This window comes from Agelaius tricolor, unplaced genomic scaffold, assembly GCF_023055355.1.
Source record: "Agelaius tricolor isolate 1412-34295 unplaced genomic scaffold, bAgeTri1.0.p SCAF_4, whole genome shotgun sequence".
NCBI classification, from domain to species: domain Eukaryota; kingdom Metazoa; phylum Chordata; class Aves; order Passeriformes; family Icteridae; genus Agelaius; species Agelaius tricolor.
This window is the reverse complement of record NW_027269264.1, coordinates 26,892,380-26,964,468: the sequence shown is the minus strand read 5'-3', so window position 1 is coordinate 26,964,468 and position 72,089 is coordinate 26,892,380. Positions and strand designations below refer to the sequence as shown.

Sequence of the window (72,089 nt, the reverse complement as noted above, 5' to 3'; positions counted from 1 at the left end):
GAAAAGAACTGCATTTTCCAAAACACAGATTATTCTGCACTGTCACCTTCTCACAGTTGTTATGAGTAACACCCTGAAACAGAAAGCAGTTTAATGTTTCTGATGCAGAAATGACCCCATGGACTCTGCTAGAAGGCATGAGCAAAAAAAAAAAAAAAAAAAAAAGGAAAAAAAAAGCTACTGCACTTTTTCCTTCTCAGAACAAGTACAGGTTTCTTGGCAACATCTGTATGTATGTATGTCTGTGTGAAATAAATTTAGTTTTGGATGTGAAAAGACGTGGTCCTTGACAGATCGTGGTTACAGAAACACTGAGAATTGATGGTGATTTACAAGGAATACAGCACTTTTACCTATACTGTTTGCTTGTCTTAATGTTTCAATGTGACAAAATGGCTTCATCTAAGCATGGGACAATTTACCAGTTCTCTGAAATTCTTAGCGTAGAGTTAGACATAAGCATCACTTTTCTAATTAATACAGAAAAAAACAATCCTTGCTTAGGTGTAAGAGAACAACCAGCTTTTCCTGTAAATACTTGTTCTGAGTCTCTATATGCACGTGTGCACACACACACACACACACACACACACACACACACACACGTATCTATACATATATATATTAGAGAGAGATCATAATTCAGATGTACAAACAGTTGAGATATAATTTATTGAATGGATAATTACTCATCATCAATTTCCTTCCTGCTTAGACCATGTCGAATATCTGTGCATAAAACCAATAAATAACTCTATAAAAATTGAGTCTGCAGCTTTCCAGTGCTGCAATTCAGCAGTTTGCCTCATCAGACTAAACTTTTTCATCAGAGTCTTTCAGCCACTTTTGGTCAAGTGTTCTGAAGGCCTTTGACTAAGCCACTTAAATAACCCATGTCCCTTTAGTTGCTGATTACATGAGATGGGGGAAAGGCATGTTTGTTGATCTTGGATACTTGTATCTTACCTGAGCAAAAGGCAGGGTTCTGCAGTTTTCTTGGTGCATTTCATTGGTCTTGATTGGCAGGACAACCTCTTCAGATGCTGAGTTTTTCTTTAACATGAAATGGTCCCAAAATTTCTTGGCATCTTTTCTGTAGGGAACTTCAGATTCTCTCTTGCTGGAATAATGGGATGGAGAGAGGTTTTCCACAGGAGAGGTCTCTCTGGATGCAACCCAGGTTCTTGGGTTTTGATCTGCATGGAGTCCTGCACTGGGAAGTATGAATCTGGACATTTTTTTCTCCTCTTTCTTCTCACTTCCAGATGCTGTCTGTGGAATTGATACAAAAAAGCTTGGTACTTTCAGGGTCTCTTCAACTCCTTCTGGGTTCTCACTTATCCGCTCAGGAGAACTTTGGCTTTCAAACAGATTTTTGTTCAGGTAGAGAAAGTGCTGAAATGGCCCTCTGCTTTTCCTTTGCTGTGAATTTCTCTGTAGCTCTGTGGCTCCAAGACATGAGAGCACTAACATCTGAAGCAGAAGCAGTGACATGATCCTGGAAAGGGCAACCCTCTAGACCTGCTGCTTTTGCAGTGAATGTAGTATGCTAGCTTTATACAAGAGATTATGGCAGAGGAGAGGAGGGCTCAGGGGTGACCCTGGTGGGGCTAATTGCATTCATTTACTGTAGATTACAATTATGATAGGGAAGTTTGTGTTAATGAAACTCTGCTTTCAATCTGAGTTATGTGTATTAGAAGCTCCTATCTGAAATCTAGTAACCCAGGATGTTGTGGAGTACAGGAGTCAACAGGGGGAAATGTTTGGATAAGGTGTCTAGTTTAGGCTGAGGAATTAAGTAAACATTTGAGGTTGTGTATTAGAATGCTCAGTGTGGTCTCCATTGTTTATTTTGACTTTCTATTCCATACAGCCAGAGACTGTCAAAACAGGGAGTGTTATTTCATTACAATAGGAAAAGGCAAGCTGATTAAAGTTTGCTGAAACAGTAAGCTCAATCTGGAGACTGTGTTTTCAAAAGTTAAGTCTAACTTTGGACTTTCAGGTTTAGGATATGACCCAAGGTCTGCACAACTAACAGACTGCTGCTTAGACAGTCAGAGGAATCTGTCAGGAAGCACTAGTCCTCACTTCATCTTCCTCACAGCAGGTTTGCAGCTGCTGGAGTACAGACATGCCACTAGCACAGAGCAGAAGGTCTCAAGGTGAAGAAACTCTGCTTCCTGGGTTTTCAAAGGTTCTCTTACATCCTGTTCAGGCACCAAAGCCACTCCAGACATCCTGTCAAGTGATAATGATAAATGAATATTTAAATAAAATGCATAAAAAATAGATATTTATGATTCTAGCTATCAAAGTCTCAAAAGAAATACCTAAAGACTACTAGACTTTAAAACAGAGCCATCTTTTGCATAATTACCATGTTATGCAACATGTAAGAAAAAATAATGTGCTAGAACAGCATATAGAGAAAAGCTTTGGGAGAAGGAAAACTTATTTTCAATGAACAGTGCAAACAGTGATCCCAATATTAAAATACAAAAAAGAAATTCGGCTTCAGATAATTTGCCATTTAGGTGTGCTAATCTTCACACACTCCTGTTTCTATGAAACTCCATCAGTAGACTCTAAAGTTTGTATTATTCTTGAAAAATTGTGTGTACTAGATGTATGATGTTACTTTACTTTAATTTCCAGGGAATTAATTTCTTGCCTAGAACTGCACTTCGATTCCATGCATCATATTTGTGTTCACCAACAATTTGAACTGAAGCAGTTGACTTTTGTAGCTAAAATACCTTTTATCTGATGTGTACTGCTAACAGTCACACAAAACTATTCAGTAATGCCTTTCAAACATGAAAATTTTGAAGCAAGATACATATTTGCAGGTCATCTAAGGACATCTCTGATGATGCACAGATAAAAATTAAGTAAATTGTAGAACTGGAATGATTTGGCTACCCAGACTACCTAAACTAAACTGGCCTGGGTGCAGTGTAACTGTTAACAAAGAATGTATAAAAATCTTAGTATTGACATATATGCAGAGATGTTTTGCTACTAATGTTACATTATAGTGCAATGGCAATGAAAAAAGCCTCTTCAAGATCAGAATCCACTCCTGGTACATACCATTCTGTCCTGTAACGTACAGCAAGAAGAGAAGCCTTTGGGACCTTCAGATGTAAATTTACAGAAGGCTAGGGAAGAAGACCGAAGCAAAGTGGTGTCAGCAAGTCACTCTGCAAGCTGCTCTGCAACCCAAAGGCTGATAAAAGAGCTCTCTTCACTACTAGGTCAAGCCAGTTCTAGTTCCTGGGATCGGGATGGTGTTACCTAAGATCTGATGAGACCAAAAAGCAGCATGCCAGCTCTGGTTCTGCTACGAAAGTCTAACACTGTTCCTTCATGCCTATAATAATATCTATGGCTGCTTTCCGCAAAGCAAAAGTGGTAAGATATGGTACCTCTGGGCATGGTTTTCAATATCTAAATACTACCATAATCTGTTTTGAAGTCAGCTGCCTATATAACTGTGTAGAGGTAGCAGGTCTCTCCTTAGCCTCTCTGCTTAGGCTCTCAGGAAGGCATCCCAGCTCAGACAGCAAGCTCAGATAGTCGTTCTGAAGTTAAAAATAGCAAGCATTTGCAAGTCTCTTTGTGGTGACATTGACTGCATCGACCAATAATTGACTACTGCCATTGGACTGGGTACATAGTCATTATGTTCCAAATAGACCTAATCTCAGCTTTCTACAAAAAAAAATGCTGTTTCTTTTCTAAAAACTTGTTTTCCTGCCTGATTACCCTTTCATATAAGCATAACATGTTTTCACTGTTTTCTAGTTATTAAATCTTACAGCTATATGCAGCAGTGTCTTTCAAGCAGGCTTTAGTTTACCTTCATAGTAGCAATTTATTCAGGACATTCTGTTTTCACTAGAAATAGTCACTGTGAATGTTTGCCCATCCTTTTAAAATTGCCAGGTCTATAGATAATGAGTGCTATGCAAATGCAAAATGGTATTATTCGTTTGTTTCAAAGCTGGAGTTTATTCAGTCATTAATGGACATTATCTGCGCTGCTAGTTGATGCCTAAAAATAATTTTTGGGCAGTGCTTGAATTACTTGCCTTCTGTTGAGCTAAATAGTCTCATCATACCATGATTGATGATAAAATCATTAAAATGGATTTTATGTATACAGTCCAATTCAATATCTTGTAATTTTCAAAACACATCTGATGTAGACAAACTTGTATCCAGATATATCTTTCACAGACCCCATATGAAGACCTCAGAACTAATGAATTATCACTATGCAGTTTATTCTCCAATAATTGTGCTTATCAAAGAAGGCCATCTGTGGTCTTTGTTTTTCTGAGTTTCAGGGAAGCAGATCACATACAGGCTGCATGGGAAATTTTTAATTATGAAAGCAAGAGTCCCTTAACAAGGTATGAGATGAAAGAACAGGCAATAGGTTTGTTTAGTTTTGTACTTCCAGCCTTAGTTACTCTACATCATGAACTCCTCTATGTTTCAAGTCCTCTGTTGCACTGTTTCTTTCTCCACTCATTTATGTTTTCCTGTTAACATTTCTCTGTTTCTTTTCTGTGTTCTGGCAAGAGAACTAAGAACAGCATTAAGTTTTCGTATGCCAGCTAAAATGAAGGTGCTCACACTTTAGAACATTTTTTTATGGCTTCAGTGGGGCTAGTCCTTTCACATGTATTGGACCATGTTCTCCTGGCTGTAGGTACATACAGAGGACACAATGGGTGGTTCTGTCTCTGAATGGTACTGGCACATATGTACTGCCAAACTGACAGTATATCCAATTCCAGACCCAGCCTGATGAGTTTTCCTGGGTCTGTAATTGATTGCAGCAGATTGCTAAGGCATGGGACATTGAGAAGACACTGGGAAAAACCTGTGGGACAGAGCAAAAGGAGTTTGGGCAAAGGCACAAATTAGTGTCAGGAAGATGCATCTTCCTAGATTGTTGTGAATAATTTGAGAGAGACAGGTTATTCACTGAAGAATTTGACACCACCACCAAAATTTTTGTAATATAGTCCAAGGAAGATGCCCACAAGATTTTTTTTAGTTAATACAAAAATAGATACAAACTTATCTTAAAATTTCTTCTATATGCATAAAAGGATATCCTTTTACTCACTCTGATTATATGCAATTCTTCAGATACCAGATTCTTAATCACAGAATCACCCTTTCAGTCATTAGGGTTGAAAGGAACGTCTAAAGATCATCCAGCCCAAGCCTCCTGCCAAAGCAGAGTCACCTAGAGCAGGTGACAAAAGAATGCATCCAGGTGGATTTGGAGTGTCACCAGAGAGGGAGACTCTGCAGCCTCCCCAGGCAGCTGTTCCAGTGCTCTGCCACCCTCAGTGCAAAGTTCTGCCTCATGTTGAGGTAGAATGTCTTGTGCTTTAGTTTATGGTCAGTGTACTTAAACCAGTTGCTGGGCACCACTGAAAAGAGTCTGGCACCATCCTCCTCACACCCACCTTGGTCTATTTCTACGTATTGGTGAGATCTCCTCTCAGTCTTCTCCAGACAAAACAGTCAGAGCTCCCAGAGTCTCTCCTCATGAGAGAGAAGCTCCAGACCCCTGATCATCCTTGTGGCTCTCCACTGGACCCTCTCCAGTAGCTCCTTGTCTCCCTTGTGCTGAGGAGCCCAGAACTGGACACAGCACTCCAGGACTGGCCTCACCAGGGCTGAGTAGAGGGGGAGGATCACCTCCCTGACCTGCTGGCCACACTCTTGCCAGTGCACCCCAGGATGACATTGGCCCTCCTGGCCACTGGTGGCTCATGGACAGCTTGTGATGCACCAGGAGTCCCAGGTCCTTTTCCACAGAGCTGCTCTGTAGGAAGTCAACCCCAGCCTGTGCTGGCACTTGGGGCTGTTCCTCCCCAGGTGCAGGACCTGGCACTTGCCCTTGTTGAGGCTCACCAGGTTTCTCTCTGCCCAACCCTCCAGCTGATCAAGGTCCCATTGAATGGCAGCAGAGCTTTCAGGTGGATCAGCCACTGTCCCCAGTTTGGAGTCACCAGCAAACCTGCTGAGGGTGCATTTGATCCCATCCTCCAGGTCATTGACAAGTAAGTTGAATAAGTTTGGTCCCAATATTGATCCCTTGGGAATATCCCTATCTGCAGGCCTCTTGCTGGACTGTGCTGCACTGATCATGACCCTCTGAGCTCTGCCTTTAACCAGTTCCTGATCCACCTCACTGTCCATTCCTCTAACCCTCAATTTCCTAAGCTTACCTATGAGGATTTTATGGAAGACAGTGTCAAAAGCCTTGCTGAAGCTCAGGTAGAAAACATCCACTGCTCTCCCCTCATCAGCCATCCTGCCATGCCATCACAGAAGGCCATCACATTGCTCAAACATGATTTGCCTTTGGTGAGTCCATCTTGACTACTCCTGATGACCTTCTCTTCTTTTATGTGCTTGGTCACGGCTTCCAGAGTGATCTGTGCCAACACCTTTCCAGGGATGGAGGTGGGGCTGACTGGCCAGTAGCTTCTCAGGTCCTCTTTGTTGCCCTTTCTGAAGATGGAAGTGACACTGCCTTTTCTCCAATCATCAGGCATCACTCCTCCATTACTTTTCAAAGAAGATGCAGAGTGGGCTTAGCAACAACATCTGCCAGTTCCCTCAGCACCTGTGTGTGCAACCCATCAGGCCCATGGACTTGTGGTTTTGTCTGCCTAGCCGATCTCTAAACAAACTTTCAGTGGCCAAGGGCAAGTCTTCTTTTCTCCAGCCTTCCTCTCTTGCCTCCAGGGTCTGGGACTCCTGAAGGATGGCCTCAGCAGTGAAGTCTGAGGCAAAAAAGGAATTCAATTACTCTGCCTTCTCTATATCTTCTATCACCAGGATGCCCACAATATTCCTATAGGTCTCCCATACAGCCTCTCCCTTTTTCCATGTTCCATAAATTTCTTGTTTGAGATTTGCTAGAAGCTCTCTGCTCATCCCTGTATGTCACTTGCCACCATTGTTTGATTTCTTGCTCATGGGGATACATTTGTCTTGATCTGGGAGGAATGCTGAATACTGACCAGCTCTCCTAGACTCTCTTGTACCTCTAAATCATGGGATTCCTCCTACTAGATCCTGTTGTTTGGGACTACTTCTGATTTAAAACAAGACATTACCTCAATGCAAAAAAAAAAAAAAGCCTTGGAAACAAGAGCTACTTTGTTCGTATCATTTAAGTGTACTGATACTGAGAAAAGTATTTAAGTAACACAGAGTTGTCCATACTACAGTCAGCGTAGCTTCTTAAAGGGTAACAAGGGAGGAGAACTTCCTCTGAAGAAGACTGAGGTTTCTGAGGGACAAGGACTTTTTCACATCCTTATTTAAATCAAGAATCATATTAAAATAATTTTTATAGACTGGCAGTCTTGCTTGAATTCATTCTTCTTCTTGTATATCTGCTTGCAGACCTACCTTTTCTTAGATATATTTCTCAAAATAAACAGCATTTTTCTTTTCTGTGGGGTTAACTTATGGTACAAATGTCCTTATAGCATTCACTCAATAATAGGCCCAAACAGAAGAAAAAACTGATCAGAAGCTGATCAGAGTAAACTGTAGGTATATTATGCTTAACTATAAGGGCATTTATGTTATAGATTTATATTTTTATATATAAAATATAATATATATCATATATAAAATATAATTTATTTATGCCTATATATTATATATATAAAATATAAATAAATACTAAAAATAAATTATAAAATATTATATAATGTATAAATATCTATAATTATGTATTTTTATTATTTCTATTCATAACTAAAGTGATTATCTCTAGAAAATAAGTTTTTGTGCAATTTTGAAATTAAGAAATTCATATTCAATAAAGTATATTGTTGAGTTTTTATTAACACACATTACAGAGTTAAACATGACAATATATATAGTGTTTTGAACAGAAGAATTACCATAGCACCAATCTTGTGAAGTAAATAATGCAGAATCACCAGCAGTCACTGAATCTTATGCATAATTCTCTCAAAGTTATTTTGATAATTTGAATGAAAAAAGGCTTGAAGACATTAAATAAAGTATCCATATGTAGGAAGAAGATCTGGAAAACTTTTCTGATATTTTTCATACTAAATACTTCATATATATAAAGTTAGTAAAAACTCAAGTGTTTTAGAATACTTTGGTTCAGAACAAGTGCTCCTGTGACCTGTTGCCTATCCATTTTTTCCACAATCATTGGCTTTGAGTTAACTACCTCCCTGTCAAATTTGTTTGAAATATTGACATATTTAAAAGATATTTGACAGGGAGTGAAAGTGGTTAAAAGTGACAAGCACACACAGTGCTCACACAGCCCATCCCTGTGTAGAAATCTAATGTAACTGCTAGATTCTTTTCACTTAGCATCTTGGTTCTGTTGCTCTTGGGTATGTATTTATGGATAGCTCTGGTGAAATAAATCCTTTGTTTATCCAGAAAGTGTGGCATCCATATGTGAACACCAGAATTTACATGCTCCTTTTTCTTATTTTCAGCCTTTTGAAATACTCCTCATATCACTCCTCATAGTGTTGATCCCCTAAATACTGATTTTTCCTGGAGTTTACTCAGCATCTAATTAAAAAATGCTGAAGATTAGAAAATCCCCAAAGCTCCTCAGAACTGTAGGCCCATCCATTTCTGAACTTCTTAGAAGCCATAATTTCCTGTGTCAACAGAAAAAAAATATTTGTGCTTTCTCTGATTTGAGTATGTTTTGTTCTTTGAACTCTAGTATCTAACAATGAAAATAAAAGATGTAAAGATCTGTGAAGAAATACCTATTTAAGGACAGGAAAAATAAAATTTATTAGTTAAATATTTGGAACACTTAATTGTATTGGAAAAAAAATCAGCAGCCTTTCAGGGCAGAAATATACTTGGTCTGCAATATAAGAATTTTAGTTTCATTAGTGTATTGCTTTAGATAAAACTAAGACAGTAAACTCATGCAGTTCGCACAACTAAAAATCTGTTGTGTAGTAAAATCTTCATGTGCAGAAATCACTATAAAGTAGTTCAAATGAAGTACAGAAAAGGGAAAATTTCCCATATTCTCACAAAAGCAAACCTGAGGTCACTGTTGTGTCAGATGGCATGAGTCGTTTATTAGTTACTGATCAAGTAACAAGCACCTTTGTCAAAATCCCCACTCTGTTGATATCATTAATTTATTAAATAATTGGGAGAGGTATTTGAATAATCTCAATAGGTTTTATCAAATTAGCACCAATAAATTCTACATCTTTTATTAAAAAAAGGCCCTAAAGAAATAAAAGTTTATGTCTCAGTCAATTTTCCCTGGAATTCCAGAATGCACCACTAAAAGATACTGAGTGCTTTTTTAGATGCTTTGTTTTTTTCTGTAATGAAAAATTTCAGGAATAAAATCAGGTCTAAACCCAGATATTCAGGAGTACTTGGCTTGGAGACAAGTAGCATATCTATGTTGACCTAGAAAACTCCTTAAACAAAAGAGTTTCTGTCTAGCAAAAGTGTCTAAAAACTTCTCATAATTATTACCTAAAAAAAAATTTAAAAGAGAGAAATCCTGGAAATATTTTTGTCTACATCTGTTAATAGCAAGAGAAAAGGCGAGGAGGTTCTGTTCCCAGCATGTTTTTTTCTCTGATTCTGCAATGCACCTGTATTTATTGGCAGCAGTCCTTTCAGGGAGGCTCTTTCCTATATACAAAGACTGTTCAGCTGCTCACGGTGTTGATATAACTTGTCACAGGCAAGGAGGAAGGATGAGTAACCCATGCATGACAAAGGCAAAGAGGAGGAAGATATAACCCCTGAAACAGTGTCCTTTAGCTCAGAGAGCAGAGGTGATTCTACTCTGTCTGTCCCTTGCAGGACTGAGAAATTGCTATGAGTAACCTGAGAAAGAGGTTTTGCAGCTCTGTTGCAAAACTGATCCAGAGGCTGGCTGAACAGATGAGCAAGGGGAGATCAACTGCCAGCAGCAGGCAGGCAGATGGGAAGGATGAGGGTTCAGAGGTGCAGGGCAAATTCACCCTACTCACTTCCTAACCAACTGCCACACACTGGCTCCTATTGAGAGGAGCTTTAATTTTTTTTTTTTAGGAAGCCTATGCTTGGATCCTCATTTCATTTTTGTTTGGTTTTTTTGTTGTTTCTGTTTGTTTGTTTGTTTTTGTTTGTTTGTTTTTGTTGTTTTGTTTTGTTTTGTTTGGGGTTTTTTTATCTGTTTGGATGGCTTTTTGGGGTTTTTGGTTGGTTGGTTGGTGGTTGGTTGGTTGGTTGGTTGGTTGGTTGGTTGGTTGGTTGGTTGGTTTGGGGGGGTTTTTTTTGTAATTTTAAGGCTGGCAGTAAAAATTTCCAAAAGCAAGCTTTTGTCAGGTCAAATATAAATCTACTATATTGTTACAAAATGGTTATAGTGCAACTGTATTTTTCTAAAATAATAAGTTCTGGCCAGCTGTTTTTTTCCTATTAATTGCTGAGTGTTAAGCCATTCTTAGAAATAAATCTGGATTTTTAAAAATTATTTTTAAAAGCCTCAAAATCCCTAATAAGGACTTAGATTAATACTTTTCAAAAGCCATAGCTGCTTTACTACAAAATATGTCTCATGATTACATTGGTTTATACACACATATAAATCCTATTGATATTCATGTATCAGTGAATATCCCCAGATAATATCCTAGGATTAAGTTTATATTTTTTTAATAAATCATCATTTGCTGTAAGATTTGATTTAGAGATGTCCCATTATTTAATTACATTAAAAATTACAACACCATCCTGCAGTACCAGGAAAAAAAAAAAAAAGAAAATTTTTGCATAGGAATGTGAAACAGATGCAACTCTGTATGGGCAGATCCATTAGGTTCTGAAGCTGGCTTTGGGAGGTAGAAGAAATACAAGGCTTTGTTCCTGTTAGTACTCTGTCACCAGGCAATGTCCAGCCATTGGTACTTTTGTAAGATGTACTTGGGTATCCACCAAACAAACAGTACAGTACTTAAATGGCATCACTCACATCATCACCCAAAAGATCTGGTTTTAGGCAACTGTCTACCTTTATTTCCAGGCCCAGCAGCATTCCTCTTTGTGTGACTGCAGAGAAAAACTGCAGTTCACAACTCTTCCTTTAAGAGCCAAGTGAATCAATTGATTTAAAGAGATTTCTTTAAATCTTTCTTTAAAGAGAAAGTACATTTGCACAGAAGTGCGATGAAAGCCTTGAGACGCAGCTCTTTGGTATAAAAATACTCATAAGTGAGTGACAGATCAAAGTCTTTGGGGAGATTTCAAAACCTTAACCTGGGCTTAGTTTTTGCATCTGATCTCTATACCTTTGTTAGTTGCCAGTGCATCTGCACCTCTGGCAGCATATAAAATAAGCCTTGCTGATGATTAGAATGGTTTTCTAACACAGCTAACATACTGAAATAGCATGAATGTCCATATTCTTTCAGAGACATCCTCCATCCATTACAACTTTCTTGAACATATATAGCTGTTTGGTTTGACCTTCTTGCAGTCAGTTGCTTGCCATTTTCCTCGCTTCTGCACAAATACACAATTTCTTCCTCTCACTGAAAAGTGGTAGGAGCCTCTTCTCCAGTTTATGTAGGTTACAGGCTCTCCTCCATTCCACTCCCAGTGTCCAGGATTGACTTGGTCATTCAAACCTGTGTGAAATGAGTAAGATCAAATCAGTGGTGTTTATTGTCACTGGAGCCAGATGCCAAGAGAGTTATGCTGTTCTGTAAGTTGTTCTTCATTAAAAAATGCATACAGTTGCATGCTGAGAGAAAAGAAAACATCTGATAGAAAACAAGCAAAACACAATTTAGGATTTAATTAGTTCACTTGAATCACAGTTAGTGCCATATGAATAAAGGAAAATACACGTCTCTGCAATAGCGTATATCTAAAATGTTTTTTTCTCCTTTCATCTATTGCGTGTCTGTGACCTCATAGGCTTCTCTTTCGATATTTGAAATAGCAAGGAGTCTGGGCAGCATCAGATGCCTTCAGATTTCTTCTGAATATAAAATACTGCAGATCTTTATGGACGTGATTTACACTGTTTAAATTAACAGTTGTAAAACTAGTTTGTGTTAATTAGTACAATAGAAAATATATCTTTTCCCCTGGCCTCTGAGTTACTAAGACCAATAGGCATGGCATAATTTCAGACATGACTTGTCTTCTTATGAGAGACCATAATTGGCATGACAATCTTTATCTACAATCTTTATCTATCTTTTCTACTCTTTATCTTTGTCAAATAAGTTTATTTATTTCAAGTTAGCAGAATTATGATACCATTAAACATGATCCAAAAATAACTATTTTTCTAAGTTAATTTAGTATACCTAGTAGGTCCATCTCAGCAAATTACTAAGAGCTGATTATCACAGTTCAGAATCAGAGAGAAAGAACAGCACTGAGGACAGTGTAGCAGAAACAAGGTTAGAAAAAAGCAGTAGCACTTGTATATGAGCTAAGGCAGTAATTCACAGAAAGGAGGTACAAAGACCCATCCAAATTCTTTCTATTTATCATTAAATATTAAGTGCCTAATAAGAAGTAGCTAAATCTGAAATGATATGATGAAATATTCTTCAGCTTATCATCTAATTAATTCATAAGATTTCTAACACAAGACAACACCATTAAATTAGGAGTAAAACAAATAATTGTCTAAGTTAAAACAAAATAAAAGAAAAAGCTAAATTAGGGATAAATAAAGTAACAGTTGAAAGAAAGATAAGATAAACAAAATTGTAGGAGCTGGAACTATTTTCTTCAGCTTGTGTCAAAATAGGAAAGGTTTCAAGGCAAAAACAGTCCAGCAATAGACATCATGATAAACACATCTTTTTGATAAAGACTTATAAAAGTAGCCAGGTAAATTATGGGTTTTTGGTTTATGCCTTGCACTGAAATAATAAAGCAGCAGAAATATGAGAACAATACAGTGTTTGAAAACTAGGCTTGAACTGCTACAGCAGTTTCTTCTTTTCAACATGCACAGGAACTGCAATCTGCAGGGGGAACTTGCAGCCAATATACTTGCCTATCCAAAAGGGCATCTTCCCACTGAAGTCCCACAGCCACTGCATGTGTTGTTCATTAGCTACACTTGTTAGACTCCCCAGGTACCTAAGCTCAACGAGAGAGGGCAGAGTAATTAGCATTCCACAGAGTGACAGACAGCTCCCATCAACTTATCAACAATGGGTGTTGATTGTACTATAAAGCATACAAATAATGAGTCACAGGAACACCACAACTTACTGGCATGAAGGAATAATTACATGAAGATGAAGTCTTAAAATTGTGGATTACCTGGGAGGAACCAAAGTCCTAATCTGGTTTCTCTAACAGAAAAATTAAATCAGTTTGGCAACTGAAGGAAATGTATACCGGAAATATGTGCCTCATACTCACAAACTGTGTTTTAAATTATTGGCACAATTATTGATACCTTATTTTCCATAAAATTATAAACTTCCTACACTGAAATCCAAGCCACTGAATGATACAACTTCTTCTATCTGGTAGTAGAGCAGGAGATATCTTTTTAAAATCATATTTTGACAATAATGAAGCTTTGAATAACACATTTACGTGGTAATGTGGTTCTGAGAAGTAATGATAGAATCCCAAAATCATAGAATGTCCTGAGTAGGGAAAGACTGAAAAGACCATCAAAATCTAGCTATTGGCCCTGCACATGACAGCCCCAAGAACCACAAAATGTGCCTGAGAGCATTGTCCTAACACTTCTTGAACGCTGTCAGGTTGGTGCTGTGACCACTTCCTTGGGGAGACTGTTCCAATGCCTGACCACCCTCTGAGTGAATACCCTTCTCACTATATCTAATCTAAATCTCCCCTGTCAAAATTACACACACCTCCTCTAAAATCAACATTCGGGTTATTGCATCATCCCCCCCCCTTCCATTTCCTTCCTCTGCCTCTATCCGCACCCTTTATTTTTTGCATTTTCATCCTTTTCAAACAGAACATCTTCAACAAGCTGAAATATTCTGTTTCTCCATCCTCCTGTGAACCTACACTCAGTAAATGCAGGTATCCCATGGGTTCCCCCAGTTGTTCATCACAAGAAATTTGGTATCTGGAAAGCAGCACATTCTTCAGAGGATTATCTGCAGTGGCTATGCATTTAGTTCAAATTGGAGAGAAATTTTGGTTTGTATTAAGCAGACTAATTTCTGAATTAAGTCAATGCATAAGCTCTGTTCTGCATTTGTACTTATAGTTTGCCAGCTCCAAAGGAGGATTTGCAAACTTTAGCCACTGAGTGGCCTTGCCACTGAGAAGTCTTCCAACCAGTACCAAACACACAAGCACCAGCAGGCTATTCTTAAGCCATTTAGAGATCAGGCTAAATCTTTGGTCAGTAAGAGACAAATGTCATTCTTCTCATTTGCTGGGAACTGTCAGCCATCAGTGGCTCCACTTTCTTATTTATCCATCTTTGTGTATGCCTTGGTATATCACCTTTTTACATGTCACACCTGGTGTTGCCATCCCTCTGATGCTGAACATCTGGTGCTGATGTTTATTTTGTCCCATATTTCTGACTGCTGCTCAGTCTAAAAGTGATGCCAACCCCTTCAGCCTCCCAGAATATCCTGGGTGACAGTCGATAGGGCCAGAGCAAACAATGCTGTTCATAAAAACATTTTAAGAGAGGGAAAAAAACTTTTCTAACATCAGAATAAGTAAATGGTATTGTAAGGATTTTACTAATTTCATTACTTTTGCCAGATAACAGAGACAGAAGATCACTATTGCTCCAGATGAAGTGATAACTCTCTTCTTTAGGAGCTGGGGAAGCAACCAGGCCTGAAGAATGGCATGGCAGACTTGAGCTCACTATGGAGACCATGAGCAGATGTTAGAGTGAAAGCCCACCATTAAGCATGCTGCCTAGTTAAAGATCCATGCCTGGAGCTCCATTCCCGTTATTGCCCTGTATGCCTTCTAAGAGTACTGATCCCATGGATTTCATATGATGCCACACAAAGGGAGCAGGAAAAATTTACATGAGAAGAATTCAAAGTAGTAGTCCACAATATTCTGCACAGTGCATACCACAGAAAATCTGGACCATTCCTTAATCTGGGCTCACAGGGCCAGGATATGAAATAAATTCATTGTGTTTCTGAGGGGGGATGCTCCTGCTGCAAAGTCCTCCTCCATTATCCCTGCAGGCCAACCAAAGCAGGAGGGGATGGAGCTGCCCTCTGCTCCATGCTGCACAGTAGATCTGCCAAGGCCAGCAGGTCAGCTGGGTGTTAGCCCTTGCCTGTGCAATCACAGCTGCCCTGGGGCAGGCACTGTGCAGTAACAACAGGCCCATCAGGAGCACTCTGAGTTCCTGGGCCACCAGAGAACAGCCTGTAAAGGTTCACACTGACACCTGTGTACACTCTCCTCAACTAAAGGTGTGGCAGAACAGCCTCAGAACTGTCTGGTAGCTGTCAGGATTGTGCACCCTCTGTGGTAGAGGCCCCCAAAACTGCACCCAGTGAAGGTGTCAGCCGAGCTTAGCTCTGCCTCTCATCAGGGTGAGATGTGCCTGTTGCACCCTTGGGACAGGCTTCCATTCTTCTGGGCCAGTCTGCCAGGCAGAGAATCTCTGGTGAGCTAGGAACAAAGCTGTTACACTGACAAACACTGTCAGGAATTTTCATACTCCATCTTCTTCTACAGACAGTCCAGGAAAGCAGGCATAGCTAATTCAGGTTGTCCTCTCAGGCTAACTGCTTCAGCAGCAGGATTCCATTCTGCCTCCCAGGGGCTTGCACTGACCAAATGGACCTGAGAAGAGGTTTGCACAGCAGTTTCTGTGGTATCACTACTAGGTGAACAAGAACAAAAATAGAGCATTTTATCTGGGTTCTGCTTAAGGACACTCAAAACCCAGGAACTAAGTAATTTACTTTAGGTGAGCATAAAGCACTATGCACCAAAGAGCATCAATATGTGTCAGTAACTGCTCTATCATTTATGACATACAGGCGTAGTCTGAGCAATAACAGTTTCAGACTTCACATACCAGGGAGAGTCTTCATCACTGTGAAAGGAAAGCACTACAATAATTATAATTTAACATAATCTTTTCTCTATAGGAGTGCTTTCTAAGTACAGTTTCACAAACACAGTACTGAAGAGAGAACAACTGTTCTAATTGTTATACCTGTTTAGGGGGGTTGTGTATTTTAGGGAAATCCAAACCATCCTGAAAGAACATAGCACCTCCATAATGTTACTCACTGAACCTTGAGGCATAGGATCAGACACCGGAAATTACAAGATAATGTTATTTATGGAGTGTGCATCTAACACTTCCTAATGTAAATTAGTCAAGATAAGGAGTTATTGTGCCTTATTAGGGAAAGAACCCAAACAAAACAAAAAACAAACACCAACCAAAAGAAGCCACAACAAACCCACACACATAACTTTTTTCTGTGCTAAACCATCTATTTAAAATTGTTCCTGCATGCTTTATAATTTTTGTTATTGAGTCAAAAGCATCCTTTATCTTAGAGCAGTTGCACACATTATGGAAACATTTTGGGTAGCTATTGACCTTGAAATATTATATGGAAAATACTTAGCACAAAGACTTTACTGATTTTCTATTAAATTGCCTGATGCATTTAAGAGTCTTGCACCATTTTGGTAAATTTAACAATGGCAAAAGCACACTTGACTAAGTATGAAGGTCTCCATGAGACACAACATTTTATTTGAACTGCTGTAGTAAATCCGTGTCCTATACTGCTATTGAAGGGTGTGGGGGGTGACTGAAAGACTGTGCTTATCTCAGTCTTTTGTTTGGTCACCTAGGGAGTTATCCTGATGCCTTCAAATAGGTGTCTAGTGTTGCTTACAACACCTCCTATCTTTCAGAACATTCAGATGAGAGTGGCAGACATGATGCAGAGCCTGCAGGAGCCCTGCACTTCCAGACTGGCAGTTGAAAGCCAGACAGCATACACAAGGCCTTTAAAATTACTCTAGGTACCTGGATTCCTCTGCTGGAATCACACACAATAATATGAGTTAACCAGTCACTTAGAGAACCAGTACTAGAAGAGGACTGATGTTCCTAGGGAACACTGAGCCATCATGAAGTATCTAATCTATTACTTTAGATGGGGTTCTGCCTGTAATTCTAAAGGACTGGGGCCAGCTGTTCAAACAAAATAACGTGTCCTGCCTTACACAGCTAGCAGTAAAGGACCTGAAACCTAATAATATTTGAGCTTCAATTAAATGTTCAACTTCAAAAAAGATAAAGGTATAATATGACTAACAAGGCAAAAGACACAACTGTGGGTTCTATCTATGCAGGATGGGAGAACTTCAGTGGCAGCAGTGAAACCATCTCACACACAAGTGAGCCCTGCTGTGCTGACCCTTGGGGAGGACACGTTCCTATTGGATAAACAAGAGCTGTGGCATAAATCATCAAAATTGCTTCTAAATCAGACTGCTGTGGGATCACTCAGCCATAATATCCCCCAGATGCTTCTCTTCACGTTGCCAAGAGTCTCTTCATGCATACAAACAAAGCTAGAGAAATGAGTTCTTAAACCATCTTTCTCTCCAGTGAATTGGAGAAGGGTTAGAAATAGTGCAAGATTTTCCCAGCAATTAACAGAGATTTCCCTGTACCCCCATCCCCAGTTTAACACTAATATATAGAAACTTGAATCAAGACAAGCACTTATTTTTGTCTGCTTCTACCCTTGAACACAGAAACTAAAGAAAAAGGTTGTATACCACCTGCAACAAATGCATACAATGTATATCAATATAAACTCAAACAGGCCTGCATTAGCCCATGCATATGTACTTATGTCTAGACAACAACTGCTTCCACAACAAATAGCATTACTGTGATGGAATAGAGTCATAAACTATCATGTTGGAAGGAACTCTAAGGATCATCTGGCAAAAGGACAGTCCAGACAAGATGGGCCAGCACTCAGTCTAGCTAAACCTTGAAAATGTCTGATGTTGGGGAATCTGCTATCTCCCTGGGGAGATTCTTCTAATGGCTGATCTCACAGTTAAAAAAAAATTCCCTTGTGTGTACTTGGAATCTTCCCAGGAATAACTTGTTCTCGTAGCTGTTCATCTTTTCTATGTGACTCCTAGTAAAAAGGAAGTCTCTATCCTCTTCTTAGCCACCCTCTAAATATTTAAATACAGTGATAAGGGCTCACCTATGCCTTCTTTCTTCACATGGCAGGCTTTACTGTCCTTTGATCAACTTTGTGGCCCTTGTCCAGACACTTTTTAGCCTGCCAACTTCTGTATACTTTTTGTATAGCCTGTTCCCAAGTCCATCATCTCAAAATTGCAAGATTGTCTCAAAAAGGGTAGGGCAGGAGACTGTTAGTGAATCAACTTCAACAATGCTTGGGCTCTTTTTCCTGTTCTGCATAATAGAAAAATTCTAGCAAGACAAATGGATAGGAGTTTAAAATTATGCCATTTTTCGTAGTAGTAAAAAATTATTCTTTTTTCATGAAAGTTGGCTGATTTACTGAAAGTCAATTCTAATATTTTCATTTAATATCTAGTTTGTTGATCTATTGAAAATTGAGGGCTGACCTCCATGGTAGTTTTATTTCCCTGTTGGAAACATTTAAATGTCAATAGAATCCGTATTAATAACAGAAACACCACAATTAGTGCTGGTGATGATTGCTGGAGGAGCTGGGGAAAAGCACAAAATAAAATTTAATAAGTTATGTTCTTTTACCACATTTTAGCATGTTCCTGGAGCTGTACTTTTGTAAATTAGTTCCAGATGGAGGCAAGGAGTACTCAATTTACTAGGATAAATCTTCCTTAGTCTATGCTAGTATGGCATTAATTGAATTAGCACTGCCCTAGGATTCATTTCCTTGTGGATTCAGTGATATGCCTTGATTTTCTGTGTAGCTTTTTTAACACTGTCCTTTAGTTACTGTTGTTTACATTTATTTACTTTTATTCAGTTTAGTATCTACGTTGCACACTATCAAGAAGCTACCACTTACAAAAAATATGGGTCACAAAGACCACACTCTTTTAGAAGATAGGAAACACCTCCCAGAAGAGTGACATTTGGTTCCAAGAGATCAATTCACTATTGAAGCCTTCAGAAAAAAACCCACAATTTATAGCATTGTTTGTTAACAAGTAGCATTATAAAAGCAGATAATAACAAAAAATTTCAGGAGCTGAAATTGTAAGTAAACCAAGTATTAACACAATATTTAGGGTCAGCTCACAAGAGGACATAACATTTACATTTTAATAAAAAATATCTTCCATCAGCTGGGAGGTAGTAGTATCAAGACTTCTCTTTTGCATGTTACCAAGACAACATAATCTGGCATAACTAAGTGGAATGAATCAATGCTTGTTATGCATGCTTGGCCATGATTTACTGTTCAGCATGTCCTTCCATTACTTTAGGAACATACGCTGTTTCTATCATTTCCCACTCTTCCTCGTTTCAATTTTCCTTTCGAGTAATGGAGAGGTCTAGAGTAATGGAGAGGTCTGTTTAAGCCCCTCCTATTTTTCATATTGGTTTCCAACCTGGTGCTCACAATTCAGGATAAGGTACAGAGCATATCTATCCTTGGACAAGCTACATGATATCATGGCTAAAATTTTTTTCCAGTGCTAACCTAATACATCTAAAAATCTCAAACATGTATCTAGAAAACAAGACTGACAGGTTTTTTGTCTCCTACTTTGAGACAGCTATTATTATTACTATTGTTGTCGTTACTGTTTTTGTTGTTGTTGTTATATCCTTAAAAAGTCAGAAATGGACTGTTAAATTGAATGTAAAAGTTTTCAAATAGTTACAGAATCTTCAAAGCTGCATCTTCAGAAGAATACAGTGAGGCACAGAGGAGCTGGCTATATCAAGAGGAGGTAGTGCCAAGGAAGTGGTGGGTAAGAGAGAAATAAATTGTGAGTCTCTACTGACTCTGAGTTTCTCTTCTCCCAAACTAACTCTCCCATTAGAAAAATATCCTCACTGCAGATGGACAGCCTTGGGAAACAACCACCTGAAGCATTATGAGACTAATATTTCTATCGTCCACTGTGTTTGAATCCCAGGATTTGTGCAGTTTTGGGGGTAGCTGTGCAGAGCAGCCAAAGCTTGGCTTATCCAAATAAATTTGGTCTCAAGAGCAGCATTTGTCTCAGGGCAACAGCACTGTACAGCAAATGCATGATGGTCTCTTACTGATCTCTGCAAGCCTGAGCAGCAATGTTCCAGGTGACCTTGTGATTCACTACCAGGAAGTAGCAGCTGCCCTCATGATAAGTCCATCCAGAGGGACATTTCTTCATAGTTACCTCCTAAAATAAAAGAGGAAGAGGTAAAGCAGACTTCTGTCTATGCACAGATAGTCTGTGCACTAGTGTGCACAGAATTAAACCAAGCATGAGCTTGGTGTCTATAAATAAAGATAGAGCATTGCTTAAAAGATTTAAACAAATAAAGCCTGACAGAGGATCCTACAGTTTATAATTAGTAGTTTTGATGGTGACAGTAGGATTCACTTCCAAAAATCTTCTAAAGACTTTGTATTAGTTTGGGCACCATTTTCTGTCTCCTGTACTCTGTACAGGGAAAGCAGTGCATTAAAATTCAGCATGACATCTTAAGTGGTGGGCGGAAAGTATGTTTACAGAATACCTAAGTAAGCTTATTTTACTAAATTCCACCCATTCCACCATCCCACATACTTCATTCACTGACTGTGTTATGTCCCCATTGCCCCAAGCACCACAACACTAGTGCTCATGTGGTTTGTCCAGGAGCACCTGTGGATGACAGAGAGAAAAGGCAACCGCAGCAGTCAAGTCCTCATCATATTCCTGGGAAACTTTTGTTTCTGCTGAAAGCAAACCTGAATCTGGTTAACATTTGTCCCCTTTTCAAGTAAATAACAGGTCCTCTGCTTTAGGATATCACCAATCCTAGACTCCATGCTCTGATGTAGATACCTACACATTGCTACATTTTTACCTTGCTTTGGGAATTCCAGAATTTCCATGATATCCCATCACACTGAAATAACTTCTGTGTGCTTTCTTCATAATGCAAGAGACCCTTTAAATCTGGTGTACAAGCCTTTTGAAAAGAGTTAAAGTCCTGGAAAGAGGAAATGTCATTTGAATATTTGAAGGAAAATAATTACACAAAACAAGTGAAATGAAACAGATTAATTAGGTCTTATATTAAAATTGCCTGCCATGAAAACTCTTCTAGGTGTTAAATCATTTTGGAAAACAACATGACTGAAAACAGATGGTGAAAATTCCCATGGAAAAAAGATTTCATACCTTATGTCTTGATCTTGGTTCAGCTGCAAGTTCTGCCTTATCAGCCAGTGGGATTTCTGTCTTCCTAGAGGAGATTACATTTATCTGTGGTTGTGCTTTCTTGTTGGTTTCAGCTGAGGAGGTGTCATCCTCTATTTTGAGTGATACAATCCCATGATACTTCATTTTACAGTATCACACAAGAACAGGAGAGGAAAAGAAAGAGTTAGTATACACAAGCAGATCTTTAATTTAGTTTATTTAAACTAAATTTAAAATAATAAAAAATTAATTATTTTACAAATTATCACAAATAAAGGGAAATTACACCAAAGAAAAAGAAAGATAGAAAAATAAAGTATTAGACATAACAAATTTTTAGGAGTGATAAAGCCTGGAAAGAGCAGAATCAGAAAGAAATCATGGAAATATCCAACCAACACCCCTAATACTCTTACTTTGAAAATCACATCTGTTTCATTTCTAAATACAGATGAAGGAGGAACCTGGAAAACGTAGAACAGCAGAATGAGATGGGTATGTTCATGTATTATAGAAACAAGACTTTATGCAACATTTACTACCACGTTATACATCATGCAGAGCATGTCTTGGTTTAGTTCTTTCTCTTTTAGTATAGAAGCACATCATTTCTGAAAGGAGCCATTAGAAAGCACAAATTACAGGTGTAATGCTCAGTGTTCATAAAAATAGATTCCAGTACTTTTTAAGGTCACAATAGCAGAAAGTTATTGAATACCTAACTAAATCAATATAGCTTAAGCAGGAGAATCAGTGGAAAAGGTTTAATTAACTATTCCCTGTTTAAGCTAACAGTATTTTCAGCTTTATAACTTCAGTACCAGATGCACAGCTTCTATACATTTGCCTAGTTCCACCAACTTCTAACTTACCCATAATTTTTATAAGATTGGAAGTTTCATAATTGCTGAAGTTGCTTCATGCCTGTTTCCTCCCCCAAGTCTTGATTTTATTCCTCTCTTGCATACATGGATCCAAAATGTTTGGTTTGTTTTTTGGCTTTTTCCTTACAGTTTTTTTTAAATAGCCCCAGGTCTGACTCAGAGCAAACTCATGTAGTTTATAGTTATTGTGTGGTCAGATCGAATTGCTACAAAAATGACAGTTAAATGAAGATGTCACATCACAATAAATTCACAAATCAGTTCATCACTGAACTACAGAAGTGTCTTACTATTCTGCCATTTCCAGTTACTCTCAGCCTGGTCCGTGACCGATTCGCCAAACTGTGCTCCTGCCACAGATCCCCTCCATGCCCTCTCATCCCTTTGGAGGGAGGCAGTGGGATCCTTTCCAAGGAAACATTGCCAGGCCTGGAAGGTGATGAGGAGCCTGAGGAAACTGGAAACAGCATGTGTCTCCCCCAGAAGTCATGCTTGCTTTGGCCAGAAGAATGGGAATAGCTGCATTGACCTGAAAGCATAGAAAATGGCAGATGGTCAGCTTTAACTGCATGAGCAAATACTGGTCATGTTCACATGGGCACATAAACAGCTTTTCCTTAAAAGCTGGATGATTCTTTCACTTGAAGTAGTTGATTTGCTGTTTGTTCAGTCACCCTCATTTCTGAGGTTATCTATGACTGTAACTGCAACTACTATCTCTATAAGTAAGATTTTATATGTGATGCATCTGTCTACCCACAGGTCAGAATTCAACCAAGCATCTGCTGAAAACACCTGCTTTCATTCTTATACTGGGCTTTGAAGTGCTGGGGTTTTTGGCCATGAATATACAGGTATCTTTAACTACCATTGATGATATTTCCATCATCTCCAGAGAAGCTTCTTCTTGGAAATCCAGGATACTGTTGTTTCAATGAAGTCGCTGCATCGATTAAGTCCTGATTTACAATAGGAATATTTAGAAGACAAATTTGAAATTTTAAAGTGTCTTTTTGTAACATGAAGCCTAATTCATTGCAATATGTATATTTTAAATATTGTTTCATCAAACACCAGAAGAAGAGACACTCTTCAGCAGTCAGAGGCTGCAACTGCTTTTCTAGTTATTTCAATTTTTCTACCATTTTCCTATGATTCTGTTTCTACAATTGGCTCCTTTTTAGTCTGATTTCAGACACGCCACATTTGATCACTGAAAAATATAATGATAATGCAGTCTTCAAAGACTAAACGATTTGCTGTGAAGTTATGGACTGTGCTTTTTAAGTCATGGAAAATATATTGCTAAGGGATGGATTAATTTGCTACATTACTTTTTGAGAGAAGAGTAAATCTCTTTTAGAGGGTGTGTAACAACTAAATAATAACAGGGAAAAAACCTAATGGATCTAAACCAAATTTTCCCCACTTTAGTAAATGCAAACTGAACTCATGTTGTTATGAAAAGTGGTTTCTTTCCTGGCATTTTTCTCATTTTGTATTCGTTGCTTTTCTCATCCTGTGTTTCCTAGGAGGATGCATATGATTTTGTGAGAGAATAAAGGGCCTGCAAGTGTCAAGCCTGTTTTCTCTAAAAATAATTTAGGCAGTTTGGTCTAATGGTGAATGTTAGGAACAACTCATGGTTGAAAATAGGTAGCTATTCAGCCAAGATTGTCCCACCTTTTTAGTCACAAAGATCAAAAGAGAATACCTCCTTTTGAGTCCAAAATTTTCACTACAGCTTTTGTCCGTGTGCCAAGAACAGCATTCACAGGGGAGTTCAGAACTACTTCAAAGACTTCATCATCTTCCTCTAATCCATCATAGGTAATTGCTATATTCCACGTCTTGGTTGACACTCCTAACAGAAATAAACATTTTAATTACTCTTTAAGTGCTATTTCAATCAATCAGGGTGTCAAAGAAATAGATTAATTAACATGTCTGCAGCTAGAGAGGAGTAGATTGTGTATGCTATTGTGCTCCTACTGACTGACTGGACTCCTGCTGTTCTTCCAAATAACATTAAGTTTGAATTTGTTCCTGGTCAATGATGATTCAGTTGAAGTGCATACACTGTAACAAAATGCTGCTGTAGATGTGCAAAATTTCACTGCAATACATTTATTTAGGACTTCCACTGATTTTCAAGAGAAAATGTATCATAGAGTTTGTATCTGAAAAGTTTAACTTTAAAGATGGAACAGTTATTTAAAATACCTGCAAATGGATCAAAAACCATGTTAGATGGAAGTGCAACCATTTAGGCAAATCTTACCATTGTTTTTTCTTGTTTCCTTGTCTTTACTGGGTAACTTCAGGATTGTATGTGAATGAAATAGGGCCTTGGACATCTTGAATAACCTAAGTTGTTCTCAGTTTTGTCTAAATTTGACCTGTGTCCGGGGCTTTACCTATAATGACTGAAGTCCTTAAAGCATCCCACAGTTCAGCTCAGGGTGAGTCCTATCCAGCCTAGTTGTTGGGAGATCAGGAGACATCATATCAGCACTTTTGATATTTTAACAAAAGTAAAAGACTGTGGGAAATCTCATGCCAAATAATAAGGATACCAATTCACTAAAGAAGCCCACAGTACTTCCAAAAAATAAGCTCAAGTCTTAAATACTATTCAGCTTCTCTAGCTATAGATATGTAATAGATTTCACTCTCCAAAGCAAGAGGTTGCTCTTCTAAAATCAGTGAATTAATTTTAGAATTACTCAGTACACTATTTCATACCTGGATCAAACTGAACAAGCTTGGACGGAGTCACTGTGAAGTCCTTTCCCAGCCTAGCAGATATTTCATGGACCTGAGAAGAAATCAAAGAGTATATACTACAAGAAATCAAAGAGTAAATACTACACTGTGACTCTTTTGACCAAACCACTGCACTCTGCTGCATCCAGAAGGTACTTTGCATGTCTCAAATAGACAGGTCAACCCATACATAGACTGGGGAAAAAGATAAAGAACTGAAGAATAAACCTTCTTATGTGCAACTGTCATTCTGTTCTTGCTTATGGCTTACAAAATTAATCATTAAAAAAAATCCCTATCTTATACTTTTGCTAATTCCCCTCTGAGATTGCTATTTGACAACACCAGGTAACACTGCTGTTCACCATGCCTGGGGGCCCTGCCATACCTGGTTCCTGGAAAAGCACATCCTGTCATCTCAGAAGAGCAGCAACATCTTGGCCATGTTTTCCTATTTGGCTCTTTGTGATATCTTGAAATAAGCTTTTTCGCACAGAGCCTTCTGTCACTCCCAAAGGCTCATTAGGATAGATGTGAACCCTACATATGTAAATATAGGGATTCCAGCAACTCCCTGAAATTTCACAGGAGGCACCAGAGGACACCAGTTTCCGTACTGTGGATGTTTCCAGCTCTTGATGCTGGAATCAGTTTCACTGGTCTGTTTCTGCAAGTGACTGCTGGAGTAGAATCACCGAAGTCTGTGAAGGGTAGGATGAGATGTTCCCTGAGGGCATCATTAGCAAAATTCCCACTCATTTCAGTAGAAGAAAAACAAAATTATGTTTTGTATTAGGGGTATAATCCTGAGAAGCTCTGAGGGGGAAAAATGGTATTTCTCTAGCAAGGGGAGCTGATAAAATACTGGAATTTCCTTTTTATGAGGAAAGATATAATTTGTGAAGGCAAGTTGCACAAAACCTGCTTTACAAAATTATAGCCTGCAGCTTTCAGTCTAGTCTTTTTGACATAAGACAGAGGCAGTCATTGAAGGTACAGGGGAATTTACCTTGGCTGTGGGCAGTAGGGGGTGAAATGGAGAAGGCTGCCATGGCTGTGTAGTTGAAGTACCTATACGTCCTGGGCTCCTCCAGCCTGAGAAGGCAAAACAAAAGCCCCAAGGCCCTAGATTGCCCAAAACCTGGATTTTAAAGTGGCGGATCCTGGAAACCAAGCTTCTGAGCACAGTGCCAGAGGAAACTGCCTGCTTTGTTTTTTCATCAAAACTGAAACGCTGCTCCAAGATATTCCAGGTTTGGTTAATTAACATTTCTACTTAAAACTCAAGAAATTTTGTCAGAAGTGTTTCAGCCATCTGTAGTAGCAAGGACAATGTCTCCCAGTAAGTATGGATTGAATCACATGGCCTCTTTGATGATTATTGAATTATATTTATATCTGAGGAATAAAATAACAGGCTGTACTTATTATTATTAAGTTAGGTTGTTGGCTTTTGGCTTTACCTTCACGGTTATAAAGGCAGACTCCCCCAGGTGTCCTGCCCTGGTGATTTTCAGAGACACTACTCCTGTGTTTTCACACACCTCATATTCAGTCTGTAGCATTTCAATTCGAGACCACCGTAGCTCCAATCTGTGGGAAAGAAAGGAATGTGAGTTTAGAGCAAAGCCACCTGGCCAGCCGCCCTCAGCCCCTGCTGCTCAAGGGCTGTGTGAGGAGCCTTCTCTCCCGACTGCTGATTTAGCCAATACACATACTGAGTCTTTGTCTCCAAATCAACATATTTGTGTGATTTAACTGATTAGGAAGAGGCAGTAATAAACCTTCCAGACTAGTCCTGATGTACCCTAAGCCACATTTGAGCCTTGTTTTACAGCCAGAGGGATTCTGCAGTAACTTTGAGAAGGGCAGTTTGTCCATTACAACAATAGGCCTAGACAAGTTATCACTGTTTATCCTGGTTGCCTTTAGCCTTGCAGTTTTATTATACTCTCACTCCCCAGTCTTTCCTCAGCAATATCCTCCTTTCCACCCATCTGCCTTCATGTATCCTCTATCTCTCCTCCTGTAGCACACAGAGTATGCTCTAGGACTTTTCTGCCTCTGGGACTTCTCTTCTTCCCTTACTTTAGTACTCGGCACACTTCACTCTTCAACATTTACCCTATCTGATTCCAGGTGTCTTACGCACTGAATTTTAGAATTTTTTATGGAGGATGGGGGCAGTGTCTGAACCTCAGAAGACTGTGTGCTGCACAGGATCACAAATAAAGATCTTTCCTTTTTTAGAGCTGTAATAAAAATTAGTAAGAGTCAGAGAAGGATGAATGAGATTGCAAAGAAGGAAAATAAGCTGAGCTATTTACAATTTGTACTTTACTAATACAAAATTCTAGGCCTTTCACAGCTGACTAGCTCTGTCACCAGTGGAAGGTCTCTCCTGTCCTCCTCTACCATCTGATGCTGATTTTGTGGGAAACCCATTTGGAAGCTGATTTGCTTTACTTTTGCTAAAGAGGATGGATGTGCCAGATGTAGTCCAGCAGCATTCAAATAAAAGCTGGGACATGAACAATAAATTGTGCATTTTGAAACAGTTATCATTAGGTGATAACTACTTTAACTTGAAAAAATACCTCACAAGCTTTTAAATCCAATATTAAAATGCTATTTTTTCACTAAACTTCCCCTTTGGTCTACTAGCAGATAACTTCACTGAAACACCTATTTTCTGCAAAAGAGTTTTTTCTTTGCTCTTCTCCTAAAGCCGTGCTATGCACTGTCATTCATTTAAAAGGAGTTGCATTTTCCATGAAGTGGCATCACATAATTGTGATTTTTCATCTGCAATCCAGCACAGAGCAGCTGGGCTGTCCATGCTCAGATGTGTTTGTGTATGGGGACATCTTTTGGCACAGCACATAACTGCCTAAATGCTGCCTCCAGCTCAGCTCAGTCCCTGTCTTCTCTCCAGTGTGCAGGGAAGTGCTCTGCCCCTGGGTACAGCTTTCTGCTTCTCTTTCTTCACCATGAGTCCTGGTTTGTGAGTGGCCATTTTAGCCCAGAAAAAGCATATTGGGTTTTTGGGGGTTTTTTTTCAATTTTTTTCTGATTAAATAAGTTGGTTGAACACTTAGCCCTATTTTCAGGAATAAAAAGAAGCATTGCCTCTACTGGAGAGCTACTTGCACTTCTGGCTTTTATCATCAAAGCCCAATTCAGATGATATTCTAATTTCTCTACATGAGGCTTATGCTATGTCACAAGGAGATATTGGATGGTATGCCTAGTACATGCAGTGGATGACAAAGGTGCTGTGTGTTCTCCACCTTCTCTCAGTTTTCTTTTGCAGAAATATGTCACTCATAGCTTTGTCATTTGAGAGCATCTCGTCCACTGTAATCTCAAGCTTGTGAAAAATGCACTGCCATCAGCTAAGGGCAAGAGTGACCTGCAGCTGCAGGACCATGTTCATGAAGCTGTAGTCCCATCCTTCAGCATGCAGCATATCAGATATCCAAATGCCCAACACCACTAAATGCATTATGTTTCCTGGTGAAGCCCTGAATGCCCTTGAGAACTGTGACACAGTCTAACCTGCAGCTCAACCTTTGTGGACCTTCAAGAAGGCTTCAAGAAGGCTTCACCTTCTTGAGGGGAAGAAATCTTCTCTACTCTTACAAAAGCAATGGCAGGTTGAGTTGTAGCTATGTCCATGTCTTCATGGCTTCAAGCTCAGCACCTGTTCATTTACCCCAAGGGGTGGCAAGCACTGTGCAGCACAGCCCATGTCACCAAGGAGTGGAGCTACCTTTGGGGTGCTGCAGAGTTTCCACTGGCATCTGTCACTTGAAACTCCAAGTTGTCTGAATTCACTTCTCGTGATTTGTTGATGACATAAAGTATGATTTTGCTGTTTAAATCCTTTTGGCTAAATCCTTCCTGAATGAATCCACCTAGGAAAGACAAGTTGTATACAGGTGAACCAAAAGCCTGCTAATAAGAACCATGTAGATTATATAGACTCTTTTCAACTTTTCTTTTAGTTGAGAATCTGAACTTTGAGAAATGTAGGTTTACAGCTAAACAGCAATATCTGTTCATTATAAGCCCCTGCCAATTTCTTTATGTGTAACCTGTTTATCAAAAGGCCAAGTTCAATATTAATCTTTTTTTTTTCTTGATAGAAATAAAAAGGTTTCTCAACAGCTATTAAAAATTATCTGAACCTCTTTGAAGATTCATAACAAACTTAAGACTCAGGTTTCATTGTAAAAGTTTTGTTATTGCAGTCAAATTTTGCCCAAAGTTTGCCAAGAAATTTTGATTCTATCAAGCAAACATTAACAGGGTAGGGTTTGAAGTCTGGTCTGGTATGGCCCAAAATAGAGATTATAAAAGAAATCACCTGTTGTTATATTTTCCAGATAGCCATAATGAGGACCTCGCAAAATCTTAAAAATTATTTTGTCATCTTCTGTACTGGGGTCAGATGCCCTCAGGGACCTGGCAGTAATATAGATCCCATAATTGCCATTCTTCAGCAGTTCCACATCAGAAAAACAATGGAGATGAGTAATTTTTGGTGCCATTTTGTCCAAATGATCCACCTAAATCAAAGTTAGACATTATTTTATAACATCAGGATATTCTCTGTCCTGCTTTTGCTAAAAGAGCAGTAGCCAGATCAGGGTGTCAATAGCCACTTTGGCTCACAGTCTGCTGCAGACCCCTGAGTTCTAGTCAAGTTGTACTTCACATGAAAAGTTTCCAGGTCCAGATTACCCATCCCTTGCCATATGTAGCAGGGTATAGTACACTCTGGGGAGTGAAAGAAATTCCATATACCTCTGCTCTGATGTCCCACATTCTCCATAGTCATTTTTTATGCAATTTTCTTCACAGCAAAAGATAACTGCAACAAAGGTTTGTCACCTCTTTTTAATTATAACATTCCATCTTTCACAAATTCTGGTGAACCTTCTAGCAGTCCACAATGGTTGTTGCTGTTCCCATATATCACCCTCTGCTGAAATAGTATTCCTCACTGGTCGTATAAGGAAATATAATAGTCTCTTATTATATCAGGAAATATTAATAGTCTCTTCATTAGCATCAGGGTTTTGAAACACAGAATTCTGACATGCAGTGCAACCAGACATGCTTTTTGTACTGAACCATGCCACATAAATAGATAGATACAAAAAATCATAGCAAACAAATCTGAGCCTATGACAAAGTATGAAGGACTTGAAAACACAGGAAATGGGAAGTGAACAGAAATATTCTAGCAAAGAAAGAAGAATCAGAGCATCTTACACAGAGAGGACAGATCAGAGAGGACAGGATATCTAGGTGGGGAAGCAAAGTGGCTGTAATTCAGGATTCCTGTGACATCAGGAGATCAATCATACTCACACCCCCCTATGTGCAAATCACAGGATCAGACACCAAGTGGGAAAGCAGAGCAGCAGAAAGTTCTATCCTTCCCATAGTGGAGATTCCTATGTAAAAATTTTAGCATGCAAGTATTAAGTATTTACTTGCTTATCTTTGTGCATTTTGGGAAGTAGTTAGTTCCCCAGGTTAATTATTTGTGGAACACAGGAAGAAAATATACAAACTGCACAGTTAAATCAGAGACTGCAGCAAGTACCAGCTGTCATCAAAACTGCTACATTCTTGGCTTTATCATAAAATTTATCTCTCTTAAGTAGGTCTGTGGTCACACTTGCCTGAATGGTGAATGTCACCGGCTCGCTCTGCACCTTCCCATTCACGATGAAGCCTTGGTTAGTCCTATCCGAGGCAACAAATGTAAATCTGTCAGTCTGGGAATTCCCACCTCGGTGCTTGTATGCAACATCCCTGTTGTCCACATCTTGCTGTGTGAAATTGCACTGCAGTAGCACAGTCCCATTATAATAGAGATGACCATACAGGGGGAGCTGAGCCAAGAGGAAGGTAAGGTTTTCTTTTGCAGTATCTGGGTCTGAAAGCTGCAGTACATCAGGAGTAAGAAGTGCCATAGCTCCTTCAGTTAATCGTAACCCCGTGTTCCTAGATAGAGTGGGCAAAGCCTGGTCAGCTGCCTCCAAGGCAATCTTGAATGTCCCATGCTTAGTCCTCAGTCCATTGCTGATGATGAATCTGGCAAAGAGAGGCAAGGCAGTCTTCAGCATCTGTTCTTGATTCAGCATGTACTGAAATGAAATGATAATGCAGACCTTTACTACAGGACTTGCCTATGTTGATACTGCAAAAGTAGAAGAGCTGGGTGGAGCACAAACCCAGACACTGAGTGGAGGGGATGTAAAACATAAAAACATGAAAGCAGACAGCCAGGTATATGATAGGAGTTACAATGCACTGGCAGGGATTGAGCAGATGCCAGAGGAAAGGCCTTGAACATCTACAGTCATAGCGGAGCTGATCTCAGCTTCTAGCTGAGATACAGGTGGAACAGATCTAAAAGGAAAGGCTGCCGGGGGGGGCTTATTGTAGCTTCTGGTGTACATATTTTACACATCCTTAAAATGTATCTTCCCTTGGTTACCTGGCAGTAGCACCTACAGCTTACAGAAAGACATATGTTAAGTGCATGACCTGCCAGGTTTGGTTTAGTTTGGGTTTCTTTCTGTTCGCTGTTACAAATCTTTTCTACCCAATGAAGCTGTCTGAAAAACCAAACTGGAGAAAGATTCAGCCTTATCTCACTTCATGGGTTTGTTTAGACTCTAACTCAATCTTAAAATTTTCGTCTATTCAGTAGAATATGATTTATGTTTCTTTACAGAAGTCAAGTAAAGTTTCACTGAAATGCTAAGATATTGGGCAGAACTGTACAAGTTGATAGAATAATGTTAATAACATGGATATCCATAGCATAAATTTATCAAATGGTCATATCTGTACAGCTCTTCTTCCATGCTGGGAATTTCTATCAATAGCCACATAATTCCTTGTAGTTCTCTCTCAAGTAGTGATGTCAAGTAGTGATGTTTCTTTAGATACACTAAAGATTTGATTATTCACTACAGATAGTTTTCCTATCAAAACTAAGAGAAAGATGCCCAAGGCTGTAGGGAAAATCTGTTGGAAGCTCTGCTGTTTTTGACTGGGGTATAGTTAATTTTCTTCATAGTCATTTGTATGGAGCTATGGTTTTGATTTGTGCTAAATATAGTTAAATAGTGTTGATAATATAAGGATGATTTGGTTACTCCTGAGCAGTGCTCATACAGCATCAAGGCTTTTTCTGCCTCTTACACTGTACAGCCAGTGATTGGGCTGGGAGTGCATAAGGAGTTGGGAGGGGGCGCAGGCAGGACAGCTGACCCCAGCTGACCCAAAGGATAGCCCAGAAAATCTGGTGGCATGCTCAGTGTATAGAGCTGGGGGAAGAAGAGGGAGGGAGGGAGGGAGGGAGGGAGGGAGGAGGAGACGTCTGGAATGGTGACCTTTGTCTTCCCAAGTCATTCTGTGCATGATGGAACTCTGCTTTCCTGGGGATGGCTGAACACCTGCCTGCCCACAGGAAGCAGTGAATGAATTCTTTGTTTTGCTTTGCTTGTGTGCACAGCTTTCAATTTACCTATTAAACTGTCTGTATCTAAACCCATGAGTTTTTTCACTTTCACCTTTCCAATTCTCTCCGCAGTGCTACAAGGTGGAGAGGGAGCAAGCAGCTGCCTGGTGCTTAGTTGCCGGCTGCAGTTAAACCCTGACAGAAGCCTACCAGCTGGGTATGGGCTTTTGCCATACGTGTGACAGCATGGTCTGCAGAAATTTATTACTAAATTTAGTTGTGGAGAAAAACAAGGAGAAAACCAATCTTTTAGCCTTTAAAATTTATCTTTGATTTCACAGGCAAGATCATTATTTATGTATTTTCTTCTGAAAAGAATTACATGGAACATTTTCATGCCTGTAACAAAAACTTTTGAGGGTAAATGAAACTAAAAATTTCTCTGAAAATGTTTCACGATCCTTCATGTCCCATCAACTTATAGCATGTATGAGTTACCTTTCTACATAAATTTCAGTGGTTATGCTGCACAGTACATGCAAAAAAATTTCGTAAGGTGGTTTTTCACACAGGTTGGTTCTGCCTGAGTCAGAGCAGAGTCTAGTGTACAAAGAAATTTGTCTCTACTAGAATGGGACAGTTGTTTCAGAAAGTATGAGGGCCAGTCTAGCTGGCTGCTTTCCATGTAACACTCTTCTACCATACTTAAGTGAAATGGGGAGTGGCTGACATTGAGTGGGTTATCTGTTTCCCACTGGTCTCTTGACTGCAGACCTTGAGGATGTACTTTCAAAATTACAGGGTCAACACCTAGTGTATTGCTGCGTGACTTGAATGGGAGTGACTTTCAGTAGGTCATGGAACAGCTTACTGTGTCACAGAGACTGTCCATCTAAAATTCCTCATTGCCTTCACCAATACTGGATGATTAGAGCTTGATCACTTGTAAACTGGCACTGTGCCATAAAACAGATGGGAATGAGCATAGGCAGACCAGGGACTATGTAGCAGTCTGAAATATGTTTACTGAGGATGGTATTCCCAGCTGGGAACCCAGAGACATCTGCCTACACTAACCAAATGCTATTGTGCCAATGGTAAAAGGGTTGCACTATTTGTAAACTATCTGAAATCAAATACAGAACTAAAATAATGATGATAAATACTGTGTTAGGAGAAAAGGGGTAAAGCACCTTCAGTCAAAACCTTAACCTTCTCTCAAAACGCCTGGAGCATTGCAGCAGAAATGAATTTTCTTTCGTTCTTTTGATGGTGTAAAAAATGTTTGGATGATGTCTCAAACAGTATTTAGTGAAAGACTTAGATAATTCAGTTAATTAATCTGAATATTCATCCAGCCTTCTCTAGAATGCCAGATAGGAACAAAGCTTCTGCATGGATACATCAGACTGAAATTTACCATGAATTTCATTCACTGCTCAGTTTCACAGGTGATGAAACTGCCTGTGTCCAAGATGTCCTTCTGTACTTTGGGAGATTTTGGTTATTTGCTTATTTCTAGTTTATCTCTGCTTTGTTATTTCCTCAGGAATGGAGAGCAGCCAATATTCTCACTCTGATAAAATTTAGGATACAATTCTCAGGCAAAGTTTGGAGGACATGTTGCATGGTTTGATTTCACAACTACCAACATTTCATGCTTTCTGCAGTTTGATGGCAGTAGAGTTGGCTACAGGACCTACCATCTGTCATGGCATTTAAAGGATAAAAATGGAATCATAAATAGTGCCAACTCATTACAAAATCGAGCCAGCATGTCAAAATGGAGGACATTAGCATGTTCTTTTAGCATTCTGCTGCCAGCATCTGATGTCAGGTTGCTAATCACTTGAAGTCATCTGTCCAAACAAGCGCTGCCAAATCTTTCTTCCAGCCAACAGCACCAAACAATACAGGTAAATTTATGTCTGAAGGAAGCACTTTAGTGGGAAGTAAAAATCTGGTCAGTTAATTCCTCTTCCTCCCACAATTACCCATATAATTAATTCCTTGTTGAAATAATAATACTGTTCTGCCAGAATATTTATATTTGTACACAAAACCAAATTATTTTCCAAATGATAACATCAAGGAATCTAATTATTGGGATTAAAATACTTATCAAATATCAATATTTATTAAAGCATCGTAACCTCACTTTAATAAGACTGACTTTCTGGTTTGTTTCTTAGCCATTGGCCTAAACAGAAAACATTGGGTTTATCCACACTTGCAATTTGCCTAGAATTGTTTGATCTGTTTTTAATAGTGTGATATGGGAGTCATACTGACACAAGCCACTATACTACACTGCCCAAACTAGGGCTTGCATTACTGTAACCTTACTTGAACAATCTAATTCTAGTTTTGGTGAACATGTTTCAGAATTAAGAAACATAAAACCAGGGAATATTTGCTCACTTTTTCTGTAGTGAGTACAAATGAATCAGACAAATCTCCTAACTAGAATTTCCACCATGCTGAATGCAGTGGAAGGGATGGTTAAAAATGTTTAATCTGAGGAAAGTTTCAGAATTACTTTTGGGTTAACTCTGGACAATGCTACCTCACCCAGTATCATAGGGAAATTTATTTGATGTCTCCATGCCCCACTTGCTTGACTTGCCTGCAAAAAGTTCTCAAACTGAATGATGCAACATGTTCTTGTACTTCATCATGTCTCACAGAAAAAGTCATTCAGATCAGAAGTCTATTCTAGGAGAATGTAAAAAGGAGTCTTTTCTGAATTTCAGCTCTTAGGAGTCAATTCTTTAATTTTTAGTATGAAAATGAAAAATAATAATCTCTTAATTTGGAATTTTACAATAAGTCCATCTTCTGTCAAAAGCTGTTTTCAGAGAAAATTACCAATATTAGCAAAAAGTAAGCATTCTTCTTTTAGAAACATTTTCTTTATTTTTGAGCTTTTTCTTTTCCCTGTTTTTGGCCTTTTTTACTAAACTGTCCACAGAACATCTGCTCTTTATCTGATGATCATTCATTGCATCATTTTACTTTATAACCAAGAGAGGTTCATTTAAGAACAAAATGAATGCACCTAGTCTAAACTGTTCTAAGTGGAAAATTTCAGAAATAGGTGAAAATAACTATCATTAGGCTACTGAACTGGGCCTGTAGGTAGCCTATGCCATAAACCTATGGATTTACCTCAAAATTTCAAGAGTCTACATGAATTTCCATGTCAAAATAGCATGCCAATGGTAGTGTCAAAATATATTAAGTGCACTGGTTTTCATTATATTCCAGAATACTTAGGGATTCAAAAAGCCATAATCAAATTAATATGATAAATTATAACCTCACAGATAAGAAAGCTTTTATTTAATACCTGAATGGACCAGCTTTACCACATCCAGCTGTAGCAAGAAACCAAAGGAACATTCCACCAAGTATGTTCTCAATCCTTCTCTCTCGCTCAAATCTTAACAGCTGTGTATGTCCAGGTACTATAATAATGTTGAAGCTGGTATTGAGTAAATGTGTCTCTGATTATGTTTTCAGAGTCAATGAGAAAATTCATTTATTACCAAAGCATTCCCAACTATATTTATTGCAGTAGAAATAGATGCGCTATATAAACATTGGGAATTCACATAGAGCCTCCAGCTCTTTTAATAAATTCTTTTGGGGGGTTTTGGGTGGTTTTTTTGGGGTTGCGTAGTGCAGGTTTTTAAATACCTCAAAAATTCAAGGGGAAGAGCTTGGGGGGTGGGGTACTACCCCTTACCTGAATGTATCTTCACGAACAACTGCCTTGGCTTTGTGAACATAGCAGACAATCTGTCGTGCTACATCCATTTGACTGAAGCTCGTAATGGGAATGCCAGGATAGCTGACATACTCTATTTGTCCATACTGGGGTGGGGAGGTTATCACATAAAGGAGCTCCTCTGGCCTGTCAGTACCATCCAATGCAAGGAGGACATCAGTTGTAATGTAGCTGTGATCTCCTTTTGGCACTCTAAGGAGTTTTGTAAAAACAGCAATGTCTCCTGCAGAATAGACAAAACAACACTAAAATAGTCATGTTGAACTGGATGATCTCTTCTGCATTGTTTAGCCACAGGAAAGCCATGCCTGGTAGAAAAACTAAAAGACTTTAAGATTATAGAGAAATTCAGCATGGAAGGGACTTCAGGATATCTTTGTTCAACCTTCTGCTCAAAGCAGGGTCAGCCATGAGATCAGCCATTGCCACAATGCTTGGGGCTTTATCCTCTTGAAACCTGAAAACTATTACCCTTTTGAGGCCAAGGATGAAGAGACCACAACCTCTTTTGACACGTCTTCCAATCTTAGCATTGTCAGGTAAACCTTTATGTTTCTAATAGAGAGGAAATAAAAAAAGAGAGACCGGAAGGCTGTAGAATAACCTGGAAGAGAGAGCTGTTTCTGAACAGTCTTTTGCCTACTTTTTATATTCTTGCCATTTTTCTGTGCTGCTTTACTCAGACATAAAGCTAGTTTCAGAAAGATATGTTTAGCTCTATTTGCAAAGCAGCTGGTAGTCCTGGGAGGCAAGGTGCAACACATTGTATTCACCAGAGCCTTTTCAAATCCCAGGACCTGGCCAACAGTGAAATCCGAGCAGTTAAATTTACAGGATCTGCAGGAACACTGGCCAGAGCCTATCTAAGGAAAGGATCAAGACACATACTCAAATATCTTGGTTTCAGAAACAGGCACTGTAAAACATCAAGTTTAGTGGATCTTTACCCTTTTCCAAGTCCTTGATATTTATGTAGAAGTCCACAGCTGGGGATCTGTTGTACCCATCCCAGAGGTAAAATGTGAAGCTGTCTTTTTTCTTGGACCCCACAGTTCCTGTGTGGACATATCTCACAAGGTTCATATCCAGCTCTTCCTGAGTGCACTTCATTCCAGTTAGGAGAGTAACCCACCCTTGTCCTACCTAGAAAACGTAAGCATCCTTCATTAACTGATAATCACCCATGCATCCTTCTCAGTTATTTGTGTTTCTTTGTAGTTATATAGGCTGTTAGTGGCAGCTACCTGGCTTTCCTTCTATAGACTTTTTGCTCATAGTATGTTTTGAAGGGCAGCAAAAAACTGGAGTTTTTTTCCAGCAGATATAAGGCTGGAGAAGATACAATGATCATTAATAATATAGAGTTAAATGGAGTTTAGCCACTTTTACTCTAGGAAATCATTTTATGCACACTTCTCAGTCAGACACCAAGATGAAAATTAAATAGTTCCTGACCCAGCTTATGTTTTCTATTTCTTAATTTCACAAATCTGCTCTTGATCCTAGCTGAAATCATAGCTAAAACAGCATGAGAAATAGCTTCAGGGAGTGTGGAAGTTTTAAGCCCCAGAGGTCCTCAACTGCAAAAAGAAAAATACCAAAAAACCAACCAACCAACCAACCAAAAAAACAACCAACCAAAAAAAAAAAAAAAAAAAAAAAACAAAAAACCCAAAAAACAAAACCAAAACAAAACAAAAAAAAAACCAAAACCAAAAAAACCCCCGACTTACACCATAAAATTCACATATTGACATTGAGATCCAGCATCAAAATGCTTTTCAAGTTCACAAGATTTAGAAGCAGAATTTTATTTCTATCACATATGCACACTATTTAAAAGAGGCATTTTTTTCAATCTTTGTTCCTTTTTCTTATTTTAGGTCAACAGATGATCATCTTGCGTTCCATTTCTAATCTTAATTTTTGTGATTTCTCTTGACACATCCTTTCTATCATCTTCCATTTCCCTTCTTTCCCCCTGTGCTTTTCTTCTAGTTGATGGGGTATTACTCACTCTTTAACATGCAACCCCTTCCATGCTTTCTGAACCCTGAAGTAACTGAAGTAAGAGTTGGTTTTTTTAACCAGAGATTTTCCCCATTCCCCCCAGCTTGATTTTCCCCCTTTGTGGGATTATTATCCCAGAATTTCTCTCAATTTTCACCTCAGATGGTCTGCCATGTTTTTTACCTTCCATCTTCTCGTGTCAGGATCTGGGTTTTAATGCCAAAGCCTCTGGGACAGCATCATTGTTGTTGCCCCTTCAACAATTAAACAGGCCAAGCTGTCTACTTCAGAATATGACAGGCATTTGGGAGAAAAGGAAAATGAACTTCATTTTGCCCTAAAAAGAGAGAGTTCTTTGCATGCCTGCTTTTTGTTGAAGTACAAAGACTAACCTTGAGCTGAAGCTGACCATTTTCTGGAATTCTTTCAAATAAGTAGTAAATTCTCTCCCTGGGGGTATCTTTATCTTCTGCTGACAGAACAGCGCTAGAAATTATATGAGTTTCACCTATGTTCACCTCTATATCGTTCTTCCTGAAAAAATTAAAAGTAATCTATTAATGCAATAAAGGAACCTTTTTAACATGTAATTTCTCTGCCAGAAATATGGATTAAACAAATGCTGAGAGAAATGACAATTTCAGAGAAAATAGAAGAAGGGTGCCTATTTCAGTTCAAAAGAGTAAAAAAATCAAGCAGTGCAGACAAGCTTCTCCTTACAATGGTAAGAAACAACAAAGATACCTAAAACACTGATTTAACATATCTCTTATTCCCCTGTACCTTATTCTGCTCACCTTCATACAATTTATAGGAATAAGACTATGTAAACCAGTAGATTGCACTATTACTGTCAATATAGAGCACAACAATAGTGGCTCTAATGGACTGGTTGCTTATTTAGGAAATGACTGTCTTTCAAACAGCTAGTCTTCAAGGCTCACCTTTATCTGTAGGAGACACAACTGTATCTAACTGGCTTCTTCTCTGTACTCCTTCTAGCACCCACATCTCATTTTGGGAAGCTCTCAAGAGGAATGTGTGAAGGCTTTACATTCCCCAAGGGTACTCTCTGCTACAGGATGCAATCCAAGAGGTGACAGATTGAGGTTTTGGCAATCACTCTGAATAGGAGGCACTGTTTGCCAGCCAAAAACATCCCATCACAGGTTCTTCAGTCTGTTGACCATAACTAATGGAGATGAGAGCTGAAAATCCCTGGGGTGGACAGTGCCCGAAGATCAAAAGGTTAAGGAAAGCTTTCAAGTACTGCCCCATATTCAGCTGTAAAACTGCACTAGTATAAGGAACTCTGTACCCTATAGTGAACATATAGTGACTTAATGTGGCAGCTAAATCACCTCAGTGTCAAACTGAACATTTTCTTAAAGCACTACTGCTTAAATACTGGCCACACATCTCATCTAAGTGGAGGGGTAACAGCTATTCCTTTTTATAAAGGAATAGCTATTTTGGGAGTAAATTTTTCAATCTGTGAAATTGTTCACCACAGGAATGGCAAGTGGTGAGACCTAATATTGCCAGACAAGGAAGCAACAGTTTCTGGATCTAGCTGGGCAAAGCTAAAAACACTTGACTTCTTGAACTTCATCATCTTCTTTCACTGAGAGGGGGTGGAAAATGGCCTATCAACAAGCTATAGCATGTGAGGACCAAATAGGTAATTATCAATAATTATCTGAATATGATATATGTATACATAAATTATACTCTTTATTCTAACTGAAAATTCTCAAATGTTAGCATTATGTGGTCATTGAAAATCTTTTAACTAAGAAAGTGACATTTGTTATTGCAGGAAGCTCTACCTGGTAAAAAATTAATAATCACTCTGATCTGAAAGTAGGCCAAATACCCTGATGGATCAGAAATTCCCTCCTTAGTGGCAGTTGTGAGTCTGAAATGCAAACTTTAGAGTTTCAGAGCTATTCCCACAAAACCTTTGGACCTTAGCTTCCTGTTTGTCAGTCTGGGGCTGGAAAACAGTCACAAGTATGGAGGTCCTGATGCTCTGTGACAGCTGGAGAACCCAAGGGATATGGAGGTCCTGATGCTCTGTCTGTCATCAGTTGGAGAACCCAAGGGATAAACTCCTTTTTAAAATGCCCGGGAGGTTTGACTCTCTTGCAGCCAGCTGCCTATCTATAGGCAGGTCTGTCAGGTAATTTCTTATCATGTCTAATTCATTTATGACTCCTAGCTTTGAAGTGTAAGGGAAGTTAGTGTGTACTTTTGCAGCAGTTGAATTATGGCAGAGAAAAGTTTTAGAATATAAAAGAAGAGAATTATAATCGGTAAGCCCTTCTCCTGCTTCAGCCTTGTGGATCCTCCCATTCCAAAATCCAGAGCTGCTTTCAGAGGGGTATTTTAGGCAGGTCTTTGTCTTAGGGAAGAGAAAAGCAGTATCATGGTGGTCAGTGTTCAGCAGAGGTACAACAGCTGGCAAACACCTTGAAGCAACTTATGAAAGAAACAACCAAAATTTTTCCCCCCACACTTTTATTTTTCCTCTATTTGTTTAATGTAGAGCAACACTAAGCAACACTAAAGCTCTCTTTTCAGTAAAAATTTTTTTGTTAAACAGGCTGATAGAAAGAGACCTATATAGAAACATTTTTATTGACATTATTCTGTTGCTTGTTATGGCTCCCTCTTTGCATCAGACACCAGATATTGTTTAATGGTAAACATGCTGGGATGGAAAAAATCCAACTGGTGGTTGGCTTTGATTACCTTAAAGGCCTTTTCCAACCTTAACAATGGCATGATTGTATGATTTGGTGTTTTGTTCTCTTTTCCATCATTTTGTCTAAACATCCCCCTGTCAGGAACAGAAACATGTGACTTACTTGCTCAGCGCTGGTTTCTCATCATTAACTGGAATGATGTTTACTGAAATGGTTCTGAGGACTTTATGTTTTCCATCTGATAGCTGAATTTTAAAACTGTCAGTGAGATTTTCAGAGTTGTCATGCATGTACATCAGTTTCATTCCTATGTGAGGCAGGAAGGGGGGAAAATAAGAGAAAAAGAGAGGGAGAGGGACAATGAGTGAAATAAATGGAAAGAAAAATTTAATCTGACTCCTGCAAAACCCCTCTCATAATTTCACTCTGCTTCAATCACCTTTCTTCCATCTCCTCTCCCCATATGCTAAGGTAACAACAAACTTGCCTTAGCTATCAGAAGATGAGTTTGATTAACATTGCTGATCAGTGATCTAGCAACATACTATTGACTCAAGGTCACCAGCCTGACCTAAGTAAGGAGTGACTGTCCAAAAAAGGAGTCTCTGTCAATCTGAAAAAGGTACATTTCTTCTCCTCTCCTTATTCCAAATCACTTTGATGGGAACTATAGAGAGGATGAAATTGTCAGGCAACACTTTCCTGTGCTTTAAATAATCCTCAGGGAACTTTGAAGAAGCCTTTGGAAGGACAGCTGGCTTTGTATCTATGACCATGGACAATCAGATGTTTTAGGCTAAAGATGCCTCAATCACCATTGTGGATACCAGGCAAAAGCCAAAAAAGAAAGTCAAAACCAAGACTTGGGAAGGCAGAAGAATTTGGAGTGGACCCCTGATATTTCTGGAGGTTCGTATTAGACAGACAGAGAGACAAAAAATCTTTCCTCTGATTTTGAGGGCTGAACTGAAATTTGAGTAACAGTATTGAATTCATGCTCCCCTTTATAGTGATAGATTCCATGTTTTACTAAATAGCCACAGTCAGGAGGGATCCACCATATTCCTTGCACTGTTAAATACACTTTTTCATTACATGTACTTGAAACACATTGCTGCTTTAAAGCAGGCTGACTGCTCGTGCTAAGCTGTGGAGTCCCAATTTGTATGTTTATTGCTAGACATATGGTATATATATAGCCTTTCAATGTCTAAAGAAGGTTTATAGGAGAGATAGAGAGACTTATTACCAATGCCTGTAGTGACCTAACAAGGGGCAGGAGTAGGTTTAGGTTGGACATAAGGACAAAATGTTCTACAGTGAGAGTAGTGAGACACTGGAACAGTTTGTCCAGAGAGGTTGTGAAACACTGGAAGTGTTCAAGGTCAGGTTGAATGTGGCTTTAGGCAACCTGGTCCAGTGCAATTTGTGCCTGCCCATGGGAGGGGAGGTGGACTAGTTGACCCCTAAAGGTCCCTGGCAACCTAAAATGTTTTACAATTCTGTGATCATTTGAAGAAACATCATGATCAGTTAATGTGTTTTTAAATCAATCTTGCTGTCTCTCTATTCTAGATACTGTAAAACTTTTACAAATCTATTTGATGATGTTAAATTATGTTACATTATTCCTTTTATTTCTTTTCAGAATAGATGATTTTCCTACTCATATTACTATCCTTTTCAATGCAGAGGTCTCTCAGGATGATTTTATAGACAGTTCCTAAAATCAATAGATCAGGATAGCATTAAATATGGACAACTTCCATTCCTAAACATTGTCTTGAAAATAAACATAAGGCAAGTGAATAAATAAATGGTGAAGATTTCTTTGGTGTGCCACTTGCCTCATCAAAATAATGAAAGACCATTGTAAGAAGAATGCTGCACCTACCATTCCTCAGTAGTTCCATGGAAAAGTCATGAACAAGCAACCCATGGCTGTGGTGGTCATGGTTAATTAACTCTTTGTAGTGCAGAACATCACTGCCGTGAACACCATTAATAAGGAACCCGTAGGAGGGCATCTGCACAACCCCAAATACCAGAGGGTCTTGAGGCACATCCAGATCAACTGCATTGATAACAGACAGATCCAGCTCTTTCATCTCCCCTTCTTGAACCTGAACGTGAGAGAAAAAATATCCAATTATTTTACATAAAAAGAAATAATAGAATTCTAGTGTGGTTTCATGAGTATTTTTGTGTACAAGTGTATCTCTTGATTAATCCACCCTTACCAAGTAGATTTTTAACCAGCCACTGATTTCAACCAGTTTAAGAGACAGAGAAAGTGGTTACAGTGATGAAGAGAGAAGTTTCAATAAGGAGATCATTTTGCCCAGATTAATAGAAAATGCATTAAATCAGTGCCAAATCTAGTGCTCAGAAATGCACAAAGGAGAAAGCCTTTTAATATATAAAGGTATCTAAAAATGTGGATGCATATAGATTTATACATCCACTTTTTACTTTTCAGTAAGTTTACACTCTGTTCATGGAATTATTTATATTAATGACAGTCTACAGAGAGGGGAGAAGCTATGCCAGAAATATTTAAAAATACTCTATTAAAAATGTGAAAGCTCTTAGGAATGCAGAAGGAGATGAAAGATCTTCACTGCTTTCTAGATCACATATTTGTTTAAAGATTTGATCACTTCTTTTTATTTAAGTGCAAATTTCCAAGACCTATGCACTGCTCCTATCCCACTGAAGTTCTGTCTTATAGGTTTACATGGGATTTCACTGGGCTGTTTCCTGAAGTAGGCTGAACAACAAAAAGTAAGGGAAATATGCAGAGAAACAGGTATAAGGACAATGTTCTTATTTATATTAAAGAGTGGTTTCTGGTTAAAGTAGTTCTATGACAGGCATTTTGCTTATTTCCTTACAGTAATATTCCTGACTATGAATTCTGGAACTTCATCATTGGTTGGGCTGATTAGCACAAAAAATGGAGTCTCTGCTGAGCGATGTAGCCCATCAGTGACATAAAGTACAAATTTGTCTTCTGTTGGCTCCATTCGCACGTGCCTGGCTTGAACATAGTTTATATTCATGGCTTTCAGGTGCTTCAGCTGAAATGAACCTACAGATTTTAAAAAGAAAATGAGTTAGCACAATACTTTCATGTCTCCTAGTCTTATCCATCATCAAAAAAATTGAAACTATGTCTTTTTTCAAAGAATAAATAACTTGAATTTTTTAAGTTCTTTGTCATTTTTTGATGGTAAGAGTTACATTGCACATGTTACTGCAGGAAACAAGCGCTTTCCCCCCAAAAATGCATAATTTTGCTTCAGGTGGGATTCTGAAGCTTCTCACTTTTCAGTTCAGACTGCAAAACTGAGCCCACATAAAACCAACTCAAATAATAGGTAGGAAAATGTCTGAGGTCCAAGATTCCTTGATAGTGCTAGGTTAATCACTGGATTTTATGCTTTTTCCAAGCTAAATGATTCTATAATTATATTATTCTAATTACATTTTGACTGACAGACCACAAAAAGGAGAACTTAAAGACTCAGTGATTACAGGTTTCCAGCTGAAGATGCCTGGTAAAAGCTGATAGCATTACAAATCCTGTCACAATGTGTTCTGCTGAGGGTGAAACTGCCTTTCACAGTTTGAAAGTGGACAAGGTAAGTTGTCATCTAGGTCAAACACCACCTCTATCACTTCTGCAACTTTGCTTGGAAACAAATGTGGGACCCAGGCTACTGCATTTAATTGGCAGAGGTGTAGGTGAAGGGACACTGGAGTCTTTCATGGGGGACTGAAGAGAAAGGCAGGGAGAGCAGATTTGCATTTCATATCATGACTTCTAAGAGATCTCAGCTGGATGCATAAAACAAGTGTTACCTTGTTTGCTTCAAGGGCCGATTCTTCACATTTGCATTGCTTTAGTCTCCCTTTGAACTCCTTCACAAAGTCCCACTGCTCTTCATTAGTTAGCACCTGCATTCCTCATAAGTCTGTATGAATGCCCACACCTGCATCTGCACCACCAGAGCCCACTGCAGAGCTTTCCACAAGCCCTCCAGATCTAATCTGCTTGATTATCCTAAATTGTTAAGACTTACCTATGCTTATTCCAATGTTGCTCTTCTCAAACCCAGGAGAAGGCAGTATGTTTTCAATGTAACCAAACTGGGGAGGAGAAACCAGCACGAACTCTAAGTCATCTGCAGTGGTGTCAGGGTCAGTGGCAAACAAATGTTTGGTAGTAAGGGCTGCTGAGGAGCCCTCCTCCACCACAAAGCTTGCACCTGTGCACAAAAAAACATGTTAAGCATTATTGGTCATGAGCTGATTTTACTGTTGTTTTTAATAAGAATGGAAATAATAACAAAGGGAGGAAATACAACAAATACTGAATTACTGAGGGGTTTTGTTTTAATGTTTTCTTCTCTGCTTTCACTGACATCTCTGCTTTTGCCATCACAGAAGTAGAGAAGAAGAGGATCATGAAATTTTTTTACTGGTTAAGTTATTAGCTAAGGTTTATGTACTGCTCAAGAACAGTTGTTACCTCTGTTTGTCAGAGCATTAATTACATGAGTGCTGTTAAGAATTGCTCGTAATGAACAATTTTTCATGCATCACTGCTTAATTTCCCTGCTGGGACAATGCTTCATTTCCAGAACATTACTTGGGTGAGCGCCTGCAAATTACAAAACTACTCATACATATGCTTAAATAGTCTCTGAGATACATAACATATACCTGATATTTACAAACAAATGACATTGAAAGACACAAGCATAGAAAAAACATACTTTTAATATGTACACCACAGACCACACTAGAAAGCCCAGGAAATTGATGGAAATTTCACATAATGGGCTGCAGTTGGACTAGATGTACATTATGAACTCTATTTCCATTTTAACTGAATTTCTTAGATTCTGAAGAGTAGTTGAGAAAATGTGGCTTCATATCTATTAATGTATAGCTTTTGTCTTTATTTGCTAGAATAATTAAATATAATGATTCTGTCCCAAATTTCTGTTTTATGTTCTACACACAAAGGTAAATAAATATCTCTATTTATGGTTATTTATGGTTATGCTTTTGCCCTGTATAAACCTGATTCTTGTTGAGCCATGAATTCAGTTCAGGGACAAGATATAGATCACTTTTACCTAGAAATAGCTTACATATGCAGGAATTAGCATGTAGACATGGTGGGGAGCAGATCTGAGTGCTCTTATCTCTAACTGCATGCTTTACACATGCAGCTGAAGAGCAGCCAGATCATACTTGCCCTGGCAGCTGGATTGGGTGTTTGCACTGTACAAGGAAATGAAAATAAAATTGATGAAAATTCTGATACAAAACTTTTGTATGCTGATCTCAACTAACTATTTCTAATGCTAAAAAATCAAATAACAAAAAAAGCCACCCTGAGTCTTTAGCCATTACAGCACTGGGTAGCCCCCTTTGTACTGCTATATTGAGAGGAAGCTTTCACCGGTTACAATTGATGGAGGCTGGTTGTCCACTGGAAGCACAGTGATGTTAAGATCATAGACAGGAAAGGGATCATCACGTGAAACTGGGGGGGAAGGAAGTCCATCATAACAGCAGTCTTCCACATCTAGGCCAGCCTCGCCATCAGAGACAATCAAGGTTAGGATCTCAATGCAAGGAGTCAGGCCAATCTCACCACCTGGGAAAAAATATTTAGAAGAAATTATTTACCAAAACTTCCTGAAGACTAATTTTTATCCTGCAAGGACAGTCTTCAATATCAAGTCAGAAGAAAAAGAAAGCAGCAGCAAAATTACTGGAATTCTTAATTCTGACTGGTGGGGTGCTGCTTGGTTAGAGATTTGGTTTGTTGTTAATAATTAATTTTAACCAGCTCACTTCTATGATATAATAAGAGGGTGTAGAAAAGAGGCTTAGTATTTTTATAGTAATTATAATGTTATAATTGTAATGTTATGATAGTATGTTATATTGTAATAACATGGCTAATAGTCCTCAAGATTCTGTTCTTTGTGCACTAATGTATGTACAAAATTTATATTGTGTGGGAAAAGTGTTTTTTCTGCACTTCTTCTCAAGGAATGTAGGAAAATCTTTCTTTTATATATGTTTTCCTCTATGACAAATGGTAATATCCATGCTCTTTCAAAAGAAAAAATTTAATACAGCAAGTAATGCATGTATTCCTATGTGCTTCTTATCCTTACAAAATAGACTATAACAAGGGCTGTGCTTAATTGCTGTACTTTATTACTGTACTGTATATTATGCCTATATGCAATCACATTTAAAGTGTGCACTGGTACAGCACTGGGGAACTGCCACCCCTTGCAAGAAGAATCTGTGAGCTCAGAGCATTCCAGCTGCCAGCACTTCTGGCAGCCTGTGTCTTGCATTGCTGCAAGATAACATTAATAAGCAGCCTGCAAAGGAAAGTGACTCCCAGACTTCTCTTGTGATACCTGCTGACAGCACATTTAATGTTAGAAATTTGGAAATGAAAACCACAAACACTACACCCTTGGTAGTACAACTTCATTGCCTCTGCAAAATATTGTCATTGAAACACAGTATGTGATGTCTTTAGAATGCAGAAGAAAAGTTTGTTGTTGGTGGCCACAATTAAGTACTTCCTTTTCAAATACCAGCTGCTCATTTTTGACAGTGCCAAGCTTGAAAATACCACATCTATTCTCCATGCTAACACAGAATTACAGAATAATTAAAGAGAAAACCAGAATGTTTCAGGGGAAAAAACACTAAAGCTGCTATTCAGAGATGTAGAATGGATAAATCAATCCCAATGAAAGGATAAATTTAAGTAAGAAAGGGAGTTTACCAGCCTTTGATTTCTGCCAGTAATTTTTTTTTTAAAAAGGTGCTAACAATAAAACCACAAAAAAAAGCATTTTAAACATTTTTTTGTCTTTAAGAAAGTCAGAACTTTCTTTATCTTGTGGTATGGAAAGACTATGATCTGTCCAAAGTAGATAGCCTTCTCGATTGGAGAGGCAAGGAAGAAGTAAAAATGTGGGGTTTTACTACCATAAAACATATCAAAATACTGTAGTTTGTACTCAATAATAATTTTGTCAAAAAAGCCCAATATATTTTGTCAGCAACAGTGAAAGTAGTGAAAGTGTTCCTCCTGGATTGTGGTGCTTTCATATACTTGTTCGAATATAATTTTCAGTTCAAGCAGGGATCTGGAGAACATATTAAAACATTTGGTAGTTGTCTATCAGACAGGTCTTTTTTAAAGCCAGTTTATTTTTTTCCCTCGTCACAACGCATGGTTTCTAAGTTCCTACTGGAATTCTGCAAAGGTGTGGATTCAGGTTAAGATATTTTTTACTAATACTTGTCTGACCACCTTTCATTCTAATTGTGTCTTTAGCTCACTTACTGGTGTGCTTGTATGTGACTAAACCAGCGATGACATCAGCCTGGGAGAAACGATCCACGGCAGTGCCAGCTCTGCTCACTACCCCATGGTGGGGCTGGCGGGCCAGCATGAACACCAGCTCCATGTCATCGCTGTCCACATCTGTGGCATAAATGTACTCCGAGGAGAGGACTACTTCTTCACCCTCCAGGCAGTGGAGCATGGGAACAAGGCCTGTTTGCATAACAGGTAGCTCATCATTCACAGGCAACACCTAATCAGAAAAATAATTTAAATTTCCTTGCTGTTCATTTCAGTGGAAGCCAGTTGTTTCAGTACACTGCTTTGCAGCTCAAACTAACAGCTTGATGCCACTGTAAGATTACACTGAGCTTTCTCTATGAGCAAAAAGAAACCAGCTGAATTAAGAATAAAAGACGTAAGTAAACCAAGCTAGATAATTATAGTTTAAGTACAAAGTGCAAGTCAAAGCTCCTCTTAGTTTTGCCACATGAACCTGAAACCTACCGTTGAAATGGAAGCCTAACATATCCATTATCTTCCAGTTTCCAAGGTAATGCAAGGACTTTCAAAGGTCAAGCTTTGAACCATTTGCCTCCACACAGACAATCACTCTCAGAAACACGCAACACACTGACCTTGACCTGCAGGATGAACTCTACAAAATGGATGCCATCTGAGGCTGCAAAGAAAATTTCATCAGTGAGAGTCTCAGAGCTGTCATGATGATATCTGTGGAAAAAAAGATTACAGAGCTACACAGATTTTTCACAGATAAAAAGAATCCATGCTTTCTGGTCATGCCTTACAATGTGTATCCCTCCCTGTGTAAGGGTGTATGCCTAACCCTGCTGATTCTGAATCAGAGTTTCTCCAAAGGGTTTTTGGGGTCTGTTACAAGAAGAAAACTCCCAAAGTAAACCATTCATCAGTCAGGAAAAAGACTTCCCTAAGGATTTGTCATCTATGTCCTGGCTGCTTGTGAGGTGTTTAGTAAAACATGTATTTCAGGACTGTGGTGAGTGCCTACTTTCTAAGTGATGGAAATAGAGCCAGGGAGCTCTAACTCTGCATGCATGTGTCATGTCTTCTTCTTGCCACAAATAAAGAAGCAAAATTTTCTTCTCTACATTAATTAATGTTTAAAAAAGTTTTCTTGTAAACAAACCGAGCTTAATAAACACACAACTTTCTTAAAAGAAAGAAGCTGGCACCAGTGTCTTCCTCACAGGAACTGCATGGCTGAATACAGAATTTGTCTCCTCACCTGCATGGAGCAGTGCTTTTATAGAGAAATCTATTTACAGCAGACATGCTGACTCCCATTTCCTGGCCACCCAATGCTCATTTCATGGTGACATTGCAATCCCAAGGTTCAGCCAGCAATCTTCTGGAGCAGCTCTGCCAGAGCTATGGTGAACACTGCTGTGGTGAGCCCTGCGCCACTTCAGGCTGTAGCTCATTCAACTGAGAGCCTCAGCTACCACAAAAGACAGCCACCACTCCTCTAACCTGACTGCCAGGGTACGCAGGTCCTCACAGGAAAGCCTGTCACCTCCATTCATGGGAACGTTTTTCAGCTCCACTACCCCATGCTGCGGCTGCCTCTGCAGGAGCAGGAAGAGATGCTCTTGTTTCGTGTCTGAATCAGAGATGAGAATGTGTCCCTCTGTAATAGGGGTCGTGCCACCCTCTTGCACTCTCAAATGGGTTGCAAAAACCTGCAGGGAGGAGAAATGCTGAGCTTTCCATACTGCTGCACCTCTAAACACACACCAAACAGGGTTATTCCCATTTGCTGTGCTATAAGGATATGTGACACAATTAAAAAAAAAAAAAAAATGCCAAAGGATATCTCTTTTCTGCTGTGTTAGAAAAAGCTAAAGAAATTACCAACAGTGGGCTATAATATGTGCATTCTCGTTCTCATCCTATTTCTGGAGGCTTCTGACCTCCTAAGGCAATAAACAACACAAAATATAGGGATGCAGTTTTGCTAACCAAGATGCAACATATATGTTTTTGCACAGATATATAGATACCAAAGGTAGTCCTCTGCTTAACAAGAAAAATGACATTCCACACTCACTAGACTCCACTATAGAAGTACTCACCAGGTACTTCTATCCCAATGCAAGCTGTGTGCAAGACTCTGAAACCCTGATACCATGGAAAATTCTTTTTTTAACTCAGTAAAATCAGAACATTTCTCTTCATTTTGTTTCTACCCAAAGCAATTTCCAAGTCCTTCCTTCTCACTTTTCTACCCTACACACTACCCTACCTCTGGGGCTTGATTGTCCACAGGAAGGATTGTAATATTGAAGCAAATCCCATACAAAGTGCCTCCATGCTGATTGCTGACAGAAAAAACAAACTGGACTTGCTGAGGTTCGGGTCCGATGTCCTGCAGGGGTGGCATGTAAGCAACTTTCATATAGTTCACAGCATGCTACAAAAAGAGAAGAAGGGCGCATGTAAGAGGAGATGATGGGGATATTCATAATCCATGACATTAGGGATCTTTATCATCCCCTGTTTAGGTGCTATCCAGCAATCAAAATAAACTTTAGAAATTTGGCACGCTTTAGCTACTAGCCATACCTTGATTAAATGCATCTTTAGATACAAATTAGGTGAGTACACATTCAAATACTCAAACTTCTATCAAAAAAATACTGATATGGTTTAGAAGTGATAGCAGAGGTCATGGCCTAAACTGCTTTATGGATCCATTTCAAAATGCTGGTCCAAGGACCTTTTCTAACTGTGACTTTAAAATAAGCAATTCATAAAAGCTAACATCTCCCATAGCAGCTGAATTTGCCCTCATTAGTATGAATAGTAAGTGCACGCCCTGTGTTTCATGGTGAGGCCAGTGATAGGAACATTAAAATCTTGCATCCAGATTGCCTACCCATATTAGGCACATGGTTTCGGGTCTGTAGGGTCAGAGCTCTCATTATGGTTCTGCAATGATCATTATGCAACTTTAACCATACAGCAGGATATAAAACAGGTCACTTTAGTAATACTTATTTGTCAAACTACAAAAGCATGAAAACTGAATTACAAAATCCTGAGAAAGTCTGTTCCAGCCTGTTCTATCCAGCACTACTGGAGGAGACACTGAGATGAACCAAGAAACAGTTCAAGATCTCATTTCCACATTTTTCATACTTTTTCATTCCTCTTTCATCATATGAAGCCAAATTCAGCCTACCCAAACAACTGTAGCCCCTGCTGGTTTTAGGATATTTGTGTTTACATATTGAAAAACTGAAACATGATAGAAATTTGTTTTAAAATCTGGTACTGGAATAAGAGAGTTTTGAGCTTCTTAAGCAAAGATTGTGATAGTACTGCTCCTCAGTTTTCACCTCTTGTTTTCCTGTCAAATAAAAGCTGTACACTTGTAAATTTTTTAAATTGCTTAGAACTCATTATGGTATCAAGTAGCATAACAAACCTGAGTAAATGACCGCAGTGCAAGAGCAGTAGGATCCTTAACCAGTTTGGGGATGGTGTCCACCATAAACAGCTTCCCAGCATCTGAGTAGCTACACAAAAATATGTATGTCACATCTTGGCTAGCAATACCAAAGAACAAGAAAAATAGCCACGTATCTCAATCTTGCATTTCAAATTAGCTTCAAACTCCCACCTGCATTGAAAGGAAAAATATTTTCCTTCCTTCCATCCTTGTTATCCATTTTAACATTACCACAGAAAACTGACCAAAAGAAATACTTTTCAGGATGATCATGAAAAATAATCTCATAAACAAGAATTACTGCGAGTGTTTCTCTACACACCCCAGATACTATTTACACCACCCCCAAGTCTAGTCAATCACAGTATTATTATTATTACTCACACACCTGCATTTATCTTGAAGTGGAAAAATTAATTATTTCTAGTTTCATGCATTTTATAAACTCTGAAATTAACTGGTTTCCAGCAACCCAGCTTTCCAACAGCAGTAACCAGCAAACTGGATAACCATGTGGCTATTTGACTGATTAGGAAAATAGCCTTCTCTCCCAGCTACATAATGATCCTTCGCTGCTTGAGGTCAAAATTGAAAGTGTTAATCTTCAGCTTAAACCATGCAATTTCTGGATTTAAAACTTTTTGTTTAGCAAATTGTTGCTGATGTTCTAATGAGATAACAACACCAGTGCTGTAAACTGCTACTGCTCCCATTCATTCCATACCTCCCTTGCTCCCATAGTGTGTTTTGCCTGTTTTCTGCTCCACATCTTCCTAGTCCACAATCAGGAGTGTCTGGTACATATTTTTGACAAAGCTACAGCAGACCTCCTGGTCTCAGTTTGGGGCAGGTCAGCCCCATTCTAACTGTTAGAAAAGGTGCTGTGACCTGCGCTTGAGGCTGTACAGAATCCCAAAAGTCAGTGTAAAATTCATATCAAACAAGCAGCGAAGGAAAGTATTTCACAAGGTTTACTCCTTCTTATTTCTTGTTCAACTATGAATTACCTATTTTTTATTACTCTGTGTATTACTCTCTTGCTTCAGGCTCTAGCTTACCCTTAATCATCAGCAGGAGAACTGCATCCAACTATTGTCACCTGCACTTTCAACAGAGGAAGAACTTGAGGCACAAGTATGTTACTGAGGCTGCTGCTCTTACATGGGTTATTCCCCTGTCCCATTTGAAATGTTTGTCAGGTTGCACCTACCCATGGGTACAAGAGAAAAATGGGGAAGTGGTTATGGTGTATGTGAGCTCCCTGTCTTGCTCTTCCACATCTATGAAGTGGAGATGTTTCTTAGTTAGGTGAGAAATCTCAGTCTCCTTAACAACCAGGTGGCGGGTCACTCCTGGAGCTTCTCTGGGCAGCTGGTCATCCACAGGGATAATGTGAACCATCATCACCTGCAATTGGGGAGACAGTAGAATCATCAGCCATTGCTCTCAGTAAGAGAATGTCCCAAGTAGCTGTTAACCAACAAGCACACAGAATTGGATCACTGGACTGTGAGATACAGGATGTGGCTGTCATGCCATATCATCAACACATGATTAATGGAGGTATTTAACAGTTAAAGGCAAAGCTTTTGAATCTTAGAGGTTTCCCTTTAAATTAAATGCAAAGTTAAATTTAGTATGTTGGGCTTTTGCATTAAAAAGCCAGTCTATTCTCAGTTGACTTCAGGATGGTTGTTTAATTTGTTTGTACTGTCCCCAAATACAATTTGTTTTCAACATTTTGTTTTATAGCATAGGAAGAAGTCTTTTTGATGAACTTTAATCAGCCAGGGAGAATTACCCCATTGAAAGCAAGAACAAGAAATAGCCCTAAAGAACACAGGTTTTGGTGATGACTGTCATCAGAAAAAATCTATACCAGTCCTATTTGAAAGCCTGTCGGAACATGTAAGATATCAGCCATTTGAAGAAAAAATTCAGGAGACTGCAAAGATGCTTCCATTCCATACCTGTGGCTCTGAGAGATTTGGAGGGTCATGACTATCACATAGCACAAACTCAAGGGAATCTTCAAATACTTCTCCTCCCAAATGATGATAATAAATCATTCCATTAAACAGATCCCTCTGAAGAAAACTGTTGACAGAATACCCTGTTGAAATGAAAAATTCATCTTCTATTGAACACTCCATGATTTTAATACTCCATTAAAGTTATGCAGTTAGTTGTCCAAGTAACTGGAGAAGTATAATGTCCTCTTTTTCACCCTAACTGGAGCAAGTCCTTCAAAATGTTCTCCCATTGTCTTCTACATTCTCTGAAGATCACCATCACGTTCTTTTCTGTGTCACTTAAAGACCATTCAAAAATGAAGCAAACAGGGCAAAAGCCCTGTTCAAAAGTCAGAAGAGAATTTGCAGGACTAGCAGCCTCTACAGCCTAGCACAGGAATTTCTGGGTTATTACATGGAAGAAGAGTTTTCTCATCATTTAGCATAATTAGGATCATATCTTATTGACTTTGTCACAGATCCTTGCATGTAAACTAACTCACAACAATATTTTTTCCGGAGTAAAGAACTCCAGGAAAATGGACTCAAAATGGAAAAATTACAAGATAAATTGTGTACACAGGGACAGTTATGCTAGTGCAGAGATCAACATTAATTAGTGTTGGGGTTTTAAACTACAATTAAATAAGTCCAAATTTGCCACTATTTGCCCTGAGCCAAAATAAGGTGTCTGACTGTAACATTTACTGTATTTTTAAAAGGAGGGGACAAAGAAAAATTCGTGGATATGCTTCATTACCTAGCAAGTTTGGTCCTGGTTTCTTCAAGACTTCTCCAGCTTGTGGTGGCTTGGTAATATTGAATAGTATGTAGTGATCACTGGAATCCATGTCCGAAGCATGGAGCATGGAGCGCTGAATCAGGATTGTCTGTCCCTCATGAACTTCAATGACCACATTGCTGATCAGAAATGGAGGGCTATCATCTTTAGGGAGGATATTTATTGGAAACTTATGGCGAATACTGTGGGAGCCATCAAAAATTCTAAATACGACAAAGTCCTTAGTAGAATCACTGTCATCATGATGGTAGTGGACAACTCCAGCCTGAATGTCAGAGACAGTGAACATAAATCCTTTCCCTCCTGTTAAAACAGTGGAAGAAAACACATCAAAAATGTGTGGTTCAGCCCAGAAAAGTATCTTTCCACTAATATGAAGATTATTGAGGGAGAGAGATGAACAGCATGTTGCTAACTAGAAAAATCAAATGCAACCTCACCTATCAAAAAAAAGGTTGTAGGAGTTGGAATAGCTAATAAGAATGCAAAATTTGTAACTGTGACAGCAGAGAAAATCCTCCAAATGTCACTAAAGGTATGTGGAGACATCAAGGATTTTTAACTGTGATTGTTTCCACTTTAATTTCAACCTCTACTTTCTTATCAGAGAATTTTACAGGCATTTTAACCATCAAAGAATATATCAAAACATATATATTTATAATTAAAGATAAGGATTTCATTTCAAGTAAAATATAATGATGTAGGGATTTTGGTATGTTGAGGTTATGGTCTGTAATAAGACAGTTTTATACCTCTGCTTCACTAGAAATGTTATGTATACAGACAAATATTCAGGCAAGCTAAAGGATTCATGAACTGCAAGCTGGCACTAAAAGGTATGATCTCCCCAGGGCCACCAAGAAAAGAAGCCAGGCATTCCTCTAAGGTTTTACAAAAAAAAGACAATTTCCAGAATATGTGGTGATGTTTTCCTTGGCATGAGGAGAGACAAAAGAGAATAAGGCGCAGTCACTGGAGATAAAATGCCCACCTCTGGCTGGTACATGGTAGCCTGAGAAACCCTCAAACTCAGTATGCACAGGCAGGATTGCCACCAGGAAATGGGCCCTGAGTGGCTGCACAGCCTCCCTAACACTGTCTCTGGGGAGAGACAGCACTGCTAGCACTGCTACAACCCACCTAGCACTGCTGCCAGCACACAGTTCCTGTCTGTAGTTTTGCAGGAGGATGATCTTGCAGACACTGGACTACTTGTCCAGAGTTTCCTGGAGTAAACTTTACTTCTGAATAGTTTCTGTATTTGCTATATTCAAAACACCACCTTTCTTTTTCTTTAAATATCTTCTTTATGTCTTTAGGTTATGCATTTTACATGAACACATGATAGTGGCAACATGTTCCCACCCTGCCAAGAGCAGAGTGATTTCCATTACATAACCTTTTCTCCAAGCACTGATATGCTGGAGAGTAGAACTAGTGATATTGATAATGCAGAAGGCCAATGAGTTAGAATTCTAGTTTAATTTCAACTTTTTGATATAAACCTTAAAGCTGCCAGTAACAACTATATCCAAATGCTGTCTGTATTTGCCAACAAAACAAAATCACTTGGCATTCCTTAACATCTGCAAGCAAAAATGTAAGAACTGAAAATGTATTGACTGTGTTTCTCCAAAATCTTTCTCCAAAATGTTTCTCAATGAAAGCATAGCTGATTTCTTTAAAATTTTGCCTTTGGAGTGTAAACATACATTAAGAAAATGAAGGCTTAAATACTGAATTTTTTGAACATTCCTGTTTTAATACGCATGCCTAGTGTGGTTGTAGCAGGGGAAGGTGGTCAGCAGAGGGAGCAGAGCTGTTGTTTTATCACAGAGGAGATTTTTCCAGTCTCTGCAGTTGAAATCACCTACCTCTGACTGAGAGCTGCCCATGCTGTAAGCCATCAACTGTGACCAAGCGAACATTTTGGATGTCATCATTGTCTACAATTTGGAAGTGCTGCCATGTGATGGGTCGGGATTGCCCCTCTAGGAGGTTGAGTCCTACAAAGAGCAGAGAGTTACATCACTGTCAGCATCTAACATTTCTAAAAGTGTTTCCAACCAGAGGAAAAAACTCAGAATATTTAATTCTATCTGCACATCTATGTGTGAAAGGCGTTCCAGTGGAGATTTAGATATTAGGAAAAATTTCTACACTGAAAGAGTAATTTAGCTTTGCAACCAGCTCCCCAGGGCAGTAGTGGAGTCACCATCACTGGAAGTGTTCAGAAAACAATGGGCGTGGTGATATTCAGATGAAGATAATTTTGGAGGTTCTTTTCAACCTTAATACTTCTATAATACTATGATTCTAAGGCCACCTAAAAGTCTGACAACAGCTTCTGACATACTTGAATTTTTTCATTGTCTTTAAGGAATTTTTTTCAGAGAAATAACCAATTCTGATGTTGCAAAATGCACCTAGTGCAGGTAGCTTCACGTGTAAGTTGCGCATTGTGTCCTGGGGGGAGGGAAATATCTGGAGCCCCAGGCAAAGAACCATCAATGGGCATGGGGTGTGTCTGGTCTAAAAGAGGGCATGGGGTGTGTCTGGTCACCCAGGGACTGCAACAAGAACAAATATCACCACTGGAACAAGTACACACAGTCTGTGGGGGTATAAAAGTCAGGGATTCCTGTGTTTGGGGCACCTCCCTGCAGGCACCCAGTTTGAGCTAATTTTGTGCTGCTGCACCACAGTTAAATTACATACAGGAAACAGACAGCAAGGATTCCAATATGGGAAACCCAGACTGAGCCAGTAACAGAAACTTGTCTGTTTGTGTGTGTGTGGTGAGTGTGGGAAGTCAAGCAGGACATCCATCGGGTCTCTGGAGCCACCTGCTGTGGATGGCTTCAGAGCCAGCAGTGCAATGGCTTCAGTCTTGGGTAGGGCAATTGTGGCTCACAGAGAGGGGTATCTGAAAGGTAAGGGAGGAAATTTCATTGACATCTGGTTTCTAATTATCTGATAATCTAATGAGGCACATTTCTGGACATTTGCACTGACAGGAGCATTGCACTTGAAATCTCACAATGTCTGAAACTGGGCATTTAGATTTTTTAGTGAGTCTGCTGTTAAAAACATATGTTGATCTTCCTGACAGAGGACGGTGCTCCTTCTTAATGAGACAGTCATTTCAGGTGAGGTTTCTCTGGAAAACATGAGGCACCTTCTCAGATCCTTTCTTTTTCTACCGTAGGAAAACTGCATTTTCCCTGTTGTTAACTTCTAGACGTGTTTGATCTTATATTTTTTCCTTTTGATGATTAAATATCAATGCACTCTAGATGAGAGACTCTGTTTCCTTTCCAGTGCAGGCATTATAAATCTGTTTGAATTAGACCTAACCCTGTAAGGTTTCCAGGCTTTTGATGCTGGTGGTATATCATGCCCTTTTTCCTACTTGTTAATTTTGCACACTTCCACTTTAAACAACACCAACAAGCCTTGGTCTTTCCTACATGCTACCCCACTCTTCCTATTCCATAGAAGTTACCCTTAATGTTCATACCTTTTTATGTACAGTCCATTCTTCAAGAAAATGTTGTATAAATAAATCACAGTTTTCCTGTAACTCTATTTTTTCTTTATTTTTCATTCCAGTTAAGACATTAGATCTTTTCAAGTTGTTTTAACATGTTCCCTCCAAAATGGATATAGGGGAAAATAGATTTCTGCTCCTTCAGTTTAATGATCCTTAGACTCCAGGTGTAAATCTGATTTTTAGAGCTTTGACAAATATTTGTGTCAAAATGTTATTGATTCTGAAGCAAAATTAACTTAGCATAAGAGATCTCACCTGTATTCCATGAAACCCGAGGGGCATTTGTATCTGTTGTTCTGATAGAAAGATGCACAGTGATTGGTAAACTCCTTTCAAAGTAGAAGTCATGCACCTCAAACTCCACCTGTTGTGAAAACAGATAAACTGCTTATTGAAAACTGGAAACCAAATGTACTCCAAAACACATATAGTGCATTCTCTTCTGAGAGATCTTACAGACATTTGATAATATGTTAATAAACAAAACTTGATTTAGCTTCTAAAAAGAGCCACGGAAGTTCTGCACAAAACTGAGCCTTTTTTGCTCTTTGCAGTGAATTCTGTGAAACTTAGTTTGTAGTGTGTGTAATTTTAATTTTATTTGGGTAGTTAAATCACCAATTAATATAGAGCTTTTTTAAACTAGTAGTAATAAAAAGTGAGGGAGACATTTCCTGCTCTTTTAAGATGTGTAGGACCAGAAATAGGTATGACAGAAAATATATGTACTAGTACAGAAATTATTTTTTTTTTTTAAATCAAACTCTTGAGTTTTCAGATTCCAGAACTGTCAAATTCTTGAACCTGCAATCAGACAATGCTGAAAGCAGAACAGAGATGAGGCACTTAAGGAACAGATGTTTTGGTAGGATGTCTGGTCCTCACTTTAAGGAAACAGGGAAATGGGGTTCCTGTGAGAGCCAAGAAAAGAAAGGTGAGACAAGTCTTGTCAGCATCAATTGCCAGTTACTGTTGCTGTTGCTCTGCTTTCCAGGCAACCATTTCCTCAGCTTATCTTGCTCTGATTTCTTGTTTGTTCAGCTTTATTACTTTAGTACCAACCATTTTGCTTTGATTGGATAACTCCTTAAGTAACTTATCAGACAGTTATTTTATAACTCACTCAAGAACCTGCAGACAGAAACCTGACCTCTTTCATCACTTCCATCATGCTCTCTGTGTTAGTGACATGCTTTTACTACTCCCAGCAGGAACTGTTGGGAGCCCCTTTTTGCTATCCCTAAACCCTCATTATCACAGCAGGTAGGCTGTAAGGCCAAAGAGCAACCCTGCCTTTAACCGGTCTATCTTTCACGACTTTAAATATGTCACCTCTGCACAGGTCACAGAGATCAGTTACATTATGCAGGGATAAGAACTGTGTGGAAAAGGCACCACTGATCTTTACAAAGCCCCTTGGGTAAAAGTACAGGCACTGTTATTTCACTATTCCTCTTACTAAAAAAAAATCCTGTTTAGGTATTTCTCAGTCAGAGGGGATAAAAGGTTTTCAGTACAAAGAAATTCTTATGGAATGAGCAATAAACATCTATTTTGTGTTAGTTAAGATGATGTGTCATAGGAGAAAGTGGTAAAAGATTTTACCTCTGCTCCTGTATTACATATAGTTTTAAAAATTTTTTCCCCTGAAAAATGTCCATTACATACGATTACATTTATTTCCATTTTACTTAATCTTAAGGAGGTGAAAACCAGTTCACACATGTTCACACATCCCACTGTTACCTCATAACTCCTCCTCTCTGTGTGGCTGTTATTTGGAGGCTGATAAGCAATGAGCATGTCACTGAGATCCTTCCACGTGAAGGAGCCAATAGGTTTTGTGTGGTCAGAGAGGTGAGTGATAAAGCCTCGTGGAGGTGGCTTGGTGATGTTGAATATAAGCAGGGACTTTGGAGTTTCATTGTCTTCAGCATCAATGGTTGTGGTTGTAATAGGGGTTAAAATAAATTGATCTACTTCCAGGATGAACTTTGCCATTGGGGCAGCTTTGGGTATTTGGTTGGGAACAGCACCTCTAATCTGAACAGGGAGCCATGCATACTCCGTCTACAACAGGAAAAAAATGAGACAACTAAACAGGCAAAGTAAAGTGAAAAAATAAATCAAATTTCTTCTAGCTTCACATAGCAAATCATGGTACATGTTAAAGCAATAATTATTTTGAAAAGAAAAATTAAAATATTTTAATTAGAAAATGCCTAGAGTAAATATTGAGACATCATGAATATGACTTTCAGGTTCACTAGTCTTATTTGTGTCCTTATTTGAGGCTGAAATGACTTAATTTGATGTGAGTTTAATGAATAACTTTATCTGACAGAAACATGCACAAGCTATTAATTATTATTAACTGAATATGTTCACAGAGCTCTTAACTTATAATTACTGTGTATGCTGAAGTCAGTGCAGATCACGCTGTACAGAAGTTGTGGAATTATGCCAGAATTAATTTTTCTTTCAGGATAAACTACTCATGTCTGACAGTAATCAATCAGAGGTGTTTCTCTCTAGCTATAATGGTCTAATCATAGAGGCATGGAGATAATGCCTTTCATTAACTTAGCTGGCAAATTTGTAAGAACTGAAAAGATTTAAAGGCTCCCTATCTCTCTTCAAAAGCGACAAGGAGAAAAAAAACTATTAAAAAAGAAACAATGACAAAAACCACAGGATGATAATCAGACATTATAAACTTACATAAAAACCTACCTTGTGCAGAGTTTTGCTTCTGCTGTCTGAGAGATCCAACCTCACAGGAATATAATCAGTGTCAGGTGAGGGGGGGTCAAGATGTCGATACTGAATTCCCATTCTCAGAAATTCTTCACAGCTCATCTTTTTGTTGTTAATATCTCCTAGTCCCTGTGCACAGCTCCTGTTTCTGCACTGTTGGCCCAGGCGGTGCTCTGTAACCCAAAAGCAATAGTGAAAGTTACCAGAGCAGAAACCACCATGGGGAACCTGCCCATGTAGCTAAAGCAACCCTGAGACAGACAGTGTGATGAGAAGTAGGGCTTCTTTCCTTAATTTCTCCTACAGGATTTTGTTTTCATCTGATGTCTTCCAACTCCATCCTACCTTAGTGTTTTGGTTAGGTGCTGCCTCCAGCAATGACCTGTGCTGTTTCTACTGAGTCTTGGCACACACAAAACTGTCACATTGGTCCACATATCTATGGGCCAGAAATATGGCCAGAACCCGGTCAAGGAATTATTGACCCAGATCTGTGATCTGCATGGTGCCTCACAAAAGCTTCATGTCCCTTTCATGCCCACAATAGCTCAAGCTGTTCACTAAATTTCACACAACCCACTGTTACACAGCACATCTGAAACGGCCCACTACTCCAGACTTAATCTGCTGCATCTCTCTGAAGGTGCTAATGCAAACAACAAAAGCACATCATACTAGTGTCAGGGAAGAAGCTCCATGGCTGATCTCTACCAAACTGCCCTTGCTGCACTTTCCCAGCAATAAGCTGGCCATGAGCAGGCAGGTGAGTTTCCGAAGAGATTATGGAAATGGTGCAATCCAGGTTTATCTTCCTGTCATAATCAAAGGTGAGGACGTTCTTGTCAATCACCCTGGACAGACCGTAGTATTCAGGGACCTCCAACGCGTGGGAGCGCATTTTTATGATGTTACAGTCTGGCTCAAGTAACTGCACATGAAGGGTGAAAGTTTCTACAAACGTTTCTGTTTCTGTAAACCTGCAAGGGACAGAAGAAAATCAGTTATGTTTCATGCCATCTTCTATTGCTTTGTGATTTGGGCATTGTCTTCATCTTTGAAACGGAATTACTTGAACTGATTTCTCTCTTGTGTGCTCAAGCCTTGAATCACCATAACATAGATCCTGCTGCCCAAATTCCCCTTCTTATAAGGGGATGTGTGTGAAGATGTAACTCTCTGTGTGTATATGAGTGTCTGTCCCTATCAGCAGGACAATAGAGAACAAACATGCAGTATTCTGAAAGTGCTATTGCCATTTTCCACAGCATAATGAAAAATCACTGGTTGTGTGTAATAAGCCCGCAATACATAATACACGTTAAATGAGCGTATCTGCAATACATGGTGAGAAATGTTTCTGTAAACAGATGGTCACTTCTTGACTAATGATGCAGCTACTGGATCTAAGTGGTTACATCATGTACAGCAGAACATGCTTTAACTGTAAAAAATGGACTGCTTGTTCTTCCTAAGGTCAGCTGGGCTCCTGGTAACAGTGAAGTGTGACCTGCTGCTGCTGCTGCTTACCTGTACAGCCTAAGCATGACCTTGTCTTCATCTAAAATCGGACATCCATTGTGGGTATATTTGACTTCATTAGGAAGGAAGTGGCAGTCAAAAACCTATGAAGGAGAAAGAATATACTGGCACCACACTGCCAAAGATGTTAACTTCACAGCCCCTTCTCTACTTCTCTCTGAGTGCCTGGAACCAGACTAACAAAATGTTTAATATGTAGTTCATTTCTGTGAACAGGTATTCACCTGTATGTGATCCCTTTGTGGGAGTCAGAGCAACCACTTAACATGGGACTGCCTGCACGCCACAATTAGAAGGGCAAAGGTTGTATGTGATTGTTTCAGGCTGCCAAGTCCCTCCCCAGTACAACAAATAGTTTGACCTCACCTTCTTTACCACTGCAGCCTGTGGAGTTAAGACTGTAAATATATCCAGCAGTATATACAACTGCAGTGGTGCTGAAAAGCCAGCAGTTCCATCATAATAATTTGAGACTTATTGACTTTTAAAGTTGCTCATGACAATAGCTTGATTATATAGTAAATCTTGCTTTATGTCCACCACAATTATACCACAAAAGTACAACATAGCTAACTTATAATTGTTCCCAGTTTCTGTGATACTGACTTTGTACCAGTAGCTCTTTTCTAGATCAGACATCATCTCTGTGCCATACAAACATCCATCCCCAAAATCGATGTAATCCACAGCACAAAAGCAAGCAGATACCTATGCTTTCCTACCAATTCAAAATAGACTAATTCTGACAACATACCTGATATAGGCAAAATTTGTGAGTCTGTCTGGCCACAGTTAACCATCTAAGGCAGACACTGCTTTCAGGCAGATTGATTTATTTAATGGTTGGTTGGTTTGTGAAAGCAAGGCAATGAGAAAACATGCCTGACACAAATAGAAGAAAGATTGCTTTGACATACCCATTCTTTGGAAAAGGGATTTGGGTTCTGAGGAAAACAATTTCCGTGTTCTCAAATACTGCAATTGGCAAGACTGGAAATTTAAAATTCCCCCTCAGTATCGTTTCTTTACTGAATTACCAGAAAGCTCCTAGCATTGATAGACTGTGTTAACCTTGTGATGAAAGGGAATCCCTACGCAGTCTATGGAGCATGGAAGATGCTCATGTTTCATATCTTCAGAGAGAAAAGGCATATTCTAGCCAGCAAGAAACCAAAATCACTGCATTTCCAAAGCATTTCACTGTGAATCTAAACATAGTTTTCATTGCATTATTTGGGGCAGTATTCACAAATGGTTATATGGACTTCCACAGACTAAAGTGAAATTTGTTCAACACTTACTAACAGACATAATAAGGCCATAACTAATAGCAGTTAATATATGTATATGGCTGACTGACTAGCCTTTTTTTTTTCAAAAAATAAGAGGTAATTTCTTAATGACAGTAATTTTTTAAAATATGACAAAAGAATCATGAAAATTATTATTTGAGCCAATTCATGCAAATGCAATGCATGAATTTTGTTCATTTCCCTAACCACTTTAGACCATGGTGAAATGGCTGAGAGACTTTAGTAAGGTTCTAAAATTTTGACTGAAAGTGTAACTCATAGAGAAAATCTTTGGATGCTCTGACTTTAGGTGTAAAATTTATGTAATAATTTAATTCTTAATTAATTGTTAGTACATGCTTAACTGAAGCACCTCATGACATTTGCATTAAGAGATTTAAGAATTATTGAACTTTGTTTCTTTCTAACCATTACACAGAATGTAACTTACATCCTTCTCTAACGGAAGAATAGTTAGAGTTTCTCAGCTTTCATTATTAGTGAAAGGGCCCACTTCCACTGAAGTCATTCTTAGTTGCTCAAGCAATGTGATAATTTTTCTATATTCCAAGCACTTTTAAAATTTATTGCCTGCTTTTAACTTCCATCAAGAAGTGCATTGTACAATGTCTTTCCTTTTTTTAGTTGTTTTTTGGGGCTTTTTTTAACTGATGAGATAGTTGATTTTCAGACATATATATACATGGATTAATCTCTTGGAATAATCTGTGGTTTTATGGAAAGTACATTTGGTTTTATTTGTTGGGTCTGCTTAGAAAGGAATGACAAGAACAATATGTGGAAAACAAAATTACACTCATATGATGAAAATTTTGACTATGTTGTGGCTGTTCTGTTGTGCATTATTTTCAAATTCTGTAGAAATATGTGTTCTGCTTTTTTTTTTAAACAAAACCAAAAAATATTCCTTTTTCTTACTTAATGTCCTTTCTTTCTTAGTAGAAACTAATATAAAGGAACATGATATTTAAGTAATACAAGGGATAGTCTTATGTAATAGTCTACAAAAATGGAAAATAAAATTAAGTAGTTATGTGGTATGCTATCTTGAAGAAAGAAAAAAATGTATATTATATACAAAACCCACTCATATGGTAGCTTCAGAAGCTTAATGTTGTACACTGAAAGTGAGATTCTTGACTGACATAAATCAGTGTAAAGCCCTCAAAGTCAGTAGGATTTTGGTTTCATGAGGGTGTTGTGGGGGACAAGGCCAAAGGGATTACAGAAGTCCAGATAGAAGACGTCCGAGCCCTTCCCTTGCCCACTGATGGAGTCACTCCATTCACAGAAAGCCAAGGGGTGGGTCAGGCAGGACCTGCCCTTGGTGAAGCCATGCTGGCTGTCTTGAATCACCTCCTTGTCTTCCATGTGCCTTAGCACAGCTTCTACTAGGATCTGTTCCATGATTTTCCTAGGAACAGAGCAGAGGCTGACAGGTCAATAACTCCCAGGAAAGATCTACCTTTTTATAGGATGGTTACTGTAGCCATCCTCACCTGACTGCCATGACTTTTCAAATATTATGGAATGTGGCTTTACAGCTACATCAACCAGTTCCCTTAGGACTCAGGGATGCATCTCACTGAGTCAAATCATATCAAAGAATTAAATGTCCTTATTTTTAAGACATCATTAGCTCCACATCTTAATTGGTAAGAAGAGATTGGAAAATTTAGAACCTTTCTACAAAGGTTTGTTACCACTGACTGACAGTCAGTTTATATATGTATTTAGACACAATCTGCTTTGCAAAAAAGAAACATCTGGTTTATGTTTCCTGATATGTTTTCCTTTTGTATGAACAGGCAACTCTAATTGTCTATAAATTCACTGGGTAAGACAAAGGAAATCTAAATATTTTCCTAATTACTGTTGGGCTTTGGATTTTTCCACTTCAACTGCTTTTCAATTACAATTTATAATTAAATTGTCATACATTCCTAGAACATAACCCAATTTAATGGAAGTAAACCAAATCATACCAGAGACATTTTCTTGCTGCAGAATTTCCTGTAGAAAGATCATGAGTGGCACAAGGAGATCTAGACTCTGGCACATTTTTTCAGGAATGGTGAAAGCTCAGGCACCACTAGCAGGCACAGTCTTTGTCCAGCCTGGTGCCCTAGGGGCACCTGCCCAACAGAGCTCTTCCCTCTACATGTGTGCCTCCAGCTTCCACACTCAGCTGCCTGGGCAGATATTCAGGGCCATGAAAGAGCAGGTGCTTAATAGATGTGGGGCTGGGAGAGGGGAGGTTGTCTGGAAAATAAGGTGCAGTGAATGCACATCTCCTGGGATCTCTTGCAAAGGGCCTCTAGCTCTGTGCTTGAAAGATGTTGGGTTACACAGGACAAAGTGGCTATTTCAAAATGCCTGGGTCCTACTGCACATAGAAGCTGAGGCAGAAGTTAAAAGCAAAATTACTCCTCAGCCAGACAGATGGCCTACAGAAGAGGTTCACTGTAGGTTTCACATGTAAGTCCCTCTTTTCCTCCTCTCCTTTAGGTTGTATATTAAGAAAAATTTCTTTACTGAAGGGTTGGCCAGGCATTAAAACACATTCCCCAAGGAAATGGTGGAATCACCATACTTGGAAACATTCAAAAATAATATATAGGGACGTGGTTTTTAGTGGACCTGGCAGTGCTGGGTTAATGGCTGTACTCATTGTTCTTCGAGGTCTTTCCAGCCTTAATGTTCTATGTTTGTAGGAGTCAGGGACCACCCTGTACTGGGGAAGTAGAGGGGGTGTACTAAGGCCAGTGTCCCTGGCTGGCAGAAAACAAGCCCTGGGTAGTTTCTGCAGATGCACTACACTACTTAAGGCAGTCTCTAGAGAAGATCACACATTGTCCTCCTGGTTTCCCTGGTACGCCTCTGCTCCTTAGGAGGGCTGATTCAGCTGAAGTACTTGTCAGTGGTTTGCAAAAATAATACTGATGAACAAGCCAGAAGTTTTGAAAAATCTATTGAGATTCACCTATCTTCACAGAAGCCACCAAAAACCCTGGAAAGGTTAAAAACTATAGTCATATACAAGCACATGAAAATGTATGCTGTGGCACAAACCAGAATTTTTCAAACTCCAAAACCTGCTTGGTTATGAACCATTAAAACCATTTATCTTCTGTCTATAACATTACATGTTCATGAACTGTGTTCAACTCCTTCCTGTTATAACTCAGGTGGGCAATTTGTAAAGCAGATGAGTAGCAGAAATGTAATATGTGAAATATATTTCATTATTCCTACAAGCTCAACATTTGAAAAGAAAACAGGGGAGTTTTAATGTATTTGCCATCTGCTAACAATTTGGCTGTTGCAGAGCAGAACAAACAATGCTGCACACAATGTGCTTATTGTATGTGATTATTTTTTCTTAATTGGTCCTTAAGTAGGTGGCTCCGTGACTAAAATTCAAAATGCTGTAGTGGGATATGCATTATTCAAGGGGCACTGGTTACCCTCATGGGAGAAAAATAAGCAGCTGAGAGACTGAGGATATCTCCTAACTGGAAGTTTTGAAATACCCATTCTTCACTTGTGAAAGGAGACTCTGACCAGACTCACTTCTGTGCACTCGTGCTACTGATCTCAGCTTTTGGATTTCAGGGTTGCAGTTCTCTGCCAGCTGTCTACATAAGCAAAAGCTGAATCCCACACACTGTTCAGTTTCATGCCTTTTAGTCACTACCCAAAGAAGAACAAAAATCAATCAAGCAGTCCCTTTTAGTTTCTCCCAGACCTGCGCACACTAATACTCAAGGCAGCAAAGCAGAGCCCAAATACCTGTGGAGTGAGTTTCCCAACCCTCTGTGTTATTGGCTCATTGATCACTTCTACTTTGCAGACATCTTTCTCTCTGGGGATGGAAAAGTTGAGGTCTTCTTCTGACAGGAAGACAGATTGTCCCTTCATCACTTTCACCCCAAGGTTCACACTAATAAAGGAGGAGCACACAACTCTTAACACAACAGGCAGCAGTAGAAGCAGCCAGCCTTTCTCAGAGGGCTTCATACTATAGGGGGGTGCCAGCCTTCTTCAGTGAAAAAATTTCTTAACAAAGGGAGTCTTCTTCCTCCACCAGCAGACTTTCACCATATAATTAAGGCATTATTAGTCACAGATTAAAAATGTATGACACATTTTCTATTAATAGGCTCTCCTTGACTGAAATTTGGGCAGTTATTGGGCAGATATTTTCAAAATATCCTTAGTTTTTTATAAAATTCATTGGTCAAGCCTGACAAAATGATGAATGTGTTCTCAAGGTTTGTCAATCCTGAAAAAAAAACAAGAGAAAGAAATTGCTATAAGGAATCAGGCAATTATAGGGAAAAAACAAAACAACTAACATACAAAATACTTCCACCATTTCTGACAAATGCAGTTCATTTTAATACCATTCAGTACACACATGATCAGAAAATAGCAGACAACCCCAAAGTCTGAGAAGAAATCAACGGAGATAAAAAGACAAGATAATATAGAAAATAAATTACACAAGTTTCTCATGCCCCTAATTACAGTGAATCTTCATCTTTCATGTTTATGACCTCATAAGAAAGTAATTTTTTTTCTGGCATTAAACAAGCACTATTGAAATCCTTTTAAAAGCCTAATTTCTACAACCCACCAAAGTAACTGAAGTTACAGCACAAAGAACAGGAAGCGATTGATTTAATTAAATTTGAGAATAAGAATTCCAAGACAGAAAAGTGTCAACATTCCTTTTTGTAAAATTTTAATGCCCTGACTAATTACTTGCCACAACCTTACAACCAACAGGGAAGTTTCCTGAAAGTGAATTAAAAAACAAGTTCTTGTACGTCTTTATTTTCTTTGTTGTTGTTGTTAATAGGTAAGTGTTCACTCTACTGTTTCTGGCAGAATGAATTTCTGAGCAGCCTGTAACTGAATATAGGTATCCACCCAGATTTAAATTTCACTGAAAAAAACCTGGCAGTTCAGAAGTTCTGTAAAATTATTCACTTCCAAAAGTTAAACAAGACAGATCTACTCACTTCATCACATGTTTAAGATTGAAAATAACATATTAAGTTAGATGTATGTTGACTGTGTAGTCTGGAATGCAAATTTTTACTCTAATTTTCTAGGTATTTATCTGAAAGTCTTTCCATTTTGGTTTAAAATATTGAAACCATGCCAGTCTGAAGAAAATCTAAGAGAAAATGTAGAATTCTAGCCAGTGGAAGAGGAATGAAATCCATTGTAGAAAATTCAGATAAGAAAACAATTAGAGATTTTAGTTTCAGACTAGGACCTGGCAAAGTGCTAAGAGGCAGTTAATGACTCTGATACATAGACCTGGTGGTTTGCATCTCATGACAATGCCACTAATTCTCTGCTCCATAATAGCAGGCTGAGGCATAGAAAAATGGTGCAAAATAGCTTTATTCACAGGCATTTTCTTACACAGTGCCTCATCAGAAATTATAAAATTAAAGCCTAGATAGTTTTGATTTTCTGCACTCCAATGTGGATAGCTATTATAAAACAATGTCAAAGTTGAGAGATAGCTTCATCACCAGTTTGAAAATGACACTCATGCAGCGACCTCTGCATCTTGACTCTGCTACATCTGTTTCTGGTGCCTGCCCCATAAATCCCAGCACGGAATACAGCTGTAAACCTTGGGTGCAGGCAGTGGCTTCTATGCTGCCCTTTCCTGCATCAAAAACAGAACAGAAAGTGCTCAAGAGGAATCAGGAGCATTTTGATCAATTTCATGGTGGATGTATGAGATATTCTCTGCTACAAATTTGGCCCCTTTGTCACTGTGTATTACAGTCTTGCTTTGACTACTTTAAGGTGCAGACAGAGCTCCTGTATCACTATATGTTTGCCCCATATGTTGCAGCCACTGGCCTCTACTTGGATGCTGTAGGACTGTCTCCTGAGGTGGCCAAGAGAAGACCTTGGGAAGTACAACCTCACTTTCTCAATTACTTATACAATCATAGCAAGATGAAATGGCAAGAGATTCTTTCAACATATAATGACAATAAAATGAGAAGGTTTTGGGGTGAGTGCCAAGGCATTAATATCCTCCCTATCTGTAAAGAAGGTGATTGCTTCAATGAAGTCATGTGTGTGCTACATGGTACTTATACTGATTGACAGTCTTCTGCTCTTCAGCAGATACACAGCTGCTGGTGATGCCATTGTCACATTTTGTGACTGTTTTGAACTTCCTTACAATCTCCTTACTTCTCTGCCCTTAATATCACAGCTGAACCTGATTCTCCTCTGCTACTCATTGCCACATCACCGGTGTCTCCAGAAGGGACATACAACTAAGGGACTGTTTAATTCCAAATGCACCAAAATATTTCAGATTACGTAGTGGCCTAATGAAATAATGGTATTCACAAACAACATAGAAGGAAATTAAGCTGAAATTAAGCTGTTTTCTCATCAGCTTTCTAAGGGTCTGTCTATATGCCTAAACAGCTGAAACAACTGAACAACTCCAGGTGCACTGTGTGAGTACAAGCTCACAGAAAGCTACCAGCTTTGGTCCCAGAAGCAAAACAGTCAGTTCTGTGATATATCATGTATAGCTGTTATTCCTCAGTGGGAATGGAAGATTTAATTTATGAGGAGGGGCCAACACAGCTGGATTTGTTCAGCCTGAAGAAGAGAAGCCTTATTGTTTATTTTTAGACTTCTAACAGAAGAGTGCCTGGAGCACAAGGAAGAGACATACAAACACACTAAAACAGCAAGGTTTATTTAATAAACAACTAATCAAGACCCGAGTTTCTTGATGTAACTTTGAAGCCAAATTTTCCATAAAACTGGCTTTTCTTGGGAAAAGAGGTAGGCACAGTTACCTGCAGAGGTCCTTTTCACCCTAAATCATATGCTGACTCTAAGCTGAAAAAGTAGAGCCATCTGACTACTAAGATCTAAATTAATAACCTGGTGCATTTTTGCAAAATACAATGTTATACTCTGCCACCTGTCCAGCAATTCCCCTGAGATCCAATATAAATATTATATATTTCTATATATAAATACATATAAAATGGTATAAAAAATGTGGCAACAAGCAAGGAGATCTCCTTTCCCAAAATTAGAGGCAATTGGCCAAGCTGACTCTGAGATTTGAAAGCCTAGAAGATAAGTCCCAAAGATGTGCCCAAGGCATTGAACAAGGGACACTTGGCAAGGGGAGCTCTAGGGAGCTGCTCATCTGCGGGCAGCTCCTGCCCACTCAGCAGATGAGCCTGGGCTAAGGCAGGGGGAGAAGGAGCCTCCGAAATGGAGTGAATGTGAGTCTGTAGAGCTGACAGAGGGACATACCAAACCAGGGACAATGTAGAGAATGGTTTCAGTTAAAAATTTCCTCCAAGTGCCAGAACTGGTATTCCCTCAGGGCTGCTGGTGCACATATGAGAAATGATGCAATGGTTAATTACAAACATAACAAGTGGGTCTGATTGTGAGCAGAGCTACATTGATGTAAGTAAAAGATTAATACAAATTTAGATAGCTCTCTACCAATACAAAACAACTGAAAGTAAAATCTGACACAGCACCAGTAAGTCTCAGCTCTAATAGCTAAAACTTGAGAAAAATACCTGTAATCACAAGTGGCTTTGAGCCAAGTCTCAATGACACCCAAAACCTTCATTGGGATTTGGATGAGACTTCAAGAGTTTCTCTGTATATGACAAAATCTCTGGTTTCCTGGGATATTTCCCTCAGCAGATGGATCAAAATTTCCCTAATCTTTCGCAAAACAGGAATGGGATAATGAAGAATGATTGCTGCGGGTTGGAAGTTGGATTGATTTGTTTTAATGAATACCAGAAAAAGTTTGCAAGAAACAGAAAGAACATACAAAAATTTTTGAGGACACATTTAAAGAAAACAACTAAGAGCTTTCCATGATTTCTAGGAAACAAGATTAGTATTATAGTAATTAAAATCTGGCACAGGGCAATGAAAGGATCATGAGGTATTAAATTAGGAGAATGTGCGCTTAACACATGCACCCCTTGGACTGTTTGCTATCTAATGGTTCTGTTCCATGCACTACAAACAAGAATTACAGGTCACCAAGAAGCT

General features: G+C 38.9%; 2 protein-coding genes across 4 annotated transcripts in view; both read right to left on the bottom strand.

Moving 5' to 3' along the window:
- Nucleotides 1-1,494, bottom strand: part of CER1 (cerberus 1, DAN family BMP antagonist) — a 1,797-nt gene extending 303 nt beyond the window's left edge. Inside the window, exons 1-2 of the mRNA XM_071425947.1 lie at nt 967-1,494; nt 1-73 (exon numbers count right to left, since the gene is read on the bottom strand). The exon at nt 1-73 is cut by the window's left edge and continues 303 nt beyond it. Coding sequence (XP_071282048.1) covers nt 1-73; nt 967-1,494 — 601 coding nt within the window. The remainder of the gene's footprint in view (nt 74-966) is intronic.
- Nucleotides 1,495-11,517: 10,023 nt separating this feature from the next.
- FREM1 (FRAS1 related extracellular matrix 1) lies at nt 11,518-68,009 on the bottom strand. 3 transcript variants are annotated; one of them, XM_071424975.1, is made up of 36 exons: nt 67,782-68,009; nt 62,665-62,759; nt 61,813-62,114; nt 61,114-61,310; nt 60,127-60,450; nt 58,636-58,744; nt 56,702-56,833; nt 54,783-55,127; nt 53,981-54,123; nt 53,221-53,417; nt 51,987-52,077; nt 50,802-50,969; nt 50,030-50,238; nt 49,156-49,249; nt 48,518-48,770; nt 46,592-46,789; nt 45,201-45,386; nt 44,010-44,206; nt 43,010-43,238; nt 41,278-41,422; nt 38,800-38,941; nt 37,345-37,540; nt 36,356-36,620; nt 30,767-31,229; nt 29,488-29,689; nt 28,891-29,035; nt 26,582-26,711; nt 25,098-25,170; nt 24,067-24,216; nt 22,643-22,881; nt 21,885-21,932; nt 21,448-21,606; nt 21,131-21,256; nt 20,342-20,457; nt 13,112-13,197; nt 11,518-11,717 (listed from the first exon to the last, which is right to left on the bottom strand). In XM_071424975.1, exons 1-36 carry the CDS (start codon nt 68,007-68,009, stop codon nt 11,518-11,520), a joined length of 6,582 nt encoding a protein of 2,193 aa, XP_071281076.1. The 3 variants fall into 3 exon arrangements, with proteins under 3 accessions (XP_071281076.1, XP_071281077.1, XP_071281078.1); XM_071424976.1 differs by having other exon boundaries at nt 30,815-31,229; XM_071424977.1 differs by lacking the exon at nt 21,131-21,256 and having other exon boundaries at nt 30,815-31,229.
- Between the last annotated feature and the right edge of the window lie 4,080 nt (nt 68,010-72,089).

What these genes read in the sequence shown, in the direction of transcription:
- FREM1 (XM_071424975.1), bottom strand. Translation starts at nt 68,009, where the DNA reads ATGAAGCCCTCTGAGAAAGGCTGGCTGCTTCTACTGCTGCCTGTTGTG. An exon ending in GTCATGCTTAGGCTGTACAG is followed by an intron (nt 62,115 to 62,664) that starts GTAAGCAGCAGC and finishes TGTCCCTTGCAG; the next exon opens with GTTTACAGAAACAGAAACGT. An exon ending in TCTGGAAAATATAACAACAG is followed by an intron (nt 29,036 to 29,487) that starts GTGATTTCTTTT and finishes TGTCTTTCCTAG; the next exon opens with GTGGATTCATTCAGGAAGGA.